This window comes from Falco rusticolus, chromosome 4 (genome assembly GCF_015220075.1).
Source record: "Falco rusticolus isolate bFalRus1 chromosome 4, bFalRus1.pri, whole genome shotgun sequence".
NCBI lineage: Eukaryota > Metazoa > Chordata > Aves > Falconiformes > Falconidae > Falco > Falco rusticolus.
This window is the reverse complement of record NC_051190.1, coordinates 34,120,187-34,184,364: the sequence shown is the minus strand read 5'-3', so window position 1 is coordinate 34,184,364 and position 64,178 is coordinate 34,120,187. Positions and strand designations below refer to the sequence as shown.

The window sequence follows — 64,178 nt, the reverse complement described above, 5'->3', positions numbered from 1 at the left end:
TTTTGGCAGTATGTGAAATATCTCAGCCCCACAGATTTTTGGGCTTCCTTAAAAGCCCCTGCACTGGTCCAGCACTGGCAGGAGTGACAAGGATGCAGCAGGCACGGCCTTACCCTCTGTGAAGCCAAGGAGAGCCCAGCACTTCCACCCAGGCCAAATCTGGCCCGCAGCCCCGGCGTGACCTCAGCAGCATCGCTAGGGGATGAGCAGCAACAAACATTACAGCGACCTGCCACGGAAATGGGATCATTATAGTCTCTCTTGAAAAACACAGAGCATAACGTCTCCTCGATTCGCTTACGCTGGCAGGCATTTCATTTGGTCCCTGGTGGTGCTCGAGGATGTCTTGTCTGGGCTAATGGAAAAACCAAACACCCAGAGCTGCTTGGAAATTACATGTTCAAAACGAGCATAATAGAAAAACAGGAGTGCAATATTATTTGTGTATTTGCAGATGCGCTGTGAGGAGCAGAGCGAGCATTATCACAGTACCCATCTGTAACTTGCCCTACGGGCTCCTCCGGTGCCCAGCTTGTGCTGAAGTGTTCAAACAAAGCAGAGAGCTGAGCTGCTTTCCTGAGAAAAAGGACCAACAGATCTAATCTCTGCAGGATGCTCATAACCGATGGTAACTGCCTCCCTCAGATCACAGAATGGCATTGCTGAAGCTCCAGGCATTGAGCTGCATTTCAGGCTTTGCAGAGCAGCTCTCTGCAGGGAGGCAAGTGGCACCAGCCATCACAGGAGAGACCATGTCCTCCCCAGGACACCCCTCACTTCACCCTGGCCACCCCATGCTTCATCCTGGCCAACTCGGCAAGCACCATGCTCTGGGTACAAGGATGCCATGGATAAACATGTGTTCCCCAGGAGCTCAGCTGCCTGGAAAGAAAGAAAGCCCAAACAGGAAAAATTTTATCCACGGTAGCAATCAAGAACCTTCAGGAAAAGGCAGAGGCCAGCAGCAGTCTTGGCTTAATAACAGAGATTTTAGGCTTTGTTTTTAAACGGCTTATTTAGTGTCGCAGAAAGCATTTTATGGTGAAACTAGCAATCTTTCTCAGGCTGGCATACAGGAGCTGTGCTCTTTTACACCCTGGGCATCGTCAGTGAAGGGGCACGAAGTACGTAAGTGCAGAGTTTGGCTCCATGAAAAAGTTGTCATTAGCAGAGAACCCAGCTCCCCAAATCAGCTAGCGGGGATGAACCATTTAACTAAAATAAATGGCTGCAAGAGCAATTCAGAGAAGTGGAGACTGCTTTTGTTCTTCAATCACTAATTCCCCAATGACCACGGTACTGCATCCTTCTGGGTTTGCTCACCAGTACTCCTTGTCTCATAGAGATTTTTCACCCTGGGCATTTTCCCATACAGAATGCCCAATTCTTTTTATTTTTCATGTACTGACCTCTCTCTTCTGGAAAGATCCCACTCAGGTTTAATTTTTAGGTTTGTTTTTCCCATCCCTGCTCTGCCGCAGCTCCTGGTTTTGCTGTACCTGTGGCTACAGTTTCACACCTGTGGCATCTTATCCAAACAACTCCTATTTATTTCACTCCAGCCAGAAAACTACTCCCTCGCCAGCAACTAATTCTCGTGTGAAAGGAGGAAAATGCTAATAAACGGCGAGCCATGACCATTCCCACCACTTGGGAAGTCCTTGCTGTAAAGCAGCTTTTCGCACCCTTGCTGCCAAGGCAGCGCCGCCCAGGCTGGCAAGTGCAGGGCAGATACCTGCGGCAGCCACAGCATCTTATTTTATCTTATCTCAGAGCCTTCACTTAACAAAAAGATGCCACTGGGCCAAATTCAGATCACATAACAATTTGGATGATGGCAAAGGAACTCAAAAATAAATCAGCCCTGTCTTTTTTCCTGGCCCTGCAGTGCTGGTCGGAGGGAATAATAAGAAAAAAACTAACAACCCACCATTTACTTTAATCACACACATAAAAAAAAATAAATACATCAAGTTTGGGGTGAAATTCAGGGTCAGCTGTAGCACTGACTTCCACTTCCCCAGACCCCCACGCTTGGTTTCTCAGACCCACGGAGACCAGGGAAGGTGGTAAGCAGATTTCATCAAAACTGCCATAACTCGCAATGATTAGGACATTTCAGTCAGCTCTGCTTCAAAAGGCTTGGCAACACTTGAAAAGCTGAGGCTTGTACAGAAGTGAGCGTGCCACCCAAGTGGGATTTTCTCTCCCAGACTATGCCAGCCCACAGAAGAGGGGCAGCAGCTGGCTTCCCACCTAGCCGAGGGACACCCCCAGCCCCAGCGGGGCTCACGCCCCAGCCAAGCCCATGGGATTTCGGCTGCTGTTGGTCCAGACCTTGCATGGGACCAGGGATGCTGAGTCTGACCCCGCTCTTCAGGGGTTACCTTCCCAGCCTGACCCCAGCTCCATGGCACGGGTCTGCCCACCACATCGTCACCCTAAATGGCCATGTATTACTGACAACGACAAGATCCAGGCTGGAGACTGCCTCATTTCAGTGGTGGGAGCCGTGATTCATCCCCTACGGCCTATGGCTCGTACAACATATGGCAATGCTTTTTTAGAAATCCGGCGTGGAGAGAGGGAGAGACAGCACGTGCCAAACCAGGGAGCGCGGCAAGCCGCCTGTCTGGTAACATAGTCGGCACGTGGCTGCAGATCAGCTCCTGCATCCCTCTGTGCCTGGGGGAGACACGTGGACCCCAGCAAAGCCACCATGGCTGCTCTCCATCCCGGCATCCCACCCTCCTGCTGCGTCACCTGTGTGAGCTGCACTACTAACGCTCAGCCTGCTGGATTTTCTCATGGTGAGTCCAAGCCAGAAGATACCTACAGCAAACTGTGTGTCTTCTGGCAAATTAAGAGAGATCAGATTCCACCTTGCAAAAAGGATTTGCGTGGGCTCCTTCACCTGGCCTGGATGGTCTCACTTCTTCCAAGATGCTGACAGGCAGATTTAGCCCAAACTACAGACAAACTGTAGTTTCAACCACACAAATGTAAATCTAGAAGCAATTCCACTGTCATTAATGGTGTTGTTCTGGCTTCATTCCAGCATACTAGAAATGAGAACCTGGGCCAGAACACAGGCAGGGACAGATGAATTACCAATATATCTTTGTATCTGCTTTCTCCTCTTTTTTTATTTTTTTTTAACCCATTCAGGAATGATCTGCCATTGCTACACATCTTAGCGACTTCTTCCAGGGACTGCGTTTGCAACACACAGGGCTCCAGGTAATCATCACCATCGCAAGCTCTAATGCAATGTCAACACAAGCCCATCAGGCTGTGGCAAATCCCATTTAAATGGAACTGCTTTGGATTGGGGACTAGTCATTTAACGAAAATCACAAAAAGTATCCAGGAGTACAAACGTTCAATAAGTCATTGGTGACTGCTGAAACTAATTTAACCCTGCGGTTGTGGAAGTGGCACTTAATTAGCATTTTTATTGCAGAGTCACACACTGATCATTGAAAAACATATTCAAAAAGTGGCCAGAGGAAATCACACTGATGCCAGAGATTGCCAGGGGATGCAGGGATGCTGTTCTAGCTGCATGATGGCAACTTGCAATACAGCAGCCGCAGCCTCTTGGAGTCACAGAGTCATGCTTGTGGCAGCCGGGACCCCACAGAGCAAGTGGCTGCCCCGACCCAGCACAGCTCTCACTCGAAGCATGGCCTGGAGAAACTGCCTGACCAGAGATCAGAGACTTCATTTCTGATTTATTGGACCGAGGTCCATTCTCCGAAGCACGCCACGTAAAGCCCGTTGTCCAGCTCTGCAGCCCTGCCTGGGACTCCAGGAGGCAGGAGATCCCTGCTCCAGTTTTCCCAGGGTGATGAGCACCACAGGGGCTAATTTATTTCTCAGTCTCCATCCCACCTTTTAATTAAATCTGACATCAGTTCCTGTTTGATGAAGCTGCATGTGAGATCACCCTGCTTTTCCTCCTAAGATGGGCGAGTGGAAGGCAGACCTTCACCGTGCTGGAGGGGACATGAGACCAGTGACCAACATGAGCTGCCCCCAGAAAGCTGGTGCCTGAGTTCCCAGAAGCGATGAAGGGCTGAGCCGGGACACGGCTGGGGTGGATCCTTGGCAGACCCAGGCACGCTCCCAGGCAGGTGCCGACTGCTCTGGCTCCCTTCTCACCTACTTCTTTAGAAAACTCTTGCACACCCTGGGGGTAACACTTCCATCCCAGCTCCCCCAGAATGGGTCGGTCCTCACCACTCAGGCTGCCTGGTGCCATTTCAGGGAGCCTGAGCAAGCACCGCCACTAAATCCACTAAAGCAGCGTCTGTCCACTAAATCAGTGGGGCTTTAAGCACACATTGAGAGCCTCAGGGCAGACAGGCACAGGTGTAAAGTCTCAGTTTAAAATTGAAACACCTCTAAAGCGAGTGGCTAAGCTACAGGTTAAAATAAGTTAAACTGTGTGGCCCTGGCTCCCTGTACCACCTCTCCATGCACCAAAGCTCTGTACTCCCAAACGCTCCCCTGTGAGACAGGGAGGGCTGAGATGCAGCCAGGCTCTGCCCCCAGCTCCTAAATCTGCAAAGACCTGTTATTTTCACCAGATCCATAACAATAGGCATGGGAATAGAGAGGGAGGGAAAGAGAAGAAGAAAAAAAAAAAAAAAGGCAGAGCTCAGTGTGCAAAACTAATCTCACTCAGGGGGATGTCTCAGTCTCTCAGTCTCCCAGCAGAGCTGAGCTGTGCAAGTAGCTGCTTATCCATGGGGCTATTTCCAGCACCTGGCTGGTCCCCAAATCCCCATAAACAGAATTACCCCCAAACCTAGAAATGTGCCTGGTGCTGCCAAAAGCATTATTGACTGTTGGGCCAGAGCATGGAGCGTTCATCCTTCAGCTCAGCCAGCTGAGCAAGCTAATGAAGCAATACCCACTGCAACTTCCTATGGTATATAATCAGCCTGAAATTAGGTTTTAGTGTATATCTTTCCAAACACATCACCTGTAACTTCAAATTTATGTAATTGGACTCTTGTGTAGAAGAAACGTTCATGGGAGAGACCTCAAGGCTGGTTGCTCTGCACGGGGTGGGAGAAAGGGAGAGCAAGATGTGGGACATGGAGAGGATGTGTGTGTTCATACGTGAACTAATTATGATATGATAGTAATGCGATACACAAATATCTATGTTTGTATTTATATATGGTTAAACATGTATATATAATGAGTACATATGTATGTGCATATTTGTGTGAGTGTGTGTGTGTATAAATATATATATGTAGTTAAGTGTTTCTACTAGGCTTGCTGGAGACCGAGAAATTGCAAGATGCTCCAGAGAAGTCAAGTGTTGAAAGTGCAGTTCAGGGGAAACCAACAAATGGGAAATGGGATGAGAGTTCTCCTCTTTCAACTTACATTTGGTACCCTCAGACTACCATATTACCTCCTAGGCTAGGAAGGTGGTGTTTAAAGTCACACTGCAGGTGCTGTTCCGGAGGCCGGAGCTCCACAAATGTTAGTGAAAACATATTTCAGCTTGTAAATAAAGGTACCATTTGAAAAAGACCATATTGCTTCCACCCGAGGTGGAGTTCAGACAGCCCAGACGGTGCATTTGGCCTCTTCACAAAATAAACCCGACACTGTTCTCCTCCCGTTGGACTCTGCATTTCCCCTTGCAGGGGGCATCCGTCACAAGGGTTCGTTTTCTCCAACAGCTTGACAAGGTCTGTGTAAAAGAGCGAGGCTTTGGGATGCGCTGCCCTGGCAGCCCAGATCCAGGGGTGATGGTTGCTCTCTCCTCGAGCTGCAACCCCACTCCGTGACTATTCTGCACATCCAAAAATACCTCCCTTGTCTTCTTCTGCTTCTCCTTTGGAAGACATACCATATGAGGAGAGATCTCCGTTCCCTGCGTATGAGAAGAATTCCAAGAAATTTCTAATAAGGAAAAAGTTTTAAGCATGCATCATCTAAAAATATCCATAAATAAAGCATCATATCCCTTAAAAATACATAGATACTGTATCCGTTGCATTAGGGTGCAACCATTTGGCTTATGCCGTTAATTGTGTAGGTTCCCTTAGTAAGCACAGACAAGGCCGCTGTCACTGCTGGAAAATTCAGACATATCCCCCAAATGGCATATTAATAATGAGATCTTTCAGAGGAGGATCCATGACTCATCCAAGAAGAAAAATGGATCATTCACTGCACTGAGTTGTCTGAACAAAACAGCAGCTTTTTTTGGGTTTCTTCAGTTTAAACAGAAAAATGGAGAAAGTAATGCGAGAGAGGATGCAGTAGCTGCCAGATAATATGAGCAGTGAGAGCCTGCATTGGCATTTTAAAGTTAAAAACCCCACCCTGACAAGCATTTTGTGCCTTGTATGATTGTATGCTAAATCCAGGAGTGGAAAAACTGCATGCATCCTTCACCATCACCTCACCCTGCTCCACCCAAAGCCACAAACTCACCAGTCCTTCCCCAAAAGTCATATCCTGGGGGTACCAGGGTTGACAGGACCAAACCCACCGGTGCCTGGATGCTTTGGGAGCCTGATGGCTATTGCCCCGGCAGTTGTCCCTGCAAGGGACATCCCTGCAGCTGGGAGCACCCAGAGAGCCAGGATAATGTGCAATGAAGGATGAATTTACTGCAGATGCAGGATATACCCAAATCCATCAAATCCCAACCAGGATTTTTGGTGCCCTGCCTGCATTGCTGCCAGAGCAGGACCCACTCTGTGTTACCTGTGTGGTTATGGGGGCCCAGTAACAGCAAACCCCCAAATCCCAGTCAGGCCAGATGTGCGTGGGGTATCAGAGGGATCACATGCAAAGTGATACACAGCCTCCCCGACAACTACAATAGATTGTTTGATGGAGTCAATGCAGAAAAAAGGGCAGGTTACAAAGCTGGTATTTCATTAGAGCTGTTAATCTTATTGCTATTACCAAATTATAATCACTTTCACAACCCAGCTAAATCCAGGGTAACTATCCATACGAGATTAATATGTTCATCATCTGCATTCAGCATTTATTTGGGACTGTGACTTCATATGATGCTTTGGAGATTAATAAAGGCCATGGCCCTCTCTTGCAAACACTTGCCTTTCTCACTGGTGAAATACCACTTTTAATTGCTTTAGCCCTTACTTCTGCCGTTTCCTTCCCCTCCCTCTGCCTGTGACCTTCACATCCAGCATCTGCAGGGTGCAACCTCTGGCTGGTGGTTGGATGATGGAGGAGGCTGTCATGATGGTTGGGAGGAGGTCCGGCAGCACCCCCACTCCACACGCACTGGTGCCAATACCACTGAGCAGACCATGAGCCCATGGAGGTGTTACATCCTCACCCGGATCAGCTGCACAAAGCAATTTCTCTCTACAGACCTGCCTAATTTAATTATCTCAACAAGATAAAAGAGAAATTACTGGCAAGTGGATTTTTGCCATTAAACAAATACTTGACAGCAAACGCTGAGCTCTTATACCACCACTGGGTTGTGGGTCAATTGACTTTCAGGAACCCATGGCCATTGAGTCTAAACAGCATCCAAATCAAATTAATTTTGTCTGCAGGATAAAAAAAAAAAAAAAAAGTATTCCCTATCCTCTTCTACAGCCATCTCCGAAAATTCAAGCCAGCTTTGCCACACTGCCCTTTCCCAGTGCTCCGCAGCGAGTGCCAGCTTTGCAATACCAAAAATTAGTAAGCATTTAATCTAAACTGGCATATTCCCAAAGCTCACAGTCTCCACAGGCTCTGGAAGCAGAGGATGGTGGTTATTCCCACGGGAGCAGGAGCACAGCCCTCCCGTCACAACCGGTGGGTGCTGCTCCCCGGGACACTCCACCCCACGGCTCCCACCTCTCCCAGCACACAGGAGATGGTGATTCCTCAGGCTGCCTTCAAGGCAAACCCCCTCGCTTCCCTGCCCTACAGCAGATTCCTGAGCACAGCCAGAGGAGGTATTTTATTCAAAGGAGGCGCAGAAAGCAAGCTTCTCCTGCAAGCCTTCCCCCGCCCTGCCCTTAGCCAGGGCTCCCATGGAGAGTCACCTGGATTTTGTGTTATCCCAGGCGACTGGACGAGTACAAACGGGTGTCAGAGGGGATGAGCAGAGCAAGCACACAGTTCCTAGGCCAGGAGTTGTGGTACCGGCTTTCTGCGGGAGGGATGCAGTTAGAACAAACCACAGTCCCAGCAAAGATCCAGTTCAGAAATCCGTTTAATAACGGCACCCATCGCTCCCATAGAGCCCTGACAAACGACGGTCGATCAGCCTCCTGACGAAACGCTTCACAAATGATGCAATCAACAGCACAGCATAATTTTCAAAAAATACAAATGAGCAAATACCTAGTTGCCATGGTAACCTCAAGAGCCGGACTAGACTTTTTTGCAGGTTACCAAATACAGCCACGTTTTGCCAACATAGCAGGAGCACAGCCCTGGGGACCCCGGCCGGGGACAGCAGCCAGGTATTGCTGGGGACCAGTGGCTCTTTCAGAGATCTGCCCGAAAACGCTCCACCCTCACCACAGTGCCAGCCGTGGATCTGTTCTCTCTCACATCTCCGTGTCTCCACGAGCTCAAGGCTGGCCAGTTTTACATCCTGAACCCACAGCGGGAACAATGCCTGCATTAGGTCTGCACTTCACTTCTTATCAGCAGCGTTTCTGACTCTGTACCCAAGAATGAAAGTTTCTAGCCAAGTTGCCAAGCCCCTGCAAAGCAAAAGCGCTCCATAAAAACCTTTACCATCCTCTTCAGGTGGCTGCGCCAGGCGGGGGACTGGGCTGTTGATCTGCACCCAGCGCTCCCTGCAAAGGCAGTTTTTGCAGGAAGGCTGGAAATCCTCGGCCACAAAAAAGGAGGAGACCTCTGAGGTACCAAATAGGAGCAACCAACAGCAAAGCAGGCACTGGTGCTGGTGTGGGGCAGCCCCTGTGCTGGGCCAGCCCTGTACTGGGGTCCCCCAGGCTGGAGGAGCCCCCAGCAGCCAGGACCCTCTCTGGGGAGAACTGGAGGTTTCACTGAGCTTTTACAATTAATTAAGGTGCCATCACACACCAGCAGCTTGCACGGTTGATCAACCCACCTTCAAGCACACTGACAGCCACCCCCACCGAGACCCTGCCCAGGGGCAGCTGGGCTCAGCCAGCATCTGCTGGGACCCGCACAGCACAGGGCCAAATCCTGCTCACCTTCCTCATGCCCTGCTGCTCTGTCTCTCCCTGCCACGCGTTCGGGATGTGCTGGAGCTGGGGGGTTTAGTGCTAACACGATCACACACATAGGTACTATCATTTATCTTGTGGTTGCATGGTTTGGGGTGGTGATGGGACCCCACTGCCACAGCCAGTATACATCTATAATTTACTCGGAGCTGCTGGAAACCTTTTTTTTTTTGTTTGTTTGTTTTTTGTTGGCCCTGAGATATTTTTGTTCCTTGTCAAAGGAAACTGCTCTGCAGCATCCTTGCCCCGGGGCAGAAGCTGTGCTGCTACTCAGGCAATTAAAACCCAGGGAAACCAGGGGCGGGGAAAGGAGAAGCACCAGAAAAAGCTCAGGATTCAGCTGTGCAGACCTTATCCTCCCAGTCATTTTCAGGAGGAAAAAAAAATCTTAATGGTGCAGGCAGGCCCATCTCTCCTGCCTGCTATACCAGGGCCACCCTCTGCCCGGAGCTGTGGGCAATATTGCTTCTACAGACCAAGAAACGGGGTATAGGAGGGTAAAGCTGTTTGCCACCAATAGACAATTATTTTTGTTCACTCCCAGGCTACATCATACACTGCTTGCGCTTACCCCAGCTTTCATGCACTACAAACAAAGGTGTTTAGCTCCTAAAAACCTCCATGACATGAAAGGACCCTTGGGCATCAGTTGCCTACAAGTGATGTCCAGGAGAGGCATGGGAGAGTCCTGCCACTGCCAGGTTTCCCATTGCCTGCACCGTATGGCAAGTCAGGATGGAGAAATTCAAGGTAACAGGGGACTTCGGGGTCATGGGACAGGGAGTACAGAAAAATAAAATAAAAAAGTTCAGCCCAAAGAGCTGGAGCTCCTCCTGACCACACAAAGTGTGGGACCATCCATGCCAAGGGAAAGGGCACGTCCCATCTTCCATCGAGCTCTGACCTCGCCAGATCCACTAGAAGTTCATTAAGGAGGCGAAAACTCCTGTGGTTTGCTGAATTTGATTTGATTCCTGTGAAATGGAAGTCACTAGTGAGGAGAAAGGGTTGGTTTTTAAGTAAGGGCCCTGGAGCCTGGGGAGAAAGCCAGGGGGGCTGCAAAACAGAGCCTCTAGTAACTTTGGTCCTGACTTTCAGGTCACGCATGTTCAGTTCTTTTTACCTGGAAATGAAGATGTTAATTGGAGCCGACAGCTTTCCTAGGCTTCCCCATTAGCAATATTTTTAGCCACAGTAGGGCCCAAGTCTTCAAACGCTTTCCCAAGGGAAGGTTTTAACCTTTCTTCTGACACACCTCATGCCACTTGCAGTTTTTTGGCTCGAGGCGTCCTGAGCCCCAGCCGTGATGAACTCCCAGCCCTCTGAAAACGGGACTCAGGAAGAACAGGGAAAAGAAACTGGGGAGGGGAAGCCTGGAGCCCAGAGCTGAGCCTGGTGCTGTGCAGCACCAGCACCCAGCAGGATGGCCGCCCCCAGCACCCTGACCCTCCCCGGCCAGGTGGCAGCGCAGGGCACAGCCAAGCCCAAGGGGGTCTTGCGGGGTGGGCTGGCTCCGGGCCCCCAGCACACGGCTGATGCCCACCACAGGGATGGGACCACACTGGAGCACTGGTGCTTGGAGCTGGCAGTCAGTCAGCCATGTCCCGTGCCATGCGGATCCCGACCCTGCTGTCCTTGCACTGGCACTGGGCACAGGAGCCATCCACAGGTGACCTCCAGAGCAGTGATCAGACTGGTTCCTCAAACCTTTTTTCTGCCACAGATCAGACCCTACACATTGACATTTTGTTGGCTTGTTGGATCCAAGAACATTTTTATTTTTAAGGCTAGTTTCTTTACATACTGTTATCATCCATATGTAGCTTATTGTTTTCAGATGAAGCAAAAGCCTCTAGAAACCCCATTCAATGCTGTCTGCTGCCCAGGACTGAAAACTATGCAAAGCGCTTACGTTCCATATAAATATACAGTCAGTGTGTATATATTTATATATGTAATCCCTTAAAAATAATACAGTTTTATTTATATGTATTATCCATTTATATAAAATGTTCATATATATATAAAAATACATAATCAGGCATGACAGTATATCCTTATTTAAGAAACTTGCTGCAACACATATGTTCCACTTACACCACCATTACCCCCACTAAGTACTGCAGTTTCTCTCCAGGCAGGAGCACATTTTAGCTGAAAGCTGTGCTGACACCCAAGGAAGCAGCTCCCAGCAGAGCCTCAGTCATTTCCCTCATTGTAACCAGTGTAATCGCTCTGGAAAGTCTTAGTTTTGAAATTTTATGTTTCTAAGATGGTGACATCAAGGGAGATCAGACAATTTTATGAGGATGCTTTACTCATCTCTGCAGGCAGTGGCTGAGATGGGGCAGCCCAGGGCTGTCCCAGCTGCTCTGGGGCTGTGAGACCCTGGGGCTTTGCCGGAGTGGGGACAAAAGGGACACATCACTCCCAAGAGACGGCAAGGGGCTGGAGGGGGAGGCAGAAACCTGCAAAGCCACCTCTATGCCACAGAGCTGCGTGGGACCAGAGGTCACACTGCAAGGGGCTCTCTGGCAAGCACTGGATTTGCTGCATTGGACTGGGTTCAGCAGTGCCCTTGCAGCCACATCCCCTGAAGCAGCAGCATGTTTTTGCCTCGATAGTGCTGCGCTTCCCTCGGGCCCTGGCACCATCGCACCCCCACTAGCACCCAAGCCCTGCAAATTCACCCACATGCAAGGAAGAAGGTCCCATCTCACTGCTGAGCAACTCAAGGCACACTGGGGCTGCCATCACCACATACATCACCAAAAATCATTTACCTGGAAGATGAAAGTACCTCTGTGGTGCCAGCGCAGAACAGGACATCAGCAACGACTACAGGGAAGAGCACAGTCTCACTAGGAACCAGGGCTGCACCGAGAGCAGTGAGCTCCCCTGACCCGGGGAACCCCCCGGGCTGACCCCCAGCTGGTGCACATCAGCCCTTCACCCGCCCTCCCTGTAATTCGGCCAGCCCAAAGCAGCCAGGGCCAAATCCTGCTCACCTGCTGCGGGCAGGGGTGTTACAGAGCTGGGGGTGCCCAGTGGCCCCATACACCCCAGCCGCGGGGCTGGCGGGGACCGGGTGAAGGGCAGGGTGTGCACGCAGGCTGCTGCAGGGACCCCCAAAATCAGTTGGGAATCCATAAAATGTACTTTCCCAGGCATCTGCTTTGCCCCAACGCACCTTTCCAATACAGAGCAGGCTGGGGTAAATCCAGCTCCTTCCGCACGAGACCCCAGGTCCCCGGGGAGCTGCTGCCACTTGGGCACCAGAAACAGAGGAGCCTCCACCTGTTATTTGCCGTTTATTTTAGTGGAGAGAAAAATCACAGGCACAAGAGGCATTTTGCATAACTTAACAGAAAATAACACATTTCCTCCACTCTTCACAGACCAACGGACAAAACCATTTCGTACACACAGCGATTTTTTGGTGCTAAGTTTGGTGCCTTGGTAAAAATCATGGGTTTCCTCGGCAATTTTTTGGTGCAAAGTTTGGTGCCTTGGTAAAATCATGGGTTTCCTCTAATGTGCTGCAACGGCTGATGTGAAACCCAAAGGCAGGCTCAGGCTGGAGGGCTCCTCGCCGCTCAGCGCAGCTCCTGTCGCCGTTTGCCCGTGGGGAGGGTGAGTGCTGGGCTTGTCCCCGTGGCACTCCCCGGAGGGACTCTGCTGCCAGGGTCTGCCTGGGGGTGCCGACAAGCAGCTCTGGCCACCCGTGCCGTGTCCTGGCCGCTCTTCCCTGGCACGGCTGGAGAGGTGACCCAAAATGGGGGGGGCAGGGGGGGGGGGCACAGGCAGTTCCAGCAGCCTCAGTCCAGGGCCAGCGAGGGGATCTTGCAGACGAAAGGGAAGGCTCTGCCACAGGCGTTGTCATTCCAGGAGCGCAGCGCTACCCCCCAAAAAAACAAGGTGTTAGGCATGAGGAGGTAACCGTGTGCCGCCCTTGGGACCGGGACCTCCTGCCGTTGTGAGAGGCTTTCCCTGGATGTGCCTCCATTTGTGCTGCTCCCAGCCGTGCCCCCTCCCAGCATCCCCATCCCAGTCCTCGGGATGCTGGCAGGGATCCCTGGTCCCAGCTCGAACATGGTAGCAGGGGCTCCCAGCCCCATACCCCACAGAATATCAGCAAGCTGTGCAAGGATGGGGTGTTAAGGTATGTCCAGTGGGTCTGTGTACACCTGACTGGTCCTGCTGGCAATATGGGTCTGAAGTGGGATTTTTGCACAAGCAGGGTCTTGCCCCACTTCAGCGAGATGCCCCTGGCCTGAGCAAGGAAGGGAAAAGCTGATGGGTATTTCCACAGGCCTCCCGTGTTGGAGAGGAAATGGGAAAATGTGACCTTTGGCTAAATTCAGTAATTCTTCAAAGTGGATGATGCTCCCCTCCTGCCACTGCTATGGGAGAGGGAGATGGGCTGTGAGCAGAGAGAAAGTGAGTGTGTGTGTGTGTATGTGCTGAAAGAGAAAATACATCCCTTCTCTGCAAAGAAAAAAGAAAATAATAAAAATTAAAATGCAAATCCTCAGCCTGCCAGCAACCTCTTCAAAAAAGCACTAGCTGAGCGGATTGAATTGACTGACGTGCAAGTAAGACGTAGGGTGCCCTTGACACCCGGCGTGGCACTCACCACTGCTGTGCCTGTACCAGATCTGCACGCAGTCCTCCTCCTCCGGGATGGAGTGGATGCCGTCGTCGGGCTGGCTGCCGTCCCAGTAGTGGTAGTCATAGGAGGAGCCGTCCGTCCACTCGAAGTGACCCTCCTGCGTGGGGTGAGCAGAGAAAGGCTGCGATCGCAGAGCAGTGTTTGCAGAAGGTGGGGGTCCCGCTCCCGTGCAGACCCCGTCCCCATCCCCAGTGCCACAGTCCGGAGACACAGGAAGAGACTGTCACCACTCAGCAAAGGCCACACAGCTTGTTTGGGTTTTACAACTGAAAACTCAGCCTGGCAAGCCCCGGCATTCACCGTCTTCTCACCAGGGGAAGCTCAGAAATTAAACCCATATATTTTTTTGCACACCCACCCAATTCTGTCTTCCTTTTCCTTTTTCTTTTCCACTCCTTTCCCAATACGTACAAAAAATTTGCTGGCATGGGACTGTTCCCCTGATGGTCTCCATTTTCCTTTGTTACATATTAGACTATATATTTCCAACATGTCAGCTTTGAAAAGTTGCAGAGAAAAGAAAAGAAAGCAACGAAATTTGGTGATCATTGGCTTTGGAGATGTTTTCAGTTTATTTGCTCTTCTTGGACCAGCAGTACAATACTCTTTCTATTAGTCCATTAATAACATACGATGTGAATAATCAGTAATTATTAATCTATTAATTCTAGTAACACTTTTCGCTTAAAAGCAGACCAGAGGGGATGAAATGACAACTTTCCCCCATGTGCTGCCCAACAGACCCTACACCACCACCTGACTGAGGCTGCATGGAGTGAAGAAGGAAACCAAGCAGCTTTCCAGCGAGAACACGCAGGGAGGTGACTTTTCCAAAGCCATTTTCCACATGATTACAGGGAGCTCTCACCTGCCGCAGGTCATTGAGTCCCGTCCAGATGTCAGTGGGGATGCCCGGCACACGGCTGTTCACTAGATCGTACACAAAGACGTTTTCTTCCCAGCTGGCAAAACAGAGCAATCCGGAGCCGCTGAGGGGGTATGTCAGGCAAATGGTCGGGCATGCCCCCCAGCATTTGCCCTACGGCACAGCCAAACGGGCCCCCTCTTCCAATTGCTTCCAATTACTTTCCCGGGTCTGTGCAAGAGGTGCATAGTGTGGGTGAGAGCTGGGGTAGAGGGAGCAGGGGGAAAAGCCTGTGTAATCATATCGTATTTCCATCCCTTTTTCAAGAGTAAATACCACGGGTTTGGGAAATCTAGGGAACACTAGGTCAGTTTTCTTGCCAGGCCAGGAAAAGGCATTTTTTACACCACCTTTGCACACCCATGCATCAGATTTGACCTAGCTGCTGCTGCAGAGGGACGCTTAGGCTGGGACACGAGCCTGCAGCTGGCACAGAGGTTGTGCTGTGGGAATGGAACTTCATCCCCATCTTCCTTTTTCCCCAGCCGTGCCAGGGTGGGATGACATGTTTCTGCACCCTCACCTGTGGATGGAGGCCAGCTTGGCTGATCTGATGCCAATGGAGAACTCGGCACAATAGAGGTCGGCTTCAGCCCAGGTTTTGTTGATGGGGAAGTACCGGTAGCAATGGCCTTCGTACTCTGTCCAGAAGAGCGGGCAGGAGTAGGCATGGACAGGCTCCGGCATGGCTGGGGGCAGAGCAGAGGACATCCAGCAGCTGATGGTGACGCAGCGTGGCCAGGCAGCTGAGCGGGCAGTGGTGGCAGCAGTGCCCAGCCCTGCTCCCCACACCTCGCCCAGGCAAATAACCACCAAACACAGGCATGGAAAAACCAACTGTTGCAGAAGCCGTGCAAAAGTTTGCAAAAGCCAAAACACAGTTTGCAAAAGCTGTGGGTTTCTTGATTTTAGCATCTGCCTGAATCAGGAGGGACATTTCAAGCCAGTTTGACATCATTTTAGGCAGAGGGGGCTTAAAATAAAGGCACTGACATTTGCTACTGGAGAAACCGAGATAAGGGCTCCTCTCACCTCCATCAGGCACTACCAGTGCCACCGTACTGGGATGGGAGCTGACAGCTGGGGGCTGCAGGGTTACGGCCACACTGTCCTCCTGCTCTCGCCTCCTGCAAGGCCAACTTGCACCTCCTCCCTCCAAGAACCCCCCCCCCCTCCCCTGTGTCCCTGGGCCTGGACGCAGCCGTGCACATAGGCACGTGCTGGATTTTGGCCCCATAAATAGCCAGGAGAGGCGTGAATGCCGCCGGGAGCGGTGCCAGCCTATCTGCCTCCCGCCGCCAGATAAGAGCTGGGGCCCACACAGCTGCTCCTCCTCCCTCACCACTTCTCAGCCCAGTGGGGACATCACCCCAAAAGAGGCCATTTTTGGGGCAGGACACATTTATGGAGCCTTTGCAGTTGCTGCTGTGTAAACACTGCAGCGGCGCCAACACCCCATGCCCACGTTGTGCTCCCCACATCCCGTGCAGGCAAGATGCAGCGCGCACCCACACACCACCCACGGGTACCACCCGGCTAACCCCCACATCATGCAGCACATCAGCTTAACTCTCAGCTTTTTTAGCTTTCTGGCAAGGTTTTTCAGCCTTGGGGAACTGTCGGCACCTCAGAGCCAGTTCCCGCACCCCCATGGGGTTCCGGTCCAGGGTCAGCACTGCTGGCGGAGCAAGTGGGGAGGTGGGCAGGGCAGGGGGAGCAGGGGGTTATGGCAGATGTCAGATGCCATGAAACTATCCAAGCAGGTAACAGGCTCAAGCCCAGAGAGGTCAGGGTGGTGTTGCAGGGCCCCCAGTACTGAGGGGCTGTGGGGGGAACGGCTTTCCCCAAGGCTGGGGAAGAGCAAAACCCTGCCAGCAGCAGCGCGAGACATGGGAGTGGTGAGGGCAGTGCTGGCATGGGGAAAAGGAGAGGCAAGGGGAATTCAAAGCAGCTGCAGGAGCATTTGTGGAGCTGAATCCTTCCCTGCTTCAGTGCTGGCAGCTCCGGGCAATAATTTCATATTTCATCAGCTCTTTCCACATGGGAATCTCTGAGCATTTTACAAACAGCCACCAGCTAGCCCCTGGGTCCCCTCTGTCACAACCTCCTCCCAGGCAACAAACCACAAATGCAAAGAGCCTTTTTCACCTCCTGAGCAAGATGAGGAGACCAAGCCGACTGCTGAGCCCTGCAGGACTGTCACCCCATCACCCGCCTTGGGACACCCAGCCATCCCCTCCGGAGGACCTGTGGCTGGGACCAGCTCTGCACTGCACAGCAACAAACCTGCCGAGAGCAGTGAGTGGCTTGCAGGGCTCTCCCATCCTCACTGGCACTAGTTATGGGCTTTGGAGGCCAAGAGATAAAGTACCCCAGGCTGGAAATGAGCAGAATAGCTTTAGGGGAGGGTGACCAAGCTGCAGCCAGCTCTCTGATTCACATCCAGACATTCATCCATTGGGAAAAACCTCAGAACAGCCCTAGGAAATGTAAATTATTCTATTGTAGCAATAGAGCTGAAGGACCAGGAACACCAAGAGCTGATGTGATTTCCTGAGAGAAAGCCCTCCTCCCCTCATGATGCTGCCCGGGGGGTCCCTGTCCCCACCAAAAAATGAAGCACAGAGCAAGACTGGAGCATCAAACCCACAGGTCGAGGCTTCAGCTTCATTGCCAGCTCATGGATGAGGCATGCCCCCCCATTCAGGACATGGCTGGGATCAGGTCCCAGCTCACCGTGACTCCAGGTTGCTGCTCCCTCCTGCCGGGGGCACTCCGGAGGTCTGCGGCAGACAGGCACCACCAGCTCCCCCAGCAACTGGGGTTTTATTATAGAGGCTGTGAAGCACTTCGATGAACTCTTCACCTCTGGCAGCACAGTGACAAAATTCACAGGGCTTAACCCAGAAGCATCCCCAGCAAATGGGGACCTTCGCTCCCAAGTGTTAATTGCAGTGGGCGTCCTGGTGCCCTGGCTCCAAGCCAGGTCCGTCAGCACCCCAATCGCCTGGGAAAATCACCCTCATTTTGTTCAGGGCAGCTGAAACAGAGTCAGAGATGGAGACAGTCCTTCTTTGTTATTCCATACTGCTTCCCATTAGGTAGCATTAATTTGACAAGCTTCAGCGAGCTAAAGGTGCCTGAAGGAATTTAAGGTTAAATATACCGAAAAGGAAAATATGGGAGGTCAGCATTTAATTAGCATCTTTTCTGTTAGGTCACGATCAGAGGTTTTGGCTGTCTCTTTGGAGGAGAACTGTTGCTCCTAGTCTTACAGGCAGGAACTTTGCGGGTGCTGCTTTATCTGGGGTCTTTGGGGACTATTTCTAGCAGAAAAGCCATAAGAAATTTGATGTATGCTTGTGAGTATGGGAGACCATTCGTGGCTCTGCAGGAAAACCTCATAACCCAAGCCAGCAGCTGCTGATGGTATTTTGACCTAAAAGAGGACAGGGGAAGCATTTTGGGGCTCTTTAGACCTGATCCTCACTTTTAAGCACCCCAGTAAAACATCAGCCCCAGCAGCATCAGCTCCTCTGCACTGTGCAGGAGCAGCATAGCTACTGCCTGTGTGTGGGTCAGGGGCTCCTGCTGACCCCGAGTCGGTTCATCCACCGTTCCCAAATTCCCAGTGAAAAATGGCAAGAATCCTTCCTCCCTTTTCTCATTTACAATGCAAATGGTCAGGGCCATGTTTTAATGCAGCACCAGCAAAATAGATGTCCAGACTTGGCTGAGACCAATATTCATATCAGGCAGCTGTTACTTACTCAGAAAAGCTGGAGAACAAGAATTTTGGGTCAGAAAGAGTTTTGTGCTCTCTGGATTTGTATCAGTGCCAACAAAACTGGAGTCTTTTTATTTATTTACTAGCTGAGACTCACTGTGGAACCACCAGGAAAATCACTTGTCAAAATCTTGCAGAGGCTGGCACTGCTCTGCCAAAAAGTTTCACTTCCCCAAGTGGCCACTTTCCAATTAGAAATACTTAGCTGAGAAAATCCCAGCCAGTTTCACAAGTTTGTTTGTTATTTCAGGATGCTGCTGAAAAGGATAGAATACCAACTGCGTGACTCCCACCGACCCAGCTGGCAAAGAACATTTTTTTTCCTGAACAGCTTCAGCCCAAAGTGCAACGTTGTCCCACCTCCAGCGAATCACAGATTTGAGACATGAAGTCTGGGGCTAGGACAAGGTTGGCAAGAGATGCCCGTGCAAGGAAGGCTCCTGGGGGGCTGCAGCTCCATCAAAGGACAGCAGATCAGATCAGGTCAGTGCTGGCAGCAGATACTCTTCTTTCTGCAGAGCACCAAAGAGCTCTGTTTCACCAACAGCTGAGGACTTACCGAAAAGCTTAGAGACATTAGGAGACACCTCAATGAAAGGCATGGTCTTGACACACACCCCTTGGCACATCCATAAGCTAATGCTGTCACCTGACCTGAAAAAACAAGTGAACCTCTTCAGCTCTTGGCAAGCAGCTGCGTTTGGAGGGTGTCCATCAATGCCCAAGAGGCTTGTCTGAACTTCATGCCAATGGAGAAGAGCTGAGGAGATCCCCGTCATGTGGAAGGCTGGGTCCTTCCCAGGGCACAGCTGCTGGCAGAGCCCCTCCACTGGTACCCAAGGGCTGTGATGCCAAGGGTGAGGGATGGGCAGCGCTCCCTCGCTGGTGGTCACAGCTGGGATTCAGGACAAGCCATCCTGGTGCTCACCAACACTGAGTCACTTCTTACCAGCTCGGGACCATGAGGAGGGCCAGCAGTGTGGCTTTACCCCATGCTGGCACTGCTGGAGCAGTGGGCACTTACAGGGGATGGGCGAGACGACGGGGCTGGGGCAGGGGACCCCCCAGGACAGCTTTGGCAGAAGCAGCCTGTGGCAAGGCTGGGGGGGGGGGGTGTGTGTGTGTGTCCAAAGCACCAGCTGAGCCAGAGCTCCATCCCACCACAGACTCAACACGTCCACCAGCCCGTAGGCTCTTAATTGAATAAACCCTTTATTGAATTATTACATTCAAAAATAAAGAATAAGTGTTAAAATGGGGGTTTGGTGGGCAGGAGCATGTGGCAGGGGCTCAGACAGCGCTATTGTGCAATGCTGGGATGCCCCAGGTCACCCATGGCTTTAGGAGCACGTCCTTAAGCACTGACACTACTGTCATTACAGACAAACAACCCCACCTTCACGTTATTTGGAATATTTCCTTTTCATTAATAGATGTAGAAGCCTCCTGCTTCGCACCCACCTTCAAAACAAGTGGATCGGAGGGGTGGGGAGTGGGGGGGTGTTGGCCTCCGTGTGCCTGGGGGATGGATGTGTGGAGCTGGAGGGGACAGGATCCACTGATGGACGTGAAGCCCATTTAATAACTGGGCGCTATTTTACACACTCCTGAAGTGTTTCTGAAGGCGCATGTTAGAAATTTCCAAATGAAATACTAAACCCCGGTTGAAGCACGTTGGAAGCGCCATCCTTCCACGCAGAGGGCTTTGCTTTTTAAAATCCTGCAACAAAACCAAGCTGATCTTACAGCTTGGACCCCCCGCCACGGCGTTCGGGGCCGTGCGCCCGCAGCCGGCACCGGCAGATAGCGCTTATCTCGCAGAGGCTTTTTTCCTCCTTCATTAGTTTTGGCGAAGCTCCCACGGATTAGGCGTCTGGCAGGGAAGCTCCTATGGATCCTTCTTCCCGGGAACTCGGTGCACAGCTCGGGGGAGCCCCTTCCCGCTCCCACTCCCACAGGGAGCGGGCAAACGGCGCCGCCGCTCCCACTCGCGCCAGCCCCGGGAAAAAGTTCGCCAAAAACTTCCGTGCCATATAGCAGCCACCGGGGCAACCGGGGGCAACCGCGTACTGGTGGCCACTGGCAACCGGCGTGAGCGAGTCCCGGGGAGCCACGGCCGCCCCCGGCGGGGAGCGCCGCAGTCCGCGGCCAGTGCCGCGCCAGCACGGGGAGGGGGGGCGGCCCCGCGCACACGGCCCCGCGCATCCCGGGACCCCCCCCGCCCCCGGAGGGAGCCGGGCCCCCCCGCCGGTGCGAGGAGCGCTGGTTTCCAGGCCGGGGGGCAGGCGCCCCCGCCTCTCGCCGCTGGAGCCCCCGCACGCCCGGCCGCCGGCACTCACCTTGGCTGATCTTTATGTTGGTCTGGGGGAAGGCCTGGGCGCCCAGCAGCGCGGCCACCAGCGCGGCCACCAGCGCGCCCAACCGCCCGGCGCCCATGGCCGGGGAGCGCGGCCCCGCTATGCGGCAGCGACGGGCGCGGGGCTGGATATAGACGCCGCGCCGCCCCCTCCCCCCGGCCGCACACGCCCCCCGCCCGCCGCTGCCCCGGGCCCTGCCCGCAGCCCGCCCCCGGCAGCCCCGGCACACGCCGCGGAGCCCCCCGGCCGCCCCCCCCGCCGGCGGAGCGCTGCCAGCCCCGATGCTCCGGCCGGGCGCGGCGGGGGGTTCCCGGCGCCCCGCAGCCCCGCGGTGGGCCGGTGGGGCAGGGGGTCCCGGCGCTGCCCCCGCCGCCTGGCCGCCGTCTCTCCGTGTTTCTCCACTGGGGGGGCAGCGCCCGGGCACCCCGGCACCGGCGGGACGTGGGGCAGCAGCCGCGGCGGGGTCCGGGGCTCAGCACCCCCCTGCGCCCACCTGCCGGGGCCGCGCTGCGCCCCTGAGCGCGGGGAGCTCCAGCACCAGCCAGTGTTAGTGGCAGGCAATGCGAGCCAGCGTGTCTCCTTTCTGCCGTCTTTTTTTTTTTTAAAGAACTTCAGATTTTTTAAAACGCTGTATAAAGTCCTTTTCTACTTTATATAGTCCTTTTATACTTTTTTATTTTATACCTTATAAAGTCCCTACTGTAAGGAAAACAGTACAGAGGTACAAACACTATGAAATTTTGTGGTCCTGCCCCATTTGCAATTAAATGCCTTAAATCAGTGTTGAAAGAGGTGCTTAAGCAGACGCTCCCTGCCATTCTTTTTTTCTTCTTAGCTACAGATTAAAATTTTCAGCATTTTCTGGGACTTCGGTTGGGATTGTCCATTTTTACAGGCAAGATTCAAGCAGAAACAATGTGGGGTGACACAAAGCTTTCAGTATAGTAAAGCATCCGGATTTACTAAGTGATGGCAACTGATTCAGTCAACTTTCATACATTTTCTTTGCATTAAATAAAACCTTTGAAGAACAGTCCCTGCCCCCCCATTAGCAGTTCCACACATTCATCTGAAACTATATGGCTCAAGGAAAAGCTAGTGATGTATCAAGCCACTAAAAATGAAGGAATTCAGAGCAGCCGAAGCCAAGGCATGCCTTCTCCCTTCCTAACGGTGCGCCATCCCCAGCTAAAGCCAGTGTCACCAGCAATTACCAGCAAACTATGACACAAAACTCTTTGAGCATATTCAGCTACTCCCAAAGCACAAATGTTTATGCTTCAAGAGGGAGCAGAGATCCAGAATAGCTTTAATCCTGTTTGTAAGGACAGACCTGCTGTAGCAGCATCCCCCAGCACAGGTGGGAGCACTGAGCCCCGCAGCCGGCGGCCCTGTGCCCGGCACAGCAGCTGGCACCAGCTTTGCTGCCAGCACTGGGAAAGTACACGCACGTCGTGCATGCAGGGCTGTCTGGAGCTGTGGTTGCACTCTGGGTTACCTGCTGGTTTCACAAAGCAGGAGGTGTTTTACCTGCTGGATACAGCCTCGGGAGGACAGCCACGTCTCCTTTATTCAGCCCTTCTGCTCCTCTCCCTCCCCACGCTGTTTTCCGATCACCTTGCAGGGCTGGAGCTCCTCAATGTGCTCTCATCCCGCTTTTATTGACCTTTCCTCAGGGCTCTCTCACCAATTTTTAGCATCTTACCTACGTGACACCCCCCTCGCTGTGAAACAGATACCTCACAGCTCCAAGGACAGACTAGTGGGTCAGAGCGCCTTCTGCTAACACTCTACCCCCAGGGTTTGAGCAAAGCACGTGGCAGGTCTCAGGTCAGCTTCCGAGGATGCCCAGAGCTCATGCTGCTGCCCATAGACCCCAAGAAGAATGTCATAGTCAATGGCAGTGGCTGCTGAAACCACAGCCTCTTGCCTGAGCCTTTCTGAGTTCCGAGAAGGGGTCGGCTCCCTACAGCACATTTGCCCAGGCACCCTGTGGGCTCTCTCCCCACGGAGATTTATCTTCAAGATAAACCAGCAGGAAGGCAGAGAACAAAGATTTCCTATTGACCTCGCTGAGGGACAGAGGAGGAATTTCACCTTCCAGAGAGGCACGCTAGAATTGAAACCTACCAGCCACCATGCTGGGAACGAGGATGCCCGTGCACAGCCCTGTGGCAACCACCCTCCCCATCACTCTGTGCTGGCAGCAGGAACCAGCCACGTGCAGGGGTCAGTGAGACGTGAAGGCATTCACCAGGGGACAGCGTGCACAACCACACCAACAAGGTAAGCTCCCACCTGCGTTCACCCCCAGCCACAGCAGCTGGGTGATGGTTCAGCAATGAGGTCATCCAGGCCTTTTTTTGTCATCATCTATGCAAGGCCACGCTGTGCTCTGCCCGGGAGCAGAGTGTTTGTGCTGTCACCCTGCCCCAGCCGCCGAGAGATGGCTTCTGGATGCAGTGGGGAGACAACATCTCTAGTAGCCTCCTTGTATCCATTGTGCTCCCTCCTCCACAATGGCAGGGTCACCGTATCAGACTTGGCTGTCACATGGAGAGCACACACAGGGATGCTCTGAGCGCAGAAGGGAATTCAGCACCCACGACTCAATGTAAACTGGAGCAGATCCCAGACTGAAGGCATGCTGCAGGGATGCTGGGATCAGAGTTACAACACAGACCTTCATGCTGGAGCACAAACACTCTGGTGAGCAGCAAGGACTATTGACTGAAACACCAACATTTGCCTGAGCAAGCACTAAGCTTTTTTTGTTTTGTTTTTTTAGGTCACCTGTCCCTAACTGTAGCAGCCAAACAGCCAACAGAGGTGAAATAGGCATATATATGTATGGTTTTCTTTTTAAAGATCAAAATATTAAAAGCACAGGAGGTAACAGGATTTCATTCCGGGCTGCATTTGATGAGCAGAGGGGAGGGAGATGTCGCCTGCCCTACCGTGTGCCAGCTCCGGACTGTCATCGTCCTCACCAGCCATTTCAAAGTTGGAAGGGCCACGAGCAAAGGCAGAGCTTCCCACAGCGCCTGGCCCCAAGCCCCAGCCCCCACCTTTGTCTGGCTCAAGGCAACTCTCCCGCTTCCAGCAAAAAGGGACAGAGCCAGGTCAAACTAGGAGCACGCTGGCTTGCACCTCTCCCTCGCGGCTGAAGGGGACCCTGGGGACCAGCATGGCCATGGGAAGGCAGGGAGGGGCAGCCAGCCATGGGCTACCACCCAGCGATTCCACAGGTGAGCCAGGGAGCAGGTATGGCCAGAGCCTGGGGCCCTTTCCCACCTCACCCCCTCTGACCTGGGGCAGAGCCCACCCATCCCTAATGCCCCCACGCTTTCCAGTGGCACGACAGGCAAACACTGCTGAAGGCAGAAGAGATCCCTCCTTCTCCAGAACAAAGACAGGGGAAGACAATAAAGTCATGGGCCAGGCCCAGCTCCCTTCAGGGTGATGTCCTTTTTGTTTTGATTTCTTGAATGGGTAAGCAAGATACCGATTTTTATACAGTCTCAATAATTTTAATATTTTCATATTAATCAAAATAATAAAAAAATCAAAATAATTCAGAAATTGATAAATAGAGCAATAAAAATTAATAGTAAATCTGGGGCCCGTTCCTGCAAAGAACCAAGATGCAGAGCCCACTGCAGAGGCTCGGACCCGTCCGTGCCGTGGGTGTGCTGTGGCTGGGAGCTGCGCGCGGCCGGACCACGGCATCTGGCTCGCTCTCCTCACTGCCCTCCATCAGCGGGTCCCCAGATCCTCTCAGCTTGCTCCTGATCCATCCACAGGGAGCACCAAGGGGGCAACCACCAGCATTCTGGCTTTTCTTGTGCCATAAACATAACTGATGGAGCTCGACACAAAAATGCATTCTGCTAACAAGCATCACCCAGTCTACGTGACACAATTAAATAGAATTTTATTTTCAATAAATATACAATCTGCATCATACCAGACAATACACTGTGAAAAAATAAAATGTATAGAAGCAACCAACAGGACAGCTTGACTGTAGCTAAGTTCACTTGGTGACCTGGAGAACTACCTGGGTTAACACACACAACACAGAAAGAGCCACTGCAGTCTGTGAGAGAATTAAAGTTGTGGATTTTGGGTCTTCTTAACCGCAAAAGTCCCTGCAGCAGGTTTCTTTTGCACAACACAGGTTTGAAAAGACATGAGCTGGCTTTCCCAGTACAAATGCTATTGGAAATGTTTACTTGGCTACATTATCACTGTATCTACTTGACGCACACAGACTGCTATCGAGAGTGGCAGGTCTCACCGCTGACGTGACACTGGGTCCGTTTGACACGGGGCCCCACGGCCACGCGCGTGCCCCAGCACACAAATGCACGCGTACGTACCAACAGGAGCTTAATTCTGTTAAAACTAGTACAAGGACAAAACTGGAGTCAGAGTCGATTTCACCACAGGTTCTACCATTTAAAAAAATATTCTAGCCTAATTACCACGTTCACCAACGAGAGCACACGGGGACTTATATCTCCGAGAGGATGAGCCATGGATTTGGGCTGGAAAGACAGTGGAGGCAACTCCCAACTCCTCCACCCGCTCAGCACTTGCCACGGCACCTCCACGCGCAGCCCACGCCGCCTGGCCACGCGCTCCGCCGCGCGGGATGCAAACAGCCGAGCGGTGCCAGCTGCGAGCGGCAAGAGGGCCAGCCGAACGGGCCACTGGTGGCCCCGGGGGAACGGCCAGGACCCTGGGGGGGGGAGACAGTTCACAGAGGCCAGCGCGGCCGGTTGGGTGCCGGCAGCTGCTTCAATCCAATGGAGCTGCTGTGGGGTGTGTGTAGGGTGTGAGGTGGGGTGTTTCAGTCGGTGGTTTATTTTTTTCCCTCGCCCGCCTGCTTGATCTGGCTGCTATTAGTCCTGCACCTCATGTTACCTCCAGCGACGCCGGAGAGACGCGGTCGCACTCCTCCCGGGACCGCAGACTGTGCCACTGCTCCACGGCCGTCCGGTGCGCATTCAGCATTCGGCGCCAGTGGTTGGACTCGGGGGCGCCCGTCGAGTACTGCCCGATCACGATCCTCCCAATGAAGTCGTTGCTGCTCTTCACGTTGTGCCCATACACTGGCAAGAGAAGAAACAGAGACAGGTCAAGGCAAAAGCATCACTCGCCCCCCCAGAGCCATGCCCACGTGTCCTGCAAATGTCCCCTCATGCAGCATGCCAGCCTTCTGGGTGTGCAGCTCAGCACCTCAGAAACGTTAGAAACCCCTCATCAGGAGTCTGGAAGGAATAAGGTAAATACTACAGACTGAAACACAATTCAAACAGGACATAACTCTGCAGTCAGGATGGTATTTAGCCAGAACAGGTGAAGTAGAAACACAGAATGGTTTGGGTTGGAAGGGACCTGAACGATCATCCAGTTCCACCCCGCTGCCACGGGCAGGGATGCCTCCCACTAGCGCAGGCTGCTCCCAGCCCCATCCGACCGGCCTCGAAGCAGAATTACATCATGTAAAGACATGGCCAAAGCTCTGCCTCAGCACAGGGCAATGCTGACAGCAGCCAAGCAGCCCACACCTGGGTAAACGGAGAAGCAGCATCTCGAACTGTTCTCCTCCGAATGCAAGTGTAATTAATGAACAGTTCCAGCGCTAATCGACAGCCTTCCCGACTCGGAGACACGAATCACACATATACAGGCTGTCAGCAGGATGTTTATACAGAAATGATTTGCCATAATTATCACTGCAGCTACTCGTTAAGAGTCCAGGAAAGCAACCGAGGGAGAGACATCAACCCAACACCCCGTCCTTTGGATTAGCCCAGTCTCCTGGAACAAAAGATCGCAGACGGCAGCAAACTCTAATGATGGGCCTGATCCCAGGAAAGGCTGCACACTCCCACCGGACAGGAGGGAAACCACTGTGTGTTCCACGGATTGAAGCCCTGCCTTGCGCTCATTAGGAAGTTGAACAAAAAGTCTGTGCAAGCTGAAGCCAGGATATCCGCAGGCGCTGGCTGGAATATTAAGGATTAATAAACCTCCTCAGGAAAGAGAGGGGTTTTTAAGAACAAATGTCTGCAGGGGCTCCAAATCCACCCAGGCTTGTGCAGCCAGAGCAAGTTCCAAGGGGGGAGCACAGCCTGGCACGGGGCCGGGAGCCTGGCACAGAGCTGGGAGCCTGGCATGGGGCCAAGCGCTGCTGCCACTGCCCCTGCCAGCAGCACCAGCGCTCCCGGGCTGCTGGAAACCAGTGCTGGCAGCAGCAAAGTCACATTTGGGATCCCTCATGGCAGCATCCCCTGATGCATCACCCTTCCAGGCAGGCAGGACACTGAGCTCTAAACACTCAACCTGGCTTTTAGCCACACATCCTCATCCAGGCTGCATATTTCCCAGCAAAATATACCCCACCACGAATTAATATTATTTTAAGATACTGCTCTGTGCCTCTACGACCTCTCCATGCTCTGCGAAGGCTGGATCCCACCAGCTACTGCACCAGCTCTCTCCAGCTACTTGCTCTGAGTGACCAAGTCCCACCTGCCAGCGCAGTCCCCAAATCAGGCTGTGCAAGGTTACATCTTGCTGTATACCTTCAGACAGCTCTGACACACACAGCTTATGGGCAGAGAAGCTTCTGCTCATCAAATTACCTGGGGATATTTTTGGTAATGGCAAACGTTCAAATGTCTAAATCATTTTTCCAAGTAATTGCACTAAAAAAAAAAAAAAATACCCTGAAACCCAGGGCACTGCAAGTCTATCTCCAAATGACAGTTAAAAATGAACTGGGGTACACCACCCCATTAGGAAGACTGCATCTCTTCTGCTTGTCGCCACCAGTTATCCAGGGGTGATGCCATCAGCTCTCTGCCACTGTCAAGAGGCCAGGCTGGTGTTATTTGCAAAGGCCACTTTCTGAGGATGCAGTGAAGACTTTTAAGCCATCCATCTCCAACTAGTATACAGCTTGTCAGAGTTATGAACGAGTTGTTCTACAAGGCGATGGATCACAAGTGTAGCTAGCATGACTATGCTAAATGTCCTCCTATGATTATGCTAGAGAAATCAAATATCATGATAAAATCACACAGAAGTACCCCCAAACCAAATGCCTCCCAAAATTTTAATTTTTTTTTTCTCCCTTTTCCTTCTTTTTTTTTCCAGAATGAAAGAAGATGAAGCCTAATCCTGGGAGACAATACCAAGTAATTTAAACCAAGAAGTCTTAAAGGCTATCAAATAATCACAGGATAAATTAACAGTGGGGAAGTACCCCAGGCATACCAATTTTTTTAAAATAATCCATGTCAGCACTGCAAAATGAGTAGGTGTGCTAAATGCACCTGCTATTTTACTGTTGATCCAAGTATTCTGAATTTTTGTAAAGCATTTTGCTAATCTCATTGTGTCAGGTAATTAGCATGTTAACGCCTTTAGGGTAATTAATGGGCAAGCGTTGTTGCTTCTGTTAAGTAGTTTAGACAGCACAGAAGTAGACTTATTGCTGAAGAACAGGGAAAACATTTTCCAAGGCCAAATGCTTACTGACACACAGACCGTAAGAGGCGGCACTAGATCTGACCTCAGGTTTACAAACTGGCAGCTTCACAGCAGCAGCCTTTCAAACTGATAAAGAGATCTTTCTGTGCCAAAAATTCAGCTTCACTCATCAGTTCACGAGCCTTGAAAATGCAAGGACATACCTTTCTCAGAGGCTAAGTGCTTTATCTCACTCTTAAAATGGCCAGTGTTTGCTGAGCAAATCTGCCGATGGTTGAGCTGCACAGAGCTGCTGCGTGGACCTTACCCAGGAGAAGGTGCTAAAGGTGTGGAAATAAGCTCTTTGCTCACATTCAGGAGCACAGTTTTCCCCATTGCTGTCACGGGTTGTTCCAAGGACAGCTTGGAAAGGAAAACCGTGGGAGCCCCGAGCCCAGGTGGGATGCTGGAAGCAGAGGCTGGCTGTGTGGCTGCGCTCCGCCGTTCCACACCGTGGGTGCCCGTCCTGGCGCAGGGACAGCGAGTGGCTCTGCCCGGCTCCTTCCTCTGCTGCAGCAACCGCTTCCCTTCTCAAACCCATTAGGAATCATTTCGCTGAACACCAAAAAGCACGCACCAGCTGTTAGGCTTATTACACCCATCACACTCATGTCTGACACTTCAGTCTGCTCCGAAGCCCGGCAGAGGCAGTTACCATCACAGACCCCATGTGCACCGCTCAGGTACCCACCAGCGCTGGCGGGGGCTCAGGCACCATCCCAAAGGGACAACTTTTCAAGACACAAGGTGAGCTGCACACTGCTCCAGAGCTGAGCCTGCCCTGGCTGGAAGGGGACCTGCGGATGCAGCAGGCACCAGCAGGGAGACCTGGCAGCCCCCCAGCAGGAAAGCCCGCAGAGCCTGGGGTGGGGGTGGCTCTGCCAGAGCCCCTCACCTTTTTGCCCACACGTGTGCAACCCACATACCACAGCTACAGTCTCACCTGCAGCGGAGCCAACTCCACAGCAGCTCACGTCTTCAGCCGGGGGAGGAAAAAAGCTCCTGCTCCTTCCCTTCCACAACAGGCAGGGGTAGAGCAGCCCCCCAGACGCAGCCCACAGCACAGCAGCTGGGTGCTGTGCCATACTGAGCCCACCTTACGGTACAAGCAACCCAGTGTATTCCCTGATGTCTGAGCATCCCCTTCCAGGGTCTGAAAGGAGCTCTGCGTGGATTTCAGATTAAATCTGCTCTTGGCCACAAAAAACTCCATGGAGCTGCTCAGAAGCAGAAAATGAGGTAATTATCATTTGGGGGTTTCAGCCTGACCCAGCCTCTGGTTATGGGCAGGTAGACACTGCTTTCCATTTCAGAAACCTATTTTCCTGACAGGAACTACACACCTGATCTCATGAGCTCTTTTTCCACCATCGCAGTAATTTACACAATAGCAACATTCATTTCCAGGCCAACACTGAGCAAAAAGCAATTAAGGAAGCAGAGGTCAAACCAATTCCTTCTGCATCTGCTCTTTACTGAGGGATGCATTTGGAAACAGGAAGGCTTCTTTTAAAAAAAATAATAATCTCTTTATAATAGAAATGCTGAAATATAAAAGAAAAATGGATCCACTTATGTCCATTAAAAAGGTTGCATTCTTGAGGACAAGTAATGTGATGTAAATAAAACATTTTCATGTTATATACTTATTGATGCAGCGCTCCTAAATGATCCATATCAGACTGATGGGGGCCGGGATGCTACACAAAATTCAAAATTTTCCTTCTGGGTAGGGGCCCATGTCCCCTGTGGGGCACAGGGAGGGGCTGGGTCACCCCCCCCAGCCTGGCTGCCATGCATTGCACAGCCCAGAGCTGCACCCTAGCAGCAGCAGGGGCTGCCATGGATGCACTGGGACTTGGAGCTCCAACATCTCGCTCCAGGTGCAACTCCAGCCTGAGCTCTCCCTTGCCTCCCACCAACCTCAGCCACGTGGAATTGCCCTTGGCCAGCTGGCAGTTTCACATGTTGCTCTGTAATCTGGCACTTGCCTCTGACCCATGAGTTGCCTGGGTGGCATCAGCCCTGGCACCAGATCCAGCCAAAACACCCTTGACCTTCCCCTCTGGGACCTGCAAAATGCGCACCTGTGAAGAGCACCGCTGCAAAGTACTTGTGGTTTATGAGTTATGTGCAACAGTAAAATTTAAGTTGGTATTTCAGATACTAATTCATCCTTCGATTGTAGCAGCCTTGAAATGACCAGGCAGGAGCACTAATTCAGAAAATTTCCTTAAGCTAACTTCAAGGCTATCAGTACTATTTATATGATGGGGGACAAGCTTCACGCAGAAGCACCTTGCTCAGCTGCAGCCACAAAGCATCTGCAACTCCCGAAAGCTCTCTGCCAGCCAGACGTGCCCAGCAGTTACTCAGCAGTTACTACGGTGCTGCACCACTGAGTGCAGCCACACAGCACCTCTCCTGCTGCCTCTCCAGAGGGTCAGGCAGAGAAATCTGGGCACACCGGAGCAGGTTAGAACTCCTGCACTAGTATTTTAACTCTCCTTCAGTTGGCTACATCAGCCACCTGCAATGCAATTAAAACCATTTAACTCAGAAAGGAGGAAAATGAGCAGGAACGTGCCTCTGTTTTTTGTCTGCCTTCTTACTCAGGGCAGACATCAAGCAGAACATCTTCACCCAGTTTATATCAGGTTGCCAGTAGCTTATTTGCAGCACAGCATCCACCACACTCTAAGAAATTGCTCCCAAAGTTGTTTTCTTTTTAAGTGCGATTTGGTTGCATCCTGCACATTTTAAATGCCTTAAACAGCAGAGCACCCCTCGTGTGGCTCTCGCTCATCCCTCTGACACGCTGTTGCAGCAGCACAGGCCAGCTGGCACGATCACAGAGCCAGCCTGATCATGGAGCACAGAAACCCCCGAGGGAATTAGAGGTCCTTGCCCTTTTCCTTTCCACTACAGGATAGAGCTACTCAATCCAAAATCCAAATACTAGAGGGCTAAAATCCCGCTTAGTTTTTATAGCTGGTCTAGAGGAGAATATTGGGTGCCTGGGTGAATCATCAGGCATGGAAGTCATTAAAAAAAATCCTCCCCACTATTACATACCTGCAATTGCTGTTGCCACAGCCTATACAAGTTTCATCGGATACCCTTGGCCCACCAGACTAGGAACTGAATAAATACCTACACTGTAAATATTCTTACTGCAAGGGCTTTGCAGCACAGGCACAGCCACCCCTGCAGCCCCGCACATGCCTGCACCCCTGCAGCCACACTTGCTGGTGGCATGCTGAGCTGCAATCCCCACACCCAGAAACCTTCACCCACCAGTGTCCTGCTCCAGCGGCCACGCTGTGCCCATATGCATCCCAGGGGGAAAGGGAAAAACAAGCCAAGACATACCGGAGGCTGCACACAGGCAGTTGAGCAGCAGAGTCCTCCTGAGGACACAGGTCTCAGGACCACAATCCTGTTAGCACTGACCCATCAACACCCCCTGCACTTCCCCACTTTAGCCTCAGGGCTTGGTCTCAGACAGAGCCCTATTTCACATGCGTGCACCTAAAGGATGGTGCCCGTCCCCCATCCTTTGCAGGCAGAAGCCAGTGCCCAGTCTTTTCCGTGCTGGGTGCTGAGCTCTGCTGTCAGCTAGTGGGTCTGAGCTGTCAGGTTAAGCAGGTCTGAAAACTACTTCAGAATTGCTTGACATCAATATTAAAGAGCTGTTTAGCACAAAGAGGGTGCTGCTAGGAAAGGGCAGCAGCAGGACTAATGACGCAGACTGCGAAGGTCACAGGTACGGACCCAATTCTGCCCTTGCTCCTTGAGCGTGGCCCATAATATTTAGTAGAGAAGAAAGAAAAGCACAGGAGAAGATGCAGTGGTTTCACATTTATCAATTTAATCTGCATCAGGCTCTGATGCACACATAAAATGCACTTTCCAGCATCTCCTCTGTGAGGCTGCTCCCTGCAGCGTCTGCGCCTGCCCAGCTCCAGAGGGAATCGGACCGCTTGAGCGCATGGCTGAATCCTGGCCATGGACAGACCCGCTGCAGCTCCAGCATCCAACTGCTGCTCCAGGTGGGAGAACACTCCCACAGCAAGGAAATTCCCTTTGGAGAACCATTTCCTTCCTCGCCTTCTTGCCAGGGCAGCCCCTGTGCTCTGGCTGGGGCAGCCTGGTGGGGGACCCTGTGGATGCTAATCGGGGTCTGGCCTCACATAGAGAAGTCCTGCAGGGGGGAGCAGGGGAGACACAAATGCACAAGCAGGTCTTGCAGAGATCTCAAGGATACGCAGGGATGACAGCCCATGAAGTTATCTCATCAGGAGAAACTGAAATAATGGACTGGATGCATCTACTGCAACAGCCTGGAGGATATTGAATAGGAATATCTACAGCTGGGTTTTGGCTTCTTCCACCTCCAATTCCTTTTTTTTTTTTTTTTTTAATTGCATCTTAATTCTCTGCACTATGAGCCCCAGATCCAACAAAGCACAGGAATGGTTTCACATGTACTCATGCCCCTCACACGAACAGGCTCCAACACCGGTGCTGTACAGCACCAGTAACAAAGGCAAGGATGGTTCATGCATCCCCTTCAACCATCACAGGGCCAGGCACAGGCGTTTCATCTCCAGATACCACTCTCCTGCCACCAAGATTTTTCCTCGTTTGATACACAGAAAGATGACGGCCTTGTGAGACGTTTGAACAACTTTTTTCACCACGGCGTGAGCCAAACCACATCAAACACCAAGGTCAAGAGAGTCATCATGCTGCTTAAATTAATGGGCTTGGCACCATGAGCAGGTGCTGATGATCAGCCTGGAGAGAGGAGGGTTTGCTCCTTTCTTTAGGAGAAAAAGATTCCTAAGAATACTAGAGAGCTCCACAACAAGCAGCTTCTGTCATGTCTGCAGCGAGGTACAGTCAATAACTGAGCCAGTCCACTTGAAGAATCTAATTTTGCCCTCTAAGCAAGGAACAGACTGGCTCAGGAAGCATCAGCATCTTGTTGCTCTCACCAGGATTAATAGCATCTCACTCCTCATTAAAGCAGCGAGTCTGCTGCAAAAAGCCAAAATCCATCCCTGGAGCATCTTCCCTGAGGGACTCCAAGCCAGGATTGTGGCAGGACCCCACTCAGCACCTCCAGCCGACCCTTGCTGCCTGCCCTGCTGGCACCTGTTCCATGGTGACAAGCAGCACCAGCACAGAGACTGGGAAGCCTCAGATGGAGGATGGAGAGCAAGGGGGACCTTCCCTTCCTGAGAGGGCGTCTGAAGCCCATGCATCGTACCCGCTGCAGGGAGGCTCTGCCAGGCAGGTGGTCTCCAGGAGGCCAGGGTCTCCCACTGCCAGCACACCTCCCCGTGCACCCCAAGAGCAGGAGCTGTCCTCACAGCACTCGCTGGTCACCTCGCGTGGCCACAGGACCTCAAGCAAAGCAGCCGGGAGCATGGGAGGTGCCAGCCCGGAGCACTCCACTCCCCCCAACCCCAGCACCGACCATATGGTGTCCGGTGCATAAATACATGAAGTATTTGATAACACCAGACACGAAGGCCAAACGCTGATTTAAATTAAACAGGTATAAATCCCCAGAAAATCCAGTGCTGACATCAATATTTTTTACTTTTTCTCCACTTCAGCCAAGACAGGATTACACAGGTTTAAACACAGATTAGATTCTGCTTCTGAGCTCCAGACATGTGGAATATACAGACAGTCCAATACTTCAGAAGCACACATCTAATAGACAACAAGAAACAATTTTCTAGCAGCAAGTTGCCTAATTATCTATCCATCTAAGAGACATTACAGTCTTGATAATTTTTCAAAACAGAAACCACTTCTTCCTTCTGCATTCCAGCATGGGAAAAAACCTATAGTTTCATTTGCCTCATATATTAGAGGAGATATCTTTTCCCCCCACATATGTGTGCAAAAGAAAAAGTGCCTGAATACTTTTTTTGTGGGAAATTAAAAGGGACAGGAGAAAGAAGAGACAAGCATCTGAAACAGCAAGTCAGGATGTGGATGTGTAACGACCCCAAACACATGGCGGTTTCCATCCCTGCAAAACAGGCACCTAAAGCTGATGCTGGCATTTGAAGGTCATGCTTTCGCACAGGCAGGCAAATCAAAATTCAGGTGTATTTCTGGAGAAGCCTGAGGCCAAAACCATTATCAGACTTCAACCTGCTCAGTTAATTAGGGCATTTGGAAATCAGCCTGGTAATTGAAAAAATACCACTGAAAAGCCTCACTGGCCCTACATCCCATTCACAGAGAACTTTTATAAATCCCATGCAGTGCAGGCAAACACCTGAAGAATCACCTGATCTCCAACATCTACACCAGTCTGACCACCAGAGCTGAGGGGGCAAAAGCAAACAGTTTTAAGATCTGAGGAGCTTCAACCTTCTCAACCAGGTCTCGAGCTGCCTGGAGGCTCAGCTTTAGGACTCCCCCAGAATGAATCCCAGCGAGTTTTGTTCCCAGCTGCGATGGGTCAGTGGGTCTGAGCTGTAAGCCTTTAGCACAGCACCTCCCGCACTGCCTGACCCGGACTCGCTGGGAAAGCGGGATTCTGGAGCGGATGGCCACCTTCAGCTTTGGTCCATCCCCATACACCCTCTTCTTCCAGGTCAGGGCTGCTCTCCTCCCCAACATCCCCACCACCAATGACTGCCCCAGAAACTCTGTCATCTGAATCCAGAGCACCCCAAAACAGTTTCTATCAAAACATCTAAAAAGTGTTCATTAGACAACATGCAAACCCAAACTGGTCTGTGCCAGAGCATCTCCAGCATCCCTGGGGTGAGGAGCAGGCCAGAGCTGTGCTCACCAGGGGCTGCCCATGCCACTAGCAACCATTTATTCTAGATACAGAAACATCCCAAAACATCCACCTCCAACAAGAAGTCCAGATTTCAGGGAAGACCCAATTCCTCAGAATTTCAAGGAAGACCCAATTCATCTCCTCTCAAGCTGCAACACCACAGAAAAAATGAATATACTCAAACATGTAGTATTTCTTCAAAAATAAAGTTTCAGTGAAAGCAAACTGAACTACCCAGAACCGCATCAATTAGCAACATCCACCAACAATGACTTTTTTCCCCTTTAAAAATTCAAACTTCATTAAACAGTCCTTAAATTTTCCCAGAGGCCAAGGAAAAGGGAAAATGAGCCAACAAAGGAACCAGGTATATTGCTACTGAACGGCAATCTGTTATTTTAATCAAGTACTGCCTATTAACTGGAAGTTAATAAGAGTCCTGGGATAAAGCACCGAAGTGATCTGGGGGGCTGCAGACAGGCGTTGTTACAGCAGTGGGTGCACGAGATGCCTGATGGTGCTGTCAGCGCCTCTGCCAGAGCCGTGGAAACCACGTGTACGGGTGTGCAACCCCTCACTGTGCAACAATGCTCCCTTGGGAACTCAAATACTTAACATAAGAAATAAAATAAAAAAAACTTTATAGATTATTAATACAGACGTGGTCCGTTTTTAAACCACACTGAAAAGCGAAGAGAATCATTTAAAATCCTGCAAATGGCTCAGAGGAGAGTGCCTCTGAGCTGCATCTTCAGCCAGTGCTTGTGATGAAGATCTCACCAGCTGTCATGCACATAGTGAGGCTGATCCCTCCATCAACAAGCAAACCTTGCTCCAGCCTGCTTTCCTCCCCTGGGCACAGTGTCCTGTCCTGTGGGAGCCATGGCCACCTTTCACATGAGTCCCATCGCCGCTCTCCATCAGAGACACCATCAGCCCTGACATTTGTCCCAGCTGCAGCTGCGCCCTCAGCCAGAGCAGCCAGCACAGCAGGCTTTCCCTCTGCCCTTGCACAGACGGCACAAAGATTTTTCCCTCTTTGGGGACCCTGCTTGCTTCACAAGCCCTAAAGATTCTGTCATGTAAACATGTACAAGAGCATATTTAGATGGAGAAAGACACCCACAACCACCGCAGGACCTCGGGGAGATATATATTCCCTAACTGAGTGCTGAACGTTTTATTTTTTTTACAGTAAGTGATCTAAAGATGTTAACGAGTCACCAAGATGCGGTTTGCCCTGCAGTGCTGGTGGTTTTTATTGGGCCATCTGGGCTTTACTGCAAGGCAAACAGCATTACCAACGATCGTTATTAACAACATTATAATCATTAACGGAACACCACAGTGCTCGGATTTCAGGTATCGTCTCACCTCCTGCTGCACAGCCCAGGCTTTCTGAAGGTTAGGCAGGGTTTTAGAGGACAGCCTGCCCAAAATCCAGCAGCAGGGAGAGCACGGTGTCCCCAGGTGCCAGCACCTAGCCCTCTGAGCACAGAGGCTGCAGTCACACCTCAGATACCCTTTCTGCTTGGAGATGACCTTGGGCAGCGGCTGACAGCCCTGCTGGCCGGCCAAACTCCACCTTCCTCTTACCATGGGACAAAGAATAATTAATGCCTTTGTTCACAGGTACACATGGATAGGAGAACATACTGTCTTTTAAAGCCCAACCCATTTCTCTGCAGGAGGTGAACCCAGGACTTGCTTGTGCTCAAGCCCAAGATGGCACATGGGGGATGCATGTCAGGTTGCCAAAAACCAGAAAGCGTGAAAAAGAACCACCCAAACCCATGCACTTCTGTTACAGTATGTATACAGATGCTCACGACCTAGACAACATGTTTGATAGGGTAAATGAGAATCAAACATCATCTCCACTAGCTGTTGGCTCACTCATCATCTTTTTTCTGTCGGGACATGAGACTTGTTACAAGGATCAGCCACTTTCCTGGTTCCAGCCTCTTTTGGTGAGAAGCTGTGAACAGACGATACTTGAAGCAGCGATCCTGACCCAGGAAGTCTCCTCCTGGAGAGGACAGCTCCGCTTGAGCTCACCCCACCTCATTTTAGCTACTAAACTAGGCCATGTGAGTTAGTGACAGCTCCAGTAAGCATCTGAGCTTGGAACGAGGGAAAGCAGCAAGACAGCTTGTACAAGGTGTCCTGCACCAATGTGAAGGGAAATGCCAGTAATTTAGCATTGAATCCTGGTATGCCTAAGGAAGAGGAAAGATCTAAGAACCAGCCCAACCCTCCCAAATCCTGGCTAAGGCAGAGCTCACCCTGTGCACCCCATCCTGGAAGCACCCACTGCCCATCTCCTAGTCCAGCTGCACTCCAACCCTGCGTTCGGTCCAAGCCCAGCTCTCCAGAGCACCCCCGGGAAAGCAGGGAGCAGAACAGCGCTCTGCAGAAAGCCATCCGTCCGCAGCGCGTGCACACGCAGTCCTTGCCAGAGGCACAGCAAAACACCGCATCAATTCTTCCTACGGCGCGCTAAACCCAGAGAGTTTGATTCAAGATGCACAGGAGAAAAACCCACGGGAGGAGGGAGGGGAAATAAATCCTACTTTGCCTAAATAGTGCCTTACTTCACAGTGTGGTACCAGCCACAGAGAGAGAGTCAGGAGCCTCAGCTATAGGGACTGGCACAGCTCCACCGCTTCCCAGTGAAGCCCAGCCAACGTAAAGACAGCTGCAGACTGGGTCCAAAATACAAAGCCACAAAAAAGGTTCCTTTCAATTATTGAAGATATACTCACTTTTGTCCCCCCTGACTGCTTTTGCAGCATTCCCTCCATGGAAAGCATCACCACCCACCCTTCAAATGGCATTATTTTCCTTTTCTATTGGACTTTAACTCAACAGCAAATTTAATTAACTGGCCTAATGGACTAGAGCTGTGGATTGAAAAAAAAATAAGAAATAAAAATCAACTCCCATAAAACATACAACAGAAAGAACCACCACTGCAGCAAAAAATAAAAAAGCAAGTCAAAACAAAAAAAAAAAAACCTAGAGAAAAAAAATGTGACTTGTGCTCCTGCTTTGCAGAGATACAAACTAATAAAAAGATCCTCACGTGAGGTATGGCTTCTCCATGCTGGCAACCATTTGCTCTTTATTGTCTTTTAACAGAAGATCCCAAAGCCGTTTACAAGCTTTTAAGCTGTGCAATACCCTAACGTGCCAAGGTGGCAGCTAGATGGAGAATACCAGCATCCCTGTCCCAGAACTTCAGCCAAGCTGCACGCCGATCCTCATTGCAGTAAAACCTCACAGACACACACAAGAAGAACCTGGTGCCACACTCCCTGCTGGGGACACGCTTCCACCAACATCCAGGGCACCTCCATCACTCAGGTGAACACTGAATGTGGCTCAGCATCTTCACCACCACCATGTCCCCTGAACCACCTCACCGCCGTGGCACCGCAGATGTCCACATAGGAGCCCGGCTTCACAGGTCCTCGCAACAAGACGGGCTCTTGGCTCCTCTAAGAGGAGGCAGCGCAGGCACCAAAGCCGCAGCAGACTGTACACACGACGTGACGAACAACTCCAGCTCCAGCTGTATATTGACTATACAATATATCCAACAACCACATCTCAAACAGAGTCCTGACCTGTGGCCTGACCCCAGCAAATGCAGCAAGTCCAGCGATGCCCGCAGCAGCGCTGCGCCGGAGCCACACGTCACCCTCCAGTCCCAGGGCAGCCACAAGACCCTGGCCCCGCTGCTCCTCTGAAAAGCTCTGCATGCTTCTCCCCAGCTCTGGAGCTGCTGCCGACATTTCTGACCTGGGGTTATTTATTGCACTGTTCAAAGCAAACAATACGTCACTTAGAAAGTGAAGCACCACTCAACAGGCATGCCACTGACATCCAACAGCATTACACAGGATTATAAATCCGCTAACTTCCCATCGACTTCTTTGAGAATGCATCCATTTGCATAGGAAAAAAAATAATCAGGCATCCACTCATTAATGCTAGCCTCATCAGCCACAGCGAGGAGCGGCGCATCACCCTCACCCTTCTGGCCGACAGAGCTGCCGCAGTTTGCCTTTCCTTCTTCTATTACAAAAAAGGGGAAAACAAAGAGGAGAGTATTTCACGCCTGTCACAAGATCACCTGATGGAACTTTCCAAGAACAAATTCATCATTGCACATGCAAAGTACAGTCAGGATGACGTGCATGCAAAGCAGTGATTAATTATAGAGTTTTCGCTGAGGAAATTTCTGAGCATGAAGGGCAAAATTTAAATTGCTGATCAGCATCGCTTTTGTTATAACGTGTTTGGAAACAAACTAATGGGTTGGAATTAGGCTCCTTGTACGGGCTTTGACACCTCTATCTGCCATGTAAGAAATTTTTTAAAAAAATAATTCACAATATGTTCTTTCAGATGCAGATTCCTTTCACTTCATTGGAAGATGGCAAGTCATGGGTGGAAAGTTGCCAAAAACTGTGTGTGAAGTGCAGGAGCCCAGCACAGCGGAGGAGCGTGGGGCCCGCCGCCAGCCCCTGCACCGCTCTGGGGCGAGGATGTCCGACCCCGCTCCCTCTGGTGCCCCAGTCCACAGTGCAGGGAGGGTGGACCAAGCCATGCCACAGCAGGGAAACCCACCACCTCCTGGGGTCCCTGCCGCCCTGCCTGAGACCCCCCCGCTGTGGAAAGGCACAGAAGGCACTGGCCACAGTGGGTCCCCAGCCAGGGACTCGTCCTGTGCTCCACTGCTCCTGCTCTGACGAGCACGCCTAACCGCCGAGCTCCAGGCTGTTCTCCCCAGAGAACAGAAGCAACAGATTCAGAAATCATTTAAGAATTCCTATCCCAGCCAAATTTCCCCAGCAGTGACAAAGGTCTTGAGTAAGGTCAGCTCTGGGACTCCTCCTGGCCACAGCCTGCGCGGCCAGTGCCGTGATCCCCAGCCGTGCCACGCGGCGCTTGGCACCGAGCCCCAGCCCTGCACAAAGGCACAAACCAACCTGCTCACAGAGCAGGTGATGCCAGCAGCAGACACCGACAGCAGCAGCATCTCACCACTAAATGATGTCGAGTACCAGCAATTATCTTTGCCAGTGTCTGGGCTCACTCAGTCCTTCCCTCTCACCCTTCTGATGTCTGACTCCACGCCGCAGCCGGGTGCCGCTGAGAGGTGGTTAATGCCTCCCCCTCCTCTGCACAAAAGCGTTCCCAATGGCACCAATTAAGCACAGGACCAACGAGGTGCGCTCCCAGCCCACTCCGGTCATCAGGAATGCCAGGAACAGCTTCCGCACAGGACAGAGCGCTAATTAAGCTTCCCTGGAGACTCAAGCCATTGTCACCCCTTGCAGGGTGGCCACGGGGGACACCGTCCCACACAGGCTCATCCGCACACCCACCCACAGCTGCCGCTTTGTTTACCTCAGCGGCAACCATGACTGTGCTTAGCTGGTACCACCACCACGTTTACCTGTGAACACCAGGCTGGCGTTCTCCAGCTCCTCCTGTGGCACCTTGAAGCTGAAGGACTCGTTGTAGAAGGGATCGATCGTCCCCCGCATGCAGGAGGTCTTCTTGGTTTTTGTTAATTTCAGGCCATGAACAAGCTGAATTTTCACAAAGGGATCTGTGAAAACCCACAAAACACAGGCCGTGCGTTACTGGCGCCATGAGCCAGCATCCCACCCCAGGAAGGCTGAGCGCCGCAGGGATGGAATGGGCTGGGAAACAGCACTGGGGAACCACTGTGCCTTGCACCACCGTGCTGCTCCCATCGATGCACAGCAGAGACAAAAGTCAGGCAGCTGGATTAAAAACACTCCTTGCCAAAACCACAGTTAACAACAGCCTTGATAGAGGTCAAGCGCACTGTTCTTTTTGGAAAATGCCAATATTCTGGCAGCAGCAGTGGCTGGGGCAGGGAACATGGGAACACCACGTGGAACACCTGAGGACATACACGTGAAGCAATTACCGGCCGGCACGCTCAGAAATGGCAGGGAGCAGCGCATGGATACTGGAAAAACCTTACCACAACCCACAGAGCAGCTAGATATCATAAATGGAACCACTGCAACGTTACCACTCAGGCAGCATCTGCAAAACACAGTGCAGCCACAAACGGGCTGCTTTACAGAACGCAACACGGGGGTAATTTAGAGCTTCTGGCTCCCCACCTCGCCCTGGTTCAGAGATTTTTATTTTAAATATGGCAAAGAAATTGACATCCTCAATTTTATCTCAGGGTAAGTGTTCCAAATACTTCCATTATTGTTGGCTATATATATAAAGTTAATATCCGGAGCCTTGTATTGATAGGAACTGAGCATCCAGATCCTCCTGGGGTCCCTCACAAACTGCAGCCTCACCATGGATCTGGTTTAAAAGCACATATAATCTGTGCACGACTAATGTGGGAAACGCACTGCCCTTTACCTGAACCTTGGCTCATGTCTGTCTGAAGAAGCTGTTTTGCTCTAATGATGTCCACGTTCAGCCTTCCCGCACTGGGTAGGTAGTTTAGCGACAACAGCAGCTCTCCCAGCTCCACTTCATTCTGCAGTAAAAAGGAACATGGAAATTCAGAACAGAGCTCAGAGGGGAAGGGAAGAGCAGGAAGAGAAATTAAATAAATCCCATTTGTCTAAGTGCCTGAAAAATAAATTTTAGTCACGCTCTAAACTGCAACCAAGAACCATCTGGTGGTACCTTCATGCTGAGCAGAAACAAGAAAGAATATTATCCCCAGTGAAGACCGTTCTTTAATCGCTGATCCTTCACCAGCTTTTCAGCAGTCATGCAAAGAGGACCTATAAGGAAGAATTAATATAAAGTCAATAGTTTCTACCTGCTCCATTTTGAATGGTTCCAGGTGGTTCTGATCTTACCACCTGCACATCCTTATTAAAGTACAAAACACGAACCCATGGGAGAAGGCATCCTCTTTCCTTCCTAGCCCCCAAGGACCACACCAGCCACGTGGAGAGTTCAGGCATGAGACGGTTAATGCACCCCTGGCTCATGAAGGCAATTCAGAGCAGACATCCCCTCTGCATCCAGCCTGTGGTACCCAGGGAGCCCATCACTGCTTCACCATGCCTTTGCTGCCCATCAGGCTGTACCACAGCCACAGCTTCACATCAATACAGCTGCTCAGCTGTTATTGCTTTTCCTTTTACTTAATGATGCTTAAAGCTAGTAATTAAAAAAAAAAGAGCTGGAGAACTGACATCACCGCCCCTCAGACACGACAGCTTCAAATAACCTCTCCCCCCTAGCATGACCTGGCTTCGAGATGCTGTTATCCTCAGATGCAAAATATGCACAATGGAATAACTCGCTGGAAACACATCAGACAGCCCGGGCAGGGCACCGATCCATCCGCCTCATCCCAGGTCCATGCAGGAGCACAGGGCTAGTTCTCCATCACAGCCAGCCACACAGTTCAAAACCCAGCCTAGATCAGATGGTCACAGCCCATTCCCAAATGAAAGAGCAGCTGCAGTGGTATGGCAATCATAAAAAAAGGCTTAAATATCTTTACTGATGCCTCAAATATTACAGAAATCAGAGGCTAAAGGTAGCCAATAAAGAAAAAAGCTCCGGGAGAGAATCACAGCATGCACCAACCCAAAGAGCCAAGTCCATCAGCCGGTGGGCCGGTGCACGAGGGACCCGTCCCTGGCAAAGCTCTCCACGGCACTGGGGGAACTGCGGCTGGGGCTGCCGGGAAACCCACCCAGCTCATGGCTACAGAGCTCAAATGGAAAAGCACCATCTCCACCCAGCACAGATGGAGCAGAGCGCTCAGCCCAAACCCGAGGAGGTCACAGGGGAAAAGCCCCGTCCCTCTGCCAGCAGCAGCCCAGAACTTCTCACCCGGCCGCCCAGCATCACAGGATGGCTCCTGCTGACAGCAGGCCACCCGGCTCCTCGCCGAAGGAGCCAAGCACTACAGGTGACACCAGGAAATGGCATTAAAAGTTTTCCCCCAGGCACTTTGTCCTCTCTCCTCTTCCAGTTGACTGCTCCCAGCGAAGGCAGTGGGTGCATGGCATACAAGAGCAGGTGGCAGGCTGAGCAAATCCTGCACCTCCCATCCTACATAATACAATTCAGTTTAATTCCATATCCTTTGTTTTGGCTTTCCACAGAAAATATGGCAATAGGCTGCCCGGTTTCACATTGAAGGTCTCTGCGTTTCAGGAGCTGGCAAAGCAACCCCTCTGTGTCTAACCCTGCACATTTAATGAGCAAAGGACAAGAGAAGCATCGTGCAGGGAGCAGGGTGAATGCTGCAAGTACAGGAGCATCATCCTGACTCAGCCGCCGGGTGAAAAGCATGAATCTACATCACAGACCCTAAGGCAAACCCACGTGCCTTCCTCGTGTGCTCCGCTGCTCCAGGAGCCAGCTCCAGAGCCAGCCTGCCAGCATCCACGCCAGGCTGGCCCACCTTCTGCCCCTCTCCCCCGTGAGAAAAAGTGTCTGATTTCTTACCCCAAACTCCTTTTGTCACAGCATCTCTTGGGTCACATTACATGGCAATATATGACTGCACAGCACACACACTCACGTTCACCATCATTTCTTCCATTGCTACAGTATTTTTGCTTCACCGAGAAGGCATCCCTCTTCTGTCAACCTCTGCCAACTCCCGTATCACAGCTCTGTTCAGTATATGGTATTTGAAGTTCCTTCCATCAGAAAGCCATTCCCCTGTACAAACCCGACCCACTATGCACACGATGCTCACGACTTCTGTGAGGTCAAGCCGTACCTACACACATCGCTGTGCCTGACGGTTGCACAACATAAGGATCTGAAACAGTCTCACACCCAAGGTGATTTAAACATCATCGAATTTAAACCACCATCTTTGGTTTGATTTTCCCCAAAACTGCTCCTCTTGAGTCTGTGGCTGGAACAGCCTGAAGACACAGTTATCATCAACAACAGTCAGTGACTTCAAAACCTCTTACCAGGACAGTATCACAGCGCCCACACTGCCACCCATAACAGGATTCACCCAAGGTACCCCTGGACTCCAGCTCATTTTTGTAACTTAATGACATTTTTAACGTATCCAGTCCTACTGCCACTTGCCCTCACTGCTGCGTCAGGTTCCATGCAGGCTTTAATTCCTAGAAATTCAGTACATTTGGACAGCACAAATTAGGAAACTAATTAGTGATGTTATTACCTGCTGGGAAAAGACAATCAAACAGCTCCAGCTGCGAATACCAAACTTCAGGCACAGCCAGGAGGCAGGACGGCACTGGGCAGGGATGTAGGAGTTTATAAGTCACCTCAAGCTTAAGAGTGCTGAAAACCCACATTAAGATTTGGGGTAATTACTTCTGGATCTGTCCATTGGTGGAACCTGCTGACCTTATCCAAGACCTACAGGAACAGAGTCAGGGAACCCTGGGTCAGGGAGGAGTGGTGAAGCTCGGCAGGGGGAGGTAGGTCTCCATCCTTCCAGCACATTTACGTTTATGCTCCATTTAAAAAAAATTGCCCCACGTTGCATGCTGCCAGTATCAGACCGGGTATGTAGCACCTGCTGAGGCACAAGCAGAAGAAACAGGCATCTACCCCCACCTGAACCCTTCCCAGCACCGTGTCCCATCATCCCTGCAAGGGTTACTGAAGGAGCCACAGTAACGGACCCATCTCACAGCTGCCCAACCTTCGAGCCTTCAACAGGTACAGGTAAAGCTAAATCCCTGATTTCCTGGGGGACCTAATCTAACAGGGATATGTGCACCTCTAGCGAAATCTGTTTGACTATCTCCACTTAAATTTGAGTAAGGTGAGATATAAAATGCTATATAATAAAGCGTGATCCACCCAAGTCAGAAGACAGACTACCACCAGCTTCATTGAGTTCCCAATCAGGCCTCATTTCCCAAATCCCACTGGCACCTTCTGCCCCTTAGTGCCTTTCGAGCGTGCCCAGATTGCTGTGAATTGCTCTGGGGAAAGGCACACACCACTCGGCACAGAGTGGCGTGTGGAGGGGTGCAGGAGGGGTGCGCTCAGAGCCAGCAGGATTGCAGCCGCCCCGCTGGAGGCAGAGCATCAGCAGTGCCTGCAGCAGTCACAGGAGGTGTTTTCAGATGGAAACCCAGGTCCCCGGATAGCTCACCTCACCGTACCAGTGACTCAGCCTCTCCAAGGCACTTAAGCAGCCAACTGCCTCTGATCTTCTAAATGCATTATTTCTAGCCTAGCCACAAGGATCTATGAAATACACTTCAAATCCTGCCACGTGCCCAAGGGGGCATCAAGCACTTGAGAAAACAAATCAGTGGCCAGCAGCCATCACGTGTTCCTGGCTGGCACGTTGGGCCAGCGCTGCCTCCACCACGCTCACTAGCTTTCTCCTGTTCTTTGGTCACCTGTCATCATTAGCAAGCAAGCAAGGAACTAATGGGCTGCTCCGAAACTCCGGAGGTACAAGGCACACCTCCCTAGGTTTCAGCTGGCTGTGCTTTGCCCGACCACGGCGTACCTTTGCTGATGTGACAGTCTGGCTAACAAGACACGCGGGTGGCACAGCTTGTGTCAGAGATGGCAATGGGAATGCAGACAGAGCGGCAGCTCAATGGACTCGCTGGCTCAGCAGGCAAAAGGGAGACAACTGGGGAGCACAGCGGGGTCCACTATGAGATGGAGAAACAGGACCTTTCTTGTTATGGGTCAGAGGAGAGACTCAGCTCAGGAGAGACAAGCAGCCACAGAGGTCTCAGGTGGCTTGTGGGGCCACAGGAGCTACCAGGGTGCTCCTCCATCCCACGGACCTACCAAGCTCACCCACACCTTGGAAACACTCTGTGTTGCCATAACCATCAACCCCCAGACCCACCGCCTTGTCTACAGTCCAGGTTTGTCAGCAACAGCATTAAGACACGTCCTGCTGGAACACAGAAGCACAGCTTTTGTTTTGTCACACACTGGAACGTCCCCAAACCCGAGGCTCGCATGGGGGCCAAGCCAAGCAGAGGGGTACAAGTACAAGAGGTGCCACCAGCACGTTGTTCACTGTAGGGAAAGGAAGAGGCTGAATTTTACTTCTCCCAGGTCTTTTCATCAGGAAACTAACAGGCTGTTGGTTTCACCTTCAATATTTTGTTCACAGAACGCAGTGTGCAGAGGTACCCCTCAGGCACCGCAGTGCAAAGGCATCATTTTAGTTGCCATTATTATGCTGATGATGCACTGATTTGTGCTGAGATCCCAGGTGACCCTGCAAAAGCAATTTCCTGTTTGATGAGGTGCTGGAGTGACACCAAGCCTGGGATGTCCGAGACTCTCCTGAAGCTCTGATTAACATTTCACTCGTGGCTGTTCCTCTCCACAACTGTATTACACAGCCAGTCATTTGGAGTTGCAGCCCTGGGCTCGCCTGTGATCCAGAACCTTCTGCAGTTACTGTTTGGGTTGAACCAGACACACGTGGTTTTTTTCTTTTTTGTCATCTCTGAAACACAAAGAGGCTACCTAAGGGAAAAGAAATTTTCAATTAATGCCACTTGCACATCTTTGTTGGATCAGGGCAGTTCTTTCCTCACAGCCCTCCAGACTGCAGGCTGTGCGTTGCTACAACACCAGCACATCTGCAGCTGAAACCCTCCCCAGTTCCCGATGGGAACCAGAGCACATTACATCAGCACAGACATCTATGCAACGCTCCTAATGAAGTTTCAGATTGATTTTCCTCTTCAAGGTTATCTGTGATGGTACCTCCAAGCACATTAGAAAACTGACGGTTTAGAACAGTTTGCTCTAACAGGCTTTCTACAGCATCCTGTGACATGCAGCAGTCATTTCAGGAAGGCTGGGCTATGAAGGACCAGAACCTGAAAAAAAATACATACCTACCAATGGCTAAGAACAGTGTTACCTACGTAATAGATGCCAACTAGATGTATGATGAAAAGAGTCACAAAATCCCTTCTAAAGTCTAACTGGCTTTGTATCAGTCTGGACAGCCATGACAAAGCCTCTCCCCTGTGCAAAAAAGCTTTGGGAAGAAGATTTCCTATGAAGAGGTCCTGCCCACGACCCCCACTAACCCCTCCTGTGGGCTCTTCCTCAGCAGAACACCCTCCACAGCACCCCAGTCCTCTGCGGAAAGGACAAGGGCTGAACAGCACAGAGGGGAAGAGATGAGGTGACAGAGATGACAGCTGGAAGCACAAGAGACAGATAAGGATAAAGAACAGAAAATGATCAAGAAGAAAAATGTCTCAGTGCTGAAGCTTTGAAGACTGGAAAAGGAAAAGGGGGAGAAAACTCACTGAAATGGACCTGGGGGAAAAATACAGACACAGAGCGAATGAAAGATGGTAGAATGTCGCAAGCCAAAATACAATAAACCACAGGTGAAGAGCTAAAAATGTTGTCATCATGACGGACCAGCATCCATCATGGCATCCCATCACAGTTCCCTCAACCCCACTGACCTGCGGAGTGGTGGCATCCCGCCTCCAGCCAGGCTTTGCCCAGGACATCCCACCCACCAGGCACAGGGAAACTGCCAGGTTGATTTTAACACCTTGCTAATGAGCGAGCATAGCTCCACGTAACCAATCCACATTCATCATCAGTGATTCTGCATCACTCCTTTAATGAAGCAACCACTAAGCTTTTGTAGAGCTAAAAAAAAAAAAATAATGGAAAAAGAAAAACCTCTGACAACATTCATGTTCATATTTAATTTCCCATGACTGTCACGAACGTGGACCCTCGTTCCCCACCGACACACACAGCCTTGAGCCCAGCGCTGTGCCAACCCTCCGAACCCAGCCTCTGTCTGTCCAGCGCTTTAAGCCCATGCAAGAGATGGGTGCTGGCGTTATCTTCACTACTACAGCGTGCTACCGACTGCAAGGCATCACCCACGCTCCTCAAGGACGGCTCCTTCTCAGGGCTGCAGCGGGTAAGCCAAGGAACAAGGATGCCGAGCCCAAACATGGTACAGGCACAACTGGAGGCTTCCAAGCAGCATGCCACAACCACCCGGCTGCACGGCAGAATTCAACGTAGCACCCAAGAGGAATGCTCCGAAATGAGTCGCTCCCCAAATTCTGGATTCCTGTCTCCCTCTTCCTTCCCAGCCAAGGCGTGGTAAGCAAAAGTTACGGAGAGCTGCTACAGCCAAGCCATCCCATTGGTAAAGCACATGCCATTTTGAACACAAAAAGCTCATACTAGTACACTCATAGTACGAAGTTTAAAAAGCAAGTCCAACACATAGTCCCTCCACTATAAAAACAGCTTAATTTGAGAGGAGAAGGAATTTTTATGCTATTTTCCCACCACGACCAGGCAATTATTTTTTTTCTTTTGTGGAATGATCTCCAAGCTCTCATTACTGCTGGTCTAAAACATTTATTCCTGCCCACTCAAATCTGCCAAAAGAGAAATGAATCATATGTCAATAAAACTTGGGGTCCTGAACATGTGTTTCAAAATTAATCTTAACAGCAAAATGTGCGAATCCGAGCCCAGCTACAGCAAGGCCTGCCAACTTCATTCATGGTAATTAAGCAAAGCCACACTTGTTTAAGGGATATTTAAGGAGTGCAGAGTGTTCCTATGGGGACCGGACTCAAGAACTACTCCAGGAGCAGCTACCGCGCTTCAGAAACACGTTAATTACTCTGCAAGAAAAAGCCTCCCAGAACTACCAAGACTAAAAAATTTGGTAATACCTGCACTGACATTTTCTACGAGGAGTAAGTCCTGCTTAGTTGCTGGCTCTGATGATGCATTGGCCAGCAGCTCCCCTGTGCCGCCGCTTTGGACTCAGTCCCTCTAAGCGCTCGATGCATGATCCAAATGAAAAAAGCACTTGGGTACAGGTACAGACTTTTGCCTGAAGCTTAGCACCAAGGGGGTTATTGCACTGATCCCCCAGGGCTGTCAGGACAGCACACTGCTCCCCCATATCCAGGTTCTCTGACAAGCCATTCCCAACATAAGGAGGGCTGCGAAGCTGCACTGCCCACCCGGTTACACCCAGGGTAAGTTCTCAGGTGGTTAGTTAACAAGCAACACCCTGAGGCAGTAATGAAGATATTCTGCTGTTAATGACAGTGGGCTTCCCCCCACAACGGGGCTGTACATCCCACCCACAGGCCTGAGGAGCTCATCCTGGTCCAGCTTGCAATGCCATCAGCAAAGCTGTGGCTGCAGAAGCTGGACCATGCCTCAGCCAGGGAACCCCCCGCTCAGCCCGGCTGACACAGCACACACCAAGATTGCTGGCATCCCCCATCTCCTTCAGCAGGGCTCACCCGTGCTGACACAGCCCTGCACCGCAGCAGCACCGCAGCTCTGGGCTGGATGGGGCTCAGCCTGACGGTGGGACGAGGACTCAGCACCCGCCTTCACTTGCACGCTCTGTGGCAATGGCTCCCAGGTGGGGACAGCGGGTGCAAAACCCATGTTCACTTTAGGCCACTCTCTTTGCTCCATCCACAAACCCTGACCCACCCCACTCCCACCAGCATGACAAGAAAACCTTCTCCACAGCTCCTGCCAGCTGGATTCGCTTCCCTCGTTCCTCCCTGTCTATAAATGCCAATAAAAAAAAAAATCATGTATTTTGTGTCTTTCATCTCTACATATCACATCCTCGACTGTCTATTTTTCTCTCCCTCCTCTTGCTGGTTTTCCAAGCACCTGCTTCAGCGTTTTCTGCAGCAGGATCTTTATGGGGTGGGGGGGGACACGCTGCTGCCAGCTGCTGCTCCGTGTCAGAGCCCCAGGGCAGCCAACCCAGCCTGGCAAATCTTCATCAACTAATGACGAGAACTGCACCACGGTGGCTTTGTGTTGCTCTCTAGAATCCGAGGACACCTTCTGCAAAAGAAAATGCTATTGCACGTAGATTTTTTTGTCCCCATCTACTCACAACATGAAGTACACTTCAGCAGACTTGAATCCAATCCAACAAGAAACTAATGAAGGCTGTCTGTCCCTCAGCTAATCAAGCAAAAATGTGAGAAGTATAAAAAAAATTGTCAACATGTCAAACCTATCGTTTCACAGGCAGAATCTTCCAACTAGCAATCAAAAAAACCCCACAAATTCCTCGCACAAGCATAGCTGTTATTGAAAGTCATGAAAATGCATTTTTTTAAAGTAGTAAGCTTTATTGTTTTACTTCTTCCAGGATTTATTTTAACCCTTTGATCAATGAATTTAACTTTAATCACCACGAAGATAAAATGTACCTCATTCAATGAACTTTAAAAATCTTATCACTGAGAAAACATGGGAAGATGATACCAAACATCCTCCCTGGATGTCCTAGCACAAGTACTGTTGTTCCCTTTGCGGTTGCAGTCTGCCAGCTAAGATAAAAAGAACAAGGAAGTATGAAAAGACCAGAACAAGCACTTCACTGATTGAGGTGCGAAGGACTTTTTGCTTAAATTGAGTCTTTCCAGATGACAGCAAGCAGATAAATGCAAGAGGCATGTGAGGTTAGGCCTGCCCATTCAAATGGAGTTCTCTCTCTCTCTCCTTCCTTTTACAAACCTCAGAAATGCCAATTTCTGCACAAATAATTTTGCTTGAACCCTGGTGAAGCAGACAGCACTGCTGAAAACAGCAGCAGCTTTCAATGAAACTTGGAGAGGGAGGGAGGGAGGGCTGGCTCCGAGCTTGGCACATGAAGGCAGAGATGATCTTGTCTAATCAAGGTCTGTATTAGCTGTGGAATGAATCCATGTCACTAATAAAGAGATACATAATACAGAGAAGTATTTGTCATGCAAAAGCATTGGGGGGGAGGGGAAAGCAAGGCTGTATGGTGTGAATCATGGGAGGATAATGGGATGTAAAAAGGAGAGCTCTGTCCTCAGATACACTGTGCAGAGCCCATGATGAACTGCTAATATATATTAAAAAAATAATAATTAAAAAAAATTGTTGCACGCATTCGTAAATAAACATTTGGGGAAAAGGCTCAGGCAGCAAGGGGAGCCCAGGAATATCTGTCTTTGTTCATTTTCCTTACGGACCGCTTCGTAACGCAGCTGTCCCCTCACTCCCCACTGCCACTCTGCCCAGCAAAGCAGATCCCACTGATGTGAGGACAATGTCCTACATAAATACATGCTCAGGGACCCCATGATCTTGACTTGTGCACAACATTCAAAACCTTCCTTTTTACCTGAGCATTGCTCAGGCTAATCCCGTACCACTCCTATTAGTGTAAATGTTGTCGGCTCTCCTGCAGTTACCAGGGGTCTTGGTCTTCATTCCTCTTAGATGCTGCAGAAGGTCTGAGCAAGAGGTAAAAGCACTCTCAGCCCCTCTGCAGTTCACATATTAACGCTGCTTGGTGGATTTTACTTCGAGAAGTGTCTGATCACAAGTTTCCACTCCAAATGAGACTCTTGGACTCACACCATAAATCAGCATTGAGGTCAGTGATTTACCTCCGGCTATACCACCCTTCTGTGCACACATAAAAAGCAAAGAAAACATGAACCACCCAAGTTCACACAGGGGTTTGATGCAGCAAAGGCTCTAAAACTTAGAAACTGCAATCCCAGAGCAGGGAAGGAACCAGGAGAGGCAATCGAGTTATACCAGCCTTGAGTGGTACTCCTGGCATTAGCACAAACATTTGATGTGCTGCTCACACTACACTCTTAGCTCAGCTTTTTACGGGGTCCTGTGCCTCTAGCTATGTGGGCAACACTGCTGGTAGCAAATCCAGCAGCTAACCACGGTTCCTGGTTGCAAAACTCAGACCTTTCCACTGAACAGCTCTTTTCCTGGCTAGCAAAGAGGTGGCGCTGACCAGGGCTCTTTCCTGAGAACAGAGGTGGAAGTACACAGACCCTCTGCATCTTCTCTGCCCATCCCATCAGATGGCCAAACCCAGCCCAAAAGGCATGCTCCAACTTGCCTGCATGCAGCGTGCCACCTACATCAGACAAAACCTATGGCAAGTTTATTTCCTTCAGGTTCATGATGAAAATAAAATTTACCACGACCTCGCAATTCTTTTGCTCACAAGTCTGTGCAAATTTTGCCTTCTACGTGCTTTACTGAATCAAAACATTACTGAACTGGCGCCTGTGGTTCCCCTCATGTTCTCAAAGCCCTGCGACGTTAACAGCCACAGGGGTGACCCAGATGAGATGGTGTCACTGCAGTGTCAAGAAAGATCTTCCAAAAGGTGCAGGCTTCCCAGCATCCCTTAGTTGTTTTCATTAAGGTGACAGAGCATCTTTTGCCATGCCACCTCCTTTGAACACGAACCACAGCTCCTCTACCTCACGGCGTTAGTTACAAGACCAGTTATAGGCTCGCATTATTTCAACTCAGCAGATGCTGTACAAACACGACGACAGCAACTAATTAGAAACTGCTTGACTTGCCAACAAGCAAAGGAACCACACAAAAACACCAACGAGAAACATTCTGGCAATAATCTGATAAATTCTGTTACCTGAGAACTAGGCACAAGGGCTTTCCACCAGTGTCCGCCTTTCACAAGGTCTACATCGCTCAAGGGCATTGACACTTTGCCAATAACACAATGGCGTGAGAATTTGTCAAAATCCACTACGGTTAAAAGCAGAGTTCTTCTCTGGGCTTCTAAAAAGGGGATTTCAAATGTGTACCTCTCTTCAAACACCGGGTTCTGCGTTTTGCGTTTCACTCCGGTCTGCTTGGAGTTCTTCTGGTCAGGAAGAAGGCAGATCTTCACGTAGGGGTTGGAGTGAGCCATATCTTGCCTCGAACCGTCGTAAGAAATTGGAGGAGGCAGATCTTTAGCCTCGATGACTCGTACTATTAGATAATTATGCAGCAGATCATACTGTGTGCTAAAATGCAGCATGCCCAGCTGATACTTTGATAAGATCTCCTCATCGGTCAAGGAGTCCATATCATCACTATTGGAGTCAAGAGAGTACAGTCTTGGTTCAAATTTTCTAAAATAGTCATCAGGGGTATAGGTTTTCCGCAGGATAGTTGGCTGAACTATTTCTTTCTTAGCTCCTATTATTCCAAACTCTATAGGTTTAATGTCAATTAATGGAGAACTTGGCCTCCTCGACTCTAAACCTAAACGAGAGAAACACACAAATATGATGGTTAGAAACCCAAGGGAAGCCACTCCAGGCTCAAGCCAACTCGCGCTTCTTTGGGTGCAGCCACTCTGTGCCTGTGCGATGCTCAGCCCCGCAGGCTCCCCCGTGGGACTTCTCACCATTACATCGCCAACAATTAACAGCACCGCCAGTCCTGCTGAAGTGCAAGCTCGGCTATGCTTCCCCCCCTCCCATCCCCGGCTGTTTTCATGTGCAACCACCACACACATGCTTCAGCAAGAAAAAAAGGGCTGGCCCCCTCCACCACGCTCCTGCAGAACAGGGTGAGATTTTAATCAATGTACCTTCGACTTGACTTGATTCCCTGTCTAAAAGATGAAAGAGCAAGAACTACGGTTTGATTTTCTTCCCCACAAGAATTCCATTAATGGTGGAAGGATGACCTTACTTGAAATCCGCCTCGTGAGGCTGTAAGTGGACCGTGATGCATCCGAAGATGACCGCCTTCTGTCAGGGGAAACATCCTGAAGAGTGGGAGGCAGCTCACTGATTGTATTATCAGAGTCTCCATCTTTGTCCTCATTTTGGCTGCTTATCCTGTTATAACGAGAGACCTTTGGGTGATTCAACCCGGGAAAAGGAGCATACACAGAACAGAAACGCATTCTGGTATTCTGGGTCTAATCCTGGGTGCACATCCCTGGATGCTGCAGGGTATCTCCTGATCTATCTGGCAAGCAAAAGGCTGAGCAGCTGACTTCAGACCTGTGTGAAAACCAGATTCTTTATCTTTCTGCCTGTCTTTCAAACAGTTATATCAGTATTAGAGCACGACACAGGCCACACAGGCACATGTGACTCAGATCTTAAACAGAAGTATTGTATTTGTCTTTAAGAAAAAAAGAAAGAAAAAAAACAAAACCCCACAAACCACAAAACCCAAACAGGAACTTATTGCTGCAAGTTCACCCTTTGGAAGCACAGACTTTTCTGGGAATTAACCAGCATGGGAAACCAGTGTGCTCAGACATCTCAAACCTGTCACACACCTCCTTCAGTAAAATACTGCTTGGCAGGGACACCTCTAAGGTTACAAAACTTGATCTTCTATATACAGTACACTACGGGCTATTTATTGACATGCTTTTTGGAATAACTGGCTGCTTTTTATCTGCTTCTATAAAACAGAGATGATTCTCACCAGACAGCAATTTTCCTGCCCAGGGGGCTCGGCGGGAGCAGGAAAATTGGCAGGATCTAAGCAACAAGGCAAGTTTCAGTGAGAGCTGCAGCACCTCTGAGAAAACTCAACAGAAGACCCGCATCATGAAGAAGTCCACGTGTAATTCCCATTTCAGTTTGTGTGTGTGTGTATATATGTATCTATGTTCTTTTCATATAAAACAATGCTCTGGTTAAGCACCTCAGCAGCTCACAGAAGCAGCCAGGACCTCCCAGCCTCGCCTGAACGAAGAGCGAGAGCAGGCAGCAACAACCCCGGGAGGGGAAGTCTCCGATTGCGTGTGCAGAGGGGAGCGGCTGCCGATGGGAGTGAAATCACACAACGGTGTCTGACGTGTGATCATGCAAAATAAGCCTTTTGGGTAATCCATGAGACAGAGTACTCTGGAAAGCATCAGTGTGAAATGAGCAAGGCAAAGGGGGAAACTGTGTGAGTTTTGCTCCTGATTCACCCTTTCTGTGTGCATGGCTCGGCTGGGTATAAACAAAATTATGTTGAATCATTTTGCTTTAGTAACCAATGACTGGAGGAGAGCAATAAATACATCTGCAAAAAGCAGTAAACTCACAGAAAAGGCCCCCCAGATACAAAACAGATTTACACTGGAAATTCTTATCCAAACCCACAAAGCGCACAGCAGGATCCGTGCAAATCTCACCAATTCAGAGGAACACAACTCATCCACATTAAAAAAAAAAAAAAAGCCTATTAATAATCAAAACCAAACCCTATGCTAAAAGGGGCACACAGTATTTGCACAACTCTGCAGCCCATTAAAGGTAGTCCAAGTCATGCAGTTTGACAATTAATCAGTACGTGGAACACAAACAGCTTTTTCATGGCTAAACGTGGGTCTGTACAACCATAGGTAGCGTTTGGATGTACTCGTGTTGGAGAAGCAAATGCACAGCACAAGGAGAAGGCAGGGTGAAAAGGGAATCAGGAAGAGAGGCATTAAGGATGTTCTACAAAGGGTAAATGTAATAGTGAGTTAATAACATACAGATGACCTTTAGTAAGGAAATTGCTACTGAGCCACAATAATTTTTCCTCAAATAAACTTTGGCTCTGGTTAAAGCAGCTCTGTTTCTGTTTAATCTGAACCTCTGGGAAGAGAAGTCGTGTCCTGATTTCAATTCAGTCTCACGGACCGTGCACCATTTGTCTTTGTGGTTTGTGCAGAATATTCCATAACAGGCAGCTCCAACACAGACTCTCATTCCCAGCCCATTTCGGCAAAGACCAGGATGCAAATGCTCTTCGTGAAATAACAAGTATCATGCATTCAGGTCAATACAATTAGACTCAGTCCAACAAGAATTCTTTTTTCCTAAGTTGCCACTGTAAAACATTCAGAAAGTGAGAAAAATCACGTCTCCCGAGAGGAAGGGTTTAAACTTGCAGCTTTAACATCCCCTCCTGAATTTCCAGGAAAATGAGTTTTTCCAAAGGGAAAAACTATGGGCAAAAAATAATAGGAGGATTATTAAGCACGGGCATTCAGATGTTTGCTAGCAGGCTCAGGATGACCACAAAGCAGTTTTCCCCTGGGGACTGGGCAGCAAGGTAAGGAATGAGCAAACAGCATTCTGGATTACACCAGTGTTCTGGGCCCACGCAGAAGTGTCAAGGTGGAAAGATCTCAGCTGAAAACCTAGACCTATTTTTAAAACACTTCTAGGCTGCGAGCAGGGAATACAATAAATTGATTTGTTTCTAAATTCAATACATGCATCTAAACGCAGAATATGGTGGCATCGTATCCATCTTCCATTTTAGGGGTTTCCACTGAATCCAAAAGCCCCCTTTTCACAAATAAAAGAAAAAAAAACCAAGGATGAGGGGTCAATTGGCATACACTGATCTCTGAGCACTTAAAAACATTCCCATTAAACACCTTATTCTGAGACCAATTCCAGACTCTTAAGCTCCTCACACATCTAACCGCAGACATCATTTCCTACCTCCAAAAACACACACAGAGATTTAAGAGTATCGGATCAACAGTGAAAACAGAAATCTATGGCTTCTGAATTCTGAGCCAGCAGGGTCTGAATGGGATTGTTTCCACCCTAAACCTACCCGCAGGAAGAGTTTGGCCCTCCCATTGATCAGCAAACAACATGCACTGTTTCTGTCTGCTGCCTTTTGCTCTCCTTCCCTCTTTGTCTTCCAGACTCTTGCTCCTCTACAGGCTCATTCTCTCTCCCTCTCCTCTCAATCACATCCCCTCAGCCCCCTGCCCTCTCTCGGTCTCCTCTGCTCTCTTTGCCCTCCCCACTTGACTTGTGCCTGGATTCCCTCACCACTTTCCAGCAAAGTCACCCTGGAAGCTTAAAGCATCACCATCTTCCCTGGCACCACCCTGGGTCCACCTCAGCTCAAGCAGAGGAGCCCACAGCCTTTTCAAGCAAGCAAAGCCTGATCTCCAGCTTCCACATCAACATGTGTTAACAGGCATCCTCAGAGACCACAGGATTTGCAACATTGCCAGAGGAGATGGTGACATCAGTGACCCTAAGGCATGGCAGCATCCACACCTCCTTGCAAAGCAAAGCCACTTCTCTCGTGTGTCCTCTTCTTTGGTTCCTGCTGCCCCTCTCAGGCACTACCCCTGGGATCTCACCTTCTCTCAGCACTAGGGCAGAACAGGGAGACCCTAACTGCATCAAACTGCCTGAGCCTGGAAGGGAAGATGGATACATGACCTAGGCCAGGGTCTCGAGGACCCTACCCAGGGCTGCTAGCATGAGTAGGTGCAGCATAAAGTGCAACGTTGTTGAGGAACTGGGCTTTTATATTTTCAGAGCAAACTGTCTTCTGCTGATGGCCATTGTAACAAGTTAATTGTAAAGGCTTTCAGATGGAGCAGCACTGGGGGAAGACAATACAGGCTGGAGAAAGCATTTTATGAGTCCAAAGGTCTCCATGTTCTCTGCCTATGGCAAAGTCCACCTCATCCGCAAAGTCACCATACACCCAAGTTTTGAGATCGAAAGATGAACGGAGCTTCAAAGCTTACAACGACCCTTTAGCCAGACAGAGGGATCCAGCAGTCAAAGACTACGCCATGGGACAGTCACCCCAGCCCTAACACATACCATGTCCCTTCCGCTCCTCAGAGCACCAGAGAAGCTCTGAAGCATCCCCTCACAGCCAGCCTAGCAACTTGTTCCCAAGCATGCGCTTGCTCCTGCAGCAATCTTTCCACATCCAATACTGCAGCCTCATCATGGTGTTCTCCTGTGCACAATGCTTTCCTATTTAGCATTGATTTTGTTTCCATTTCCCATTAGTTGCAGGTGAATCCATTTCTGGACATACATCAGACTCTTAAATATGCTGCTCCAGATTTAAAAACCACTCTAACACATCTTGAACATCTTTGGTTTTATTACTTCAGTATTAATTACCATCCTATTCTACCTGGGTTCCAGTGAGTATATAAACGAGACTGATTTAAACATGAGGCAATTTATTTAATGCTGCACCAAGACATGGACCTTCTAGACTTGACACAGAACAACAGTAGGTACTCACAGGAGTAGTTAAAATTAAGTGTCTCAGTGTCTAGGTACCAACTTCTGAGCATCGTATGATGCACTAAAGAGGCATCTCCTGTGCCAGGGCTTCTGGACACTCTGAAGCCATGTCGATCAAACAAGCTGCTCTCATAGAAGACAGTCCAGACCAGCCACTAAAAGACAGGAAACCTCTGCTCCCTTCTCGGTCTCACTAAAGCCTCCACGGGGTCGCCCCTGTGCTGCAGGTTCCCAAAGGAGAGGGAATAAAACAGGGAAGACTTCACTGACTTGCTCTGTAACGGATCTGCAAACACACTAATCAAAGTTCCAGATAAAACCTGGTGCTGTTGCTCTTTAATGATTCAAGAGGAAATCCTGAAGAGTACCAAGATGAGGCAGAAGATCAAGTCTTGCTAAATGAAACTTTAAATTAATTTCCCCTTTAAAGCACATATGAGGTCCGCCTCTCATCTGCCTATATGATAACCAAGACATGGACCTTCCAGACCTGACACAGAACAACAGTAGGTACTCACAGGAGTAGTTAAAATTAAGTGTCTCAGTGCCTAGGTCCAACTTCTGAGCATCATATGATGCACTAAAGAGGCATCTCTTGTGCCTCTAAATGAAACTTTAAATTAATTTCCCCTTTAGAGCACATATGAGGTACACCTTTCATCTGCCTATATGATAACCACCTTCACACCAGGATAAGAAAATATTTCAAAACAAACTCATCAGCATTTCAGCAAAGCTGAAGTGCTCCAAAGTGCTGGGCCATTTGAGGAGGAAACAGGACTGAAGATGAAAAGCATCTTCATAAAAGGGTGCACAGCTGAGCCAGTTACCAGCTTGCTATGCTATCTTACAAAATAACTTCTTACCCATCAGACAAACATTTTACAAAGACTCACCTTACTATCTGAGCTAACAGGGCTGCCCTTATTCACCTTGCCTTTGAGTAGCCTATGTTCCCACCCTCAGCAGGAGGTTCCGCCTTTCCAAGCCAGATCCTCTGAATGTCCTATTACCATTTCGTATCAATACCCTCATTACAGCTGAGCAGCCCTACTCCTCAGTTAAAGCTAGTTAAAGTTATGCATCTAAACTTACAGCCAGGCTGGAGTTTGAGCAGGAAAAGGTCCAAGGATTTCAACTTCATCTTCATTTGTTTGACAACAGCTACAGTCGAAACACTTCTGACAACAATTTCTACAAGTCCACCGGCACAGCAAGAGATCCGAGATCCTAGCGAGCAGACCCTGAAGCCATTGGAAACCAAAGTACAAGATTACAACCCATCAATAGCTATTGAGAAATAACATTCAGCTGTATTTACGTTTGTGTTTCTGCAACAGAACATTAAGAACTATATTTATTCCATCTATATCAACAGACAAGTGCTATGCAGTTATCAGCCCAACTTCACTGATGCCATAAGAAGGCAGGAAAATAAGCATTCACCGCAGGTATTTCCCCCCTAGTAGCGATGTATTATTATGTAGGTTGGCAAGAGGGTGATTTACAAAACACTACAGTGTAGCAATATGCTAGAGTGGAAACTTGCTTACTCTTTCATGTACATCCACAAACTAATAGGTGGGCAAATGTACAATAAAAGGAATTAAAAACAGAAGGCAAGAAAGCTCCAGTTTAATGCGGCAAGGGTCTGTTTAATTAACACAGCAACATGAACACATTTTGTCCCTGCAGAGGTATCAGTATGTAATATTTGTATGATCCATACACACAGAGATTACAGCCCAACAAACTTGCCACTATAATGAATTAGCAACAGCACGCTATCCACATGCCTCCTCTCTGCTGTGATCATTAATTTAACAAAGAACCTTCAATTATTTTGTTTTTTAAGAAGTTACTTGACCCAGAAAAATATTTCTTAGGTTTCCATGGTGGCTGTGGCAGCATCACCTGTAACGGCGCTCCTCTGCTGTTACAGCCACGGGGAGTGAGCACCCCACGGAGGCTGCTGCCCCACGCCTTTGCCACCCCCAGTGCCTTCCCTCCACTTCACAGCTCTGCTTGCTTCGAGCAAGTTCAAGAGCGAGCAGAAAGCCAGACCTTAGCCCCTTTCCCACTCACACCAGCTCCAACTTCTGCGGTGCGTAAGTGGCTCGCCAAGCAGCACAAGGGCACCGCTAACAAAGGGCATCACCCCCGAGTCACGGGGGGGAGACCCCAGCTGTCAGAGCACAGCATGGGCACATCCAGGGTCGAATGCTTTGCGATTATATGTGAACTTGAAACGTTCCTAAGAAGCTGAAGATATGAAGAATGTGAGATCATCTCCATAGATATCCCCCCAAAATACTCAAGACATTTGCAGTATTCACGAGTGTGCAGATACCAGGGCACTGTCACACCACGCAAAGGGGTTCCCTTGGAGGAACGCAGATCTGCAGAGAAGATTCCACAGGAACATTTCTTTTGCTCCAGTAAAACACAAGAATTTTTTCCATAAACAAAATCCGAACATCACACACACAAAAAAAATTATCAGCCCCAAATGGGGTGCATTACTTATATCTAGGACATCAGTAAAGAGTGAGAAAATACGAGACAATCCCCTCAGGATGGAGAGAGGAGACAGAGCGGAGAGTGAATCATCAGATTAACTCACCTCATTTATTGGTTCCAACTGTCCTTTTAGACATCCAGCATGAAGCAAAGGGGAACAAAATGAAAAAGACAAAAACAGGTTAGCAATGCTCAAATAACTTTAAATTTTCTGCCAGGACATGCCCCGGCCTGGGATGAGCTTGAATTTCTGGCAAGACAGTACCTTGTAGATGTTAGAGGAAGGAGAGGTCTCCTGACCGGGCATCAGCTTCTGCTGTCTCTAGTCCTTCCCCACCAAGCTCCCTCTGCTCCTCCTTCCCCAGGATCAAAACTCCCAAGCCCATCCCAGAGCACAAAAACCCTGCTCACTGCCCCTTGCTCACAGGGTATCACACAACCGCTTTACTTCCTTGCCTTTGATAACCTGTCTCTAACTGCAGCAACTACTTGCTGCTGACAGCAAACTGTATCCAAATCTTCCAGTTAGATGCCAGAGTAGGAAAAAAAAGGCTTTCCTCCAGATCCAGCCCATATAAACGTAGTTTCAATGCCAACTCATTAAAGGCAAGATTTCTAGGGAGGGGTACAGACACAGAATACCCTCCATCATGTACCCGTCACTTGAGCTAGCTGAGCACCTTCAGCTTCATCCTCAGATGTGACTTGGAGCATACAGAAAGTGTAAGTTAAGCACTCATAGCTCCAGCTCGAAAATCTGCGCTGCAGCCACTTCTCCAAAGTCACAGAGAAAATCTACAGCAAAGGAAGAAATCACTGCAAGCTGGTGTTTTATTCACAAAGTCACCCCTGGGACATTATACTTGACCCATTTCATTTATAACTGGAGACTCAGCAGCATTCCAGAAGCCTGGTGAAACGTCTTTCCTATCGCTTTCCCTTGATAACATCTAAGAGTTTCCCAACTGTCCTGGCTTTCTGTAGGGGGAATCCCTTAAAAAAACCAAACCAATACAAACCCACAAAACAAGAAAAACACACAAACACCCACCACCACTGCCTTCTCTACCCTTCCACATGTAGAAATGGAGCTCTATGCTTTATGGACATTTTTCATAAAGAAGCTGGGATGCAGAGGTTGCCTTCAGTTCCAAGAACTCTCCCATGGACCATGTTTCAGAACTAACCTCCCTTCGAAACTTCTCAGAAACCAGCGCCTGGTGACAAGGCCACCACTGGTCAGAAGCACAAAGTAAGAGACTGGAAATGATGTGACAAGACAGCAACGACCTGACACCCATGGACCATTCAAGAAAACTCTGAATGGTTTCAAGGGCTTTACAGTTCCTTACAAACGCAATGTTGCAGCTGCAGCACGGCAGCCAAAGCGACAGCAGTTCAGCAGAGCTGCCACAAGAATGTTTGAGGTGACAAACAAAGCAGCTGGACCCGTGCCACACGACGGAACGCTGCAGCACGTGCCGTAGGCTTGTGTCCAACAGCCCTCATGGCCCCCACGGGCCACCTGAAACTGCATCTGTATGCCACCACCCCCCCAGGACGCACAGCGCTCCCAACAGGCACCCCAGCCGAGGCCGTGGGCACCCACAAGTCTACGCCGGGACACGGGAGGGCAGAAATAAGAACTAAATATTATAGTACAGAAGAGGTAAACAAGTCACCGGCACCATATAGGATGTAAACGCAGGGGCCCGTGAAGGGAAGGCAAACACGACCAGCTGCGTCCATGGGCAGGGTCCGGGCTGGGAAAGGCAGAGGCTTAGAGAAGGATGTCCCAGGGACTGGGGGATCCCGGGGGGCAAAGCTGCCATGCCATGTTCAGCACCTCCAAGAGAGGGGCTCAGCACCGCCAGGAGAGGGGCTCAGCCCCCAGGGTCGGGCAGGCAGCATCGTGCCCTGCCATGTGTCCCAAGCTGGCCAAGCAGCCCAGCTGGGAGCCCCCAGGGAGCCCTCAGGAAGGGCCACCCCGGTGCTCCCAGGTGCATTCCCCTTCGCTGGGGCTGGGCGCGAGGCAGGGCTGCACCTTCACACCTTGCTGGGGGGCCAGTCCCCTACGTGTGACTGGGCCTGGGGGGGGGGTCACCCACTCCACAAGTTAGCGCAGCCCCTGAGCACAGCTGGGTCAGCAGTGCAGCCACAACCACCCACCACGGCGGTGTCCCCAGGGATGCTGCAGCAGGGTGGGGTCCCCACTGGTGCCAGACCGTGTTGTGCCCCCCCAGGGAAGGCTCATGAGCCCCACCACAGCACAGGGACAGCATGGCCCCCCATCACCCCAACGCAATTATCACCACAGCGTGGGGGTAACGGGTGGGGGTGGGTGTGTGTGTGTGTGCGTGCTACCTTCGTGTCCCCCGGGTTCCCCCGCCTCGCACAGGGGGGTCCCGAGAGCGGCGCTGCCGCGGGGGGGGAAGGGGGCTGGGGGGCACGGCGGGGGGGGGGGGGGGGGGCACGGCGGAGGGGGGCACGGCGGCAGCCTGCGGAGCCAGGGGCGGGCAGCGGGGAGCTGCAGGGCCGCCGGGGGAACAGCTCGGGGGTCGAACGGGCCCAACGTTTAACTCGGCCTCACACCGCCGGGGGCTGGGGGGCCCGGCCACTCACCACGCCGAAGACTGGGGCTCGCCGCAGCCCGGACCGCCCGTGCCCCCCACCCCGCCGGGCATCCCCCCGGCGCATCCCGGGCTGCCCGCGGGGTCCAGCGCCCCCCTCCCGCCAGAAGTCCCTGTGCGGGCTCGGGCCGGGCTCGCACGCGCCCGGGTACCCCGCTTCCCCCGTCAGAGGGGACAGGGGGCGCAGGGGTCCTCCCCGTCCCCCGCGGGGCCCCGCTCCGGCCCCGCCGCCCGGCGAACAGCAGGCTGCGAGCCCCGCTTCTGCCCCCCTCGCCGGGGGCCGCCCCGGGAACTCCTCCCCAGAAGTTACCCCGAAGTTGCGCACCCGCGCCGGGCAAGGAACACGGGGGGGCCCCGCCGCGGCACCGGTACCCGTGGGAACACACGCCCCGGCCCCCCCGCCCAGGGACGCGGCTCGCCCCGGGGACCCGCAGCGCCGCCGCTCCGCACCCACCTGGATGTACGCCATCCTGCGCGGGGCGCCGCCCGCCGCGCCGCTCCGCCGCGCCGCAGTACGCCCCGCGGTGCGGCACCGCCCCGGGCCGGGCGGGGGGCGCGGCTGCAGCGCCCCGCGGGCGAGGAGCGGCCCCGCAGGCCCCGCGGAGCCCCGCCGCTTCCCCCCCCCCCCCCCGGGGCGGCAAAGCGAGCGCGGGGCTGGCGGAGGCTGCGGGCGGGCGGGCGCTCCTGGCCGGCCCTGCCCGCGGAGCCTCCGCGGGGCTGCAACAGGTCCGTTGCAGCGCGGGCGAACACTGACCTCCAGAGGGCCCGGCGCGGAAATTCAGGGCTGGAAACCCCTGCTGGCCCCGGGGGAC

General features: G+C 50.9%; 2 protein-coding genes and 1 long non-coding RNA gene across 3 annotated transcripts; 1 reads left to right on the top strand and 2 right to left on the bottom strand.

Moving 5' to 3' along the window:
- The first annotated feature begins 11,165 nt into the window (after positions 1 to 11,165).
- On the top strand, positions 11,166 to 26,469 carry LOC119147814. Its single transcript, XR_005104160.1, has 3 exons — positions 11,166 to 11,177; positions 11,810 to 11,811; positions 26,351 to 26,469. It is a non-coding gene; the product is annotated as an uncharacterized LOC119147814 (long non-coding RNA).
- CLEC19A (C-type lectin domain containing 19A) lies at positions 11,821 to 21,079 on the bottom strand. Its single transcript, XM_037387245.1, has 5 exons — positions 20,963 to 21,079; positions 15,360 to 15,525; positions 14,780 to 14,873; positions 13,876 to 14,008; positions 11,821 to 13,137 (listed from the first exon to the last, which is right to left on the bottom strand). Exons 1-5 carry the CDS (start codon positions 21,057 to 21,059, stop codon positions 13,058 to 13,060), a joined length of 570 nt encoding a protein of 189 aa, XP_037243142.1. The 5' UTR covers positions 21,060 to 21,079; the 3' UTR covers positions 11,821 to 13,057.
- On the bottom strand, positions 24,894 to 63,935 carry SYT17 (synaptotagmin 17). The gene is made up of 8 exons (XM_037387244.1): positions 63,821 to 63,935; positions 60,840 to 60,857; positions 59,312 to 59,460; positions 53,880 to 54,028; positions 52,825 to 53,444; positions 41,778 to 41,898; positions 40,813 to 40,968; positions 24,894 to 26,097 (listed from the first exon to the last, which is right to left on the bottom strand). Exons 1-8 carry the CDS (start codon positions 63,833 to 63,835, stop codon positions 25,901 to 25,903), a joined length of 1,425 nt encoding a protein of 474 aa, XP_037243141.1. The 5' UTR covers positions 63,836 to 63,935; the 3' UTR covers positions 24,894 to 25,900.
- Between the last annotated feature and the right edge of the window lie 243 nt (positions 63,936 to 64,178).

What these genes read in the sequence shown, in the direction of transcription:
- SYT17 (XM_037387244.1), bottom strand. An exon ending in CCCTTGTGCCTAGTTCTCAG is followed by an intron (nt 41,899 to 52,824) that starts GTAACAGAATTT and finishes TTTTTACTGCAG; the next exon opens with AATGAAGTGGAGCTGGGAGA. An exon ending in CGCCAGCCTGGTGTTCACAG is followed by an intron (nt 26,098 to 40,812) that starts GTAAACGTGGTG and finishes TTCTCTTGCCAG; the next exon opens with TGTATGGGCACAACGTGAAG.
- CLEC19A (XM_037387245.1), bottom strand. Translation starts at nt 21,059, where the DNA reads ATGGGCGCCGGGCGGTTGGGCGCGCTGGTGGCCGCGCTGGTGGCCGCG. An exon ending in GACTCAATGACCTGCGGCAG is followed by an intron (nt 14,009 to 14,779) that starts GTGAGAGCTCCC and finishes CACCCCACGCAG; the next exon opens with GAGGGTCACTTCGAGTGGAC. An exon ending in CTGGTACAGGCACAGCAGTG is followed by an intron (nt 13,138 to 13,875) that starts GTGAGTGCCACG and finishes TTTGGGGGGTAG; the next exon opens with CGCTGCGCTCCTGGAATGAC.